This window comes from Camellia sinensis, chromosome 11, assembly GCF_055761805.1.
Source record: "Camellia sinensis isolate YWXY chromosome 11, ASM5576180v1, whole genome shotgun sequence".
In the NCBI taxonomy this organism is placed as follows: Eukaryota; Viridiplantae; Streptophyta; class Magnoliopsida; order Ericales; family Theaceae; genus Camellia; species Camellia sinensis.
Window position 1 is genome coordinate 146,613,891 of NC_138971.1, and position 72,089 is coordinate 146,685,979.

The 72,089-nt window shown below is 38.9% G+C and overlaps 3 protein-coding genes and 1 long non-coding RNA gene across 4 annotated transcripts; 2 read left to right on the forward strand and 2 right to left on the reverse strand.

The window, feature by feature from the left end:
• Window positions 1-11,128: 11,128 nt before the first annotated feature.
• On the reverse strand, window positions 11,129-12,749 carry LOC145802742 (uncharacterized). Its single transcript, XM_082895510.1, has 3 exons — window positions 12,439-12,749; window positions 11,936-12,258; window positions 11,129-11,601 (listed from the first exon to the last, which is right to left on the reverse strand). The coding sequence occupies exons 1-3, from the start codon at window positions 12,747-12,749 to the stop codon at window positions 11,129-11,131; spliced, it is 1,107 nt and encodes a 368-aa protein (XP_082751636.1).
• A 2,507-nt stretch (window positions 12,750-15,256) lies between these two features.
• LOC114306462 (uncharacterized) lies at window positions 15,257-15,775 on the reverse strand. Its single transcript, XM_028251698.2, has one exon. The coding sequence runs from the start codon at window positions 15,773-15,775 to the stop codon at window positions 15,257-15,259; it is 519 nt and encodes a 172-aa protein (XP_028107499.2).
• Window positions 15,776-25,902: 10,127 nt separating this feature from the next.
• On the forward strand, window positions 25,903-27,718 carry LOC145802743 (uncharacterized). Its single transcript, XM_082895511.1, has 3 exons — window positions 25,903-26,607; window positions 26,695-27,567; window positions 27,683-27,718. Exons 1-3 carry the CDS (start codon window positions 25,903-25,905, stop codon window positions 27,716-27,718), a joined length of 1,614 nt encoding a protein of 537 aa, XP_082751637.1.
• A 21,771-nt stretch (window positions 27,719-49,489) lies between these two features.
• LOC145803285 (uncharacterized) lies at window positions 49,490-50,175 on the forward strand. The gene is made up of 3 exons (XR_014345398.1): window positions 49,490-49,646; window positions 49,848-49,951; window positions 50,022-50,175. It is a non-coding gene; the product is annotated as an uncharacterized LOC145803285 (long non-coding RNA).
• Window positions 50,176-72,089: the final 21,914 nt, after the last annotated feature.

Here is a 72,089-nt window from a genome sequence, read left to right on the forward strand (position 1 = left end):
TATCTGTTTAGTTTGTTTTTAGGACTGTTTTTCCTAGATCTTATTCAAGAGTCCTAGGGTTTTGTTGGTAGTTTTGTTCTGAAGTTTTTATGAGTTTTCCTTGATGTTTTGATAAGAGTTCTTCAATCATGGTCTAAGATACATACATCAAGGAGTTGGTTACTTTAAATTCAAGAGAGAGATCTCTTCGGTGGATTCTGAAGATTCAAGTGTAGAGTATCAAAAGGAGTTTGGTTCTGTACGTAGTCGTTCATTCGACAAGTGAAGTTGTGGATTCAACTTCAGGATTGATCAGTTCCGAGACGAAGGCGTGGTGAAAGAGTTACAGAAAATTCGAAGACAAATTGACTGAGTGGGGTAATTTGTGTGTTATCTTTGTAATCTTTCTTACTTCAGTAGTGGATTGATTAGTGGCGTTTCGCCCGTGGTTTTTTATTACAATTGAAGGTTCTTCAATTGTGGTTTTTTCCACGTAAAAATCGTTTGTGTCGATTTATTGTTTATTCCGAAAAACAAACAATCTAAATCACTTTCGTAAGTGCTTGTTGGTTTAGATTGTGTGTTTTGGATACTTGGGATTTGGAATATTTTAATCTTGATCTAATCACGAATCACTTAGGATTTTCATTTTTATTTTTTCAACACTTTCAACTAGTAAATTTTTGATTTCCTCATGATAAAGATTATTCACATTTCCCGTTAGCTATATACATTGATTAAGCTTTAGTTTTGCCTCTAACTGATACGTCACTAATACCATTACACCATCAGATTAAGTTTTAGGTTAATATATGATAAGAGTGAAATCAACATGAATGAAACATTTTTCCCATTCCTCAATAATTTATATAAGTGATATTGGTTAGCATTTGATGTATGATAACTTTATATATAATCCATCATATTATGAGCTAAATCTTTTTTCGTTTTTGATTTTCTCTTTTAGCTTCTATGGCATCGGGTTTTTTTTTTTTTTTTTTTTTGAGCCAAGCTCTCTTATGTATAATAGAACTACTTGAGAGCATAAACCAAAAAGGAAACTATGACAAAACTAGATAGAGAAGGCATACATATAAACATATAGAAACCTTAACTAATTATAAATATTTGATGACAATGCCATGAGTACAACCACTTTCATGCCTTTTTCTAGCTCAACAATTACAGATTCAGAAAAGAAAAGAGGGAGAAGAAGAAAAGTGAGGGAAAGAAAATTCTAGAAAATCAAAATAACTGATACATGTGGCTTTAGTTAAGAATCATTTCTTCTTCTATCCAAATGCCCTTGTCCCCTAACCCCAAGAAATTCATTTCTAATCTTGTGTAGTTATTTGAGAACGTCGTTTACAATCGTTCTTTCACATTTCACACTCATTCTTTCACTCAGTCGTGTGAAAGAACGAGTGTAAATTGATTTTTTTTCCCCCTAAACAATCCTTTGTCAAATGTAATTAACAGTATGTATATTTTTCCTACACATATTAGTAAACAAAAACAACATCAATTGTTTCAAGAGATTGAAATAGTGTACGCAAGTGCAGAAACTAGGGTTAAAAAATGTAAATCTTAATCATGGTTAAGATATGTCAATTTTGGGGTATTTTAAAACATTTATTATTAGAGTAACGAAATTATATTACCTAGACACCCCTACCTGAATGTACGGGGAGGAAATATTCGTCACTCTCCGTACTCCTTGAATCCAAGCCTCGCGTAACGTCGCTTAACCTGAGAACAGAAAGACGGTGAGCTGCCCGGCAGTGTGCTGCTGGATAAACCCTCCGACGATCAAGTTAGCACATTAGAGAAGAAGAGAGAAGGCAGAGCACTTTCTAGAGAGAGAGAATATATCAAAAGTAGCTTACCTCTAATGGTTGCATGCTCATCCTTTTCAAGGCTGGCCATGCAGCCTTAGAGATTGTGAGTGCACTACCTCTGTTGTCCTTCTCTGAACAGGCAGGTGTGTTTCCCTCTACATTTCTTACACGTATAGAGACCAAAACCCCCAAACAATGTTTGTCGCACCCTCAAACAGTATTGACGCATACCAGGAGTGGATTCTCCTCTTCTTATCATCAGCCCACGTGGAATATCAAACCGAGCTATTACTTGGTGAACCATAAACAATATGATGGATAGCTATTGCCGAGCAAAACCAAACCAATCCATCAGAACTGACCAGATGCAGGGCATGTCGTTCGGCATCTCGGCCTCACACAGTGATCTCATGGGTTATCTCAATTCCCATATCAGTCCAAACCGTCTATAGCTCGGCCCAATACATCTGTGCTGACCTAACTAAGTATCCAGTTCCGCGTGATCATAACTCGGCTAAACACCTGCATGCCTCCATAATCCGGGTGACCTTCAGCCCGACCCAACGTAATGGACCGAAGTGCTATGTTGGTGCAGTTCGGCTAGGTGTAGCGTCTTCAGCCCTCACATGGCCCAACACTATATTCCGTGCTGTTGTATCTCGGCCCACTTGTTCGGCACAATTCTCCCTCTCAATTGCCCCTTAATCTCATCCGAACTAAATGCGGGTGGCATTACTCTATTGATCGAGCTATCCATTTAGGCCGGTCGTTGAAACTTGTGCTGGTTATCTTGTCACCCATCAGTCAGCCATACTGACAACCTATCACATCAATGCCATGTGGCTGTTCCCCATTGGTTCCATGCAATTCCACAACTGTCCCCACTATCTCTAAAATTTAAAAAGTTGGTGACTCTTCATTATCTCCTATATTCATGAAAGCTTAGTCTTTCAGCCCCATCACTGTTCACCTCCTCTACGCAAAACCCTAAACCCTTGAACTTCTACCTCTACTGTCGTTGTCACTCCCGTTTGCTCTGTTTCTAGAGGTTTCCTCCCTCAAGTTCATCGCAACAGAGATTGAGGTCGACTGGATCTTGATTTGATGCCTAAATCCATGAGTTTCTCTTTACTCTTCTCTCTTCTCCATTTTTGTTCTTCGTGTTCTTCAAGCTTTCTTCGCGTGGGTCTATTACGACCCTGCCCATGCCCCTTCTTTGGGGTAAAACTGGTGGATATTCATAGAAATTAGGCAAACTGGAACCAAAAACATAAATGGGGCCCCCGTGCCCTTTGTTTCCTTTGATTTCAGTATATAGTCTTGAGTTTAGGATGAACTGATTGATTTTTGGGCAAAACCGAGCTAAATCCCAATTTTAGATCCACAAATAGGATAGAGCCGAGCCAAAACTGGTTCGTGCTCTTCCCAAGTGACTGTGACCGCACTATAAGCACATAGGAACATCTAGCCGAGATGAGCGCTGAGCGGTTTGGATGAAGGCCCAAAACTGGCCTATTGATTTAGGTTCACTACCGAACTGAAAATACCAAGTTAAGACTAGAAGGTACCAGAACTTTTTATGGCTAAGCCAGGAGTATTTGAGGGCCGCGCACTTGTTGTTGTGCTAACACTTGCACTTATTTTTAACAATGCAAAACTAGGACTGACCAGGTACACATCAACATCACCATAAATGAGGCTCAAAGACCAAGCAAATAATCACTTGAGCCTCTTAATTTTGACCAAGCTACTATCAAATTTGCTACATAGAGTAAAACCAAGATAAATGGGGAAATACCGCTTTATGGTCAGCTCGCCTGGGGCAATAGCCGAGTTCCATAGAGAATACAACATCCCAGATGACGTCCACCTAGACCTAGCCAAGAGAGGAGACACTCCCTGGGACAAATTGGACAAATGCCCCTTTACAGTTGTGTTTATTGTGGAAGGCGGCTTACTCATCCCGGTCCAACCCCTGGTCTGCGAATTTTTGAGGCAGACTAGGCTATGCCCCCACCCAAGTCTCCAACAACACGTACAAACTAATAAATGACGTGGCCACACTGAATCGGATACTCGGTTTGAACCTTAGCCTTGCCGAGATATTCCACTAATACACACTTAGTAAGAATAAAGGTGGCTTCTGCTAGTACCTGAAGGTTAGAAAGCGCTGAGCAAAGCTTGTGGAGGGTAACCCAAATAAAGAGATGAATGATGATGACTTTTTGTGGGTGTCTAGAAATTAAGAAGACACCAAAGAGCCCATACCAGGCTAGTACATACGAAAAAATTTCAGGAGCGCTGATAAGCATCATAGCACGGTTTGATTGTTTAGATTTGATTTGTCTTTGTAGATCCAACCCTTGCTTCATTTTTGCAGATTACAAACTCTTGGCAGACGATTACTCCAATGCTAACCGAAAGGCTATAAGGGTTTCTCTTCGGGATCCAGTCGAAGAAAGAGAGGCCCAAAAACTGCGCGAATATGAACCGAGCTATAGGCACACGGCATCGCGCAAAAGTAGGGTCATCGATTTTCTTCATGCCCCCTCTCTAGAACCAGATCCAACTCTTCCGCCAATCAAACTTGTCCCCCTGAATACTGAACAAAAGATGGCAAAAATCCATGCCATTAAATTGATGATCATGGGTGAGCCGAGCGACTCGCAGCCAGCAGAGACGGCAAGGGGCCAATCCTCTCGGCTAGCCATGCAACAGGAGGGGCCATGGCCGACCAAGAAGACACGGTGAACATAGATTAAGACTTTTCTTTCTTTTTTTTTTGGTAACCGGGCTATGAAGAACCCCACCTTTTGTAACTGAACTTCATCATGAATGAAAAGCACAACTTTTTCCTCACCATACGCATTCGTTGTTTCATTCTCTTTAATTCTTTGTTTGAATGATTGTGATTATTGCTTTCAATGTTGCTGAGATAAAAACTGCTTGGTTTAATTGTGTCAAGCTAAACTTGCACATAGCTGAGATGAAAATTTGCTTGCAGTGCTCCATAGTGTAATGATATTTGTTACACCGAGCTAATTTCTGCTCGGATAACCTTTCAAATGTGCATAAACGTAAAATTCCTTTACAAAATTGGGGAAGCACGTATCCTTTGAGAAAAAATTCAGCTCGGTGTGAGGAAAGAATAATCCATGAGTTGGGCAAAGCACAAACTATTTTGTAGGCGAGCAAAACCAGCTCGGAGTAACGAGCGAACTCAGCTCGGTATCATAACGAAAGTCGTTTATAACACCAACTTTCTCCACGGTGAGAAAAATCTGCTTGGATTAGCGAGCGAAGTATACTTGGTTTCCAATCTCAAGTTGGACAAAATACTAACTGTTTAAGCGGGTGAGCAAAGTCAGCTCGGTTCTAACACAAGTCGGGCAAAATATCAACTTTTTCCTTGGGTGAGCAAAATTAGCTCGGTTGAGGGATCCTTGATTTTGGACAAAGCACATACACATTTTTGGCGAGCAAAGTTAGCTCAGGTTAACAAGCAAAGTCGGCTCGATTTTATAACGGAAGTTGGGCGGAACACTAACTTTATCCCGGAGAGAAAAATCAGCTCGAAAGTTGGGCATATCACCAACTTGCTTCATATGTGAGCAAACTCAGCTCAACAATGGCGAGCAAAAATCAGCTCTGGCAAATATGAGCAAAATCAGCTCAAAACCAGTGAACTGTTTGCACGACAAACAAAGTTAGCCAAGTTTGAGCGAATTTAGCCCAGTTTTGTGCCCTAATTTTCTACACGGTGGACCATCGCAGCTAAGGCCGAATTGCCCCTAGCACTCATAGCAGCTTAATACTTTAGTACAAAAATGCATAATACAAGAGAAATAAGTGGCTATTTTCTATTACACATCATACATTACATCCACTGACAAAAGGCCAAGTTTTAAAAAATAAAAAAGGAGAAAAGATTACATTTCAAAAGTAAAATAGCTTGAGGTTGGCCGCATTCCATGGCCTTGGTATGGCTTTGCCGTCCAAGTCCTCCAGATGGTATGCCCCTTTGTCAGCAAGGCTGGTTATCTTGTATGGTCCTTTCCAATTTGCTCCTAACTTGCCCTTTCCAAGGACCACTGTGTTACCCATCACATTCCTCAAGACCCAGTCTCAACCTTGAATAGCCCTAGATGCACGGTCTTGTTGTATTTCTTGGAAAGCTCTTGTTGGTAGGCTGCAATGTGAATTAGTGCTTGTTCTCTTCTTTCTTCAACTAGGTCCAATTTCAGGGCTATAGCTTCGCTGCTTAACTCTAGCTCAAAACTTTTAGATTAGATGATTGGTGTAGACACCCCATTTTTTACCGTCCTTAAGACTTGGACGCCGCTGATGGTTTACTCGGTGAAAGATGTGCAGGGCAAAAGTTCGATTTCTTTGGTAAGAGGAGAGTCAAATCCTAACCTCACACCCCATTTTGGACCAAATCTATTTTGGATGGTTTTTAGACCTTAAAACCCTCTCTTTCAAAATATTTTTGAAATAAAGTTCCTACGATGTTTCGTGGCTCACATTTCGTTAAATGTTGCGCTTTTCGGTAAATCGAGCGAGGACAAAGTGGAAATGAATGAAAGAGAGATGAAATCTTTGAAAAATCTTTCAAAACACCTTGTTCGGGAGTTTGGAGTTGAAGAAAAGAGGAGTGGAGAGAAGAAACCTAGTTAAGGAAGAAGTTGGGCATGAATCGTTAAGAGAGAGACGAGCAGTCCTCGCCAAATCGGGCCTATCCTTTTGTATACTTGGATTTAAGCAATTAGGCTACCACTGTTGGAAAGAAGACTTCCTGGGCTTCATTTTCACTCAAGAATCTCCTAAAGTCGAGTCCGGATGGGGGAGATATGGTTGGTTGAAGTAGGGCATCAATCCGGTTGGACTGAAACTGAGCAGCGTCACAAAAACAAAAATAACTTTTTTCAAAGTTGGAATTTTGATGCAAAGCTTCCACCATTGGAAAGCTTACTTCTGGGGCTTAAATTTGGACACAAGAATGACCTGAAAAGGAGTTTATATGAAGGCGTTATGCCCATTTGAAGTTAGACCTGCAGTGCAGAATTTGAAGTCGGCCACAAATGTGCACAGTCGGCCATGGAAGTGGCCGATCGGCCATCACAAGTAGCAGGTCGGCAGCAAAGATGGCCAGTCGGCCAAGAGTGACCCAAATTCATTTTTTTTGAAGATATTTCTCCTCCAGCTGTTTCCAGCTTCTGCCAGCTATCCTAACTCATATATTTTTGACAAAATGCTCTCTTTTTGCTATATATGAAGTTATATCTCATATATTTCCTAACTTAGAACATTTTGGCAAGTTTGAGCACTTCTCACACTAAAACCTCTCTCTCTCTACAATTTTCAGAGCTAAATCTCTGCCTCTCTCTCAAGTTTGCTCTCTCTCTCTTAACCTTGTGTGCATACAAGAGGTATACGTGGAGATACATCTCTCCTTGGCCTAGGCATCCTTGATCAAACTTGATCATTATTGGGCTGAGATCCCTTGGAGCCTATTTTGAGCTCTCAAAGCTGGTTTAAACTCAGAAAAGAGGCTGATTTGCTGCTGTGCTTCAAAGGTAACCTTTTATCCCTTTTAAGCTCTTTGTGCACTATTGTTTTGCCATAGTTTTCAACTACTTTGGGGCTGTTTTGGGGTGGTGTTGAACTAAAAAAACCTCTATTTTTTCTCTGATTTTCAGTCCTAAAAATGTTGGTTTAAGCCTTGTTTGGCTAGGGGATGTTTCCTCCCTTTTACTCCTTAGCTTGTAAGGCCTTTTGAGCCATCTCTCAAAGCTTTTCAAATAACCACTTTTTGGCCTTTTAATCACTGAAATCCAAGGGATTTTCAATAACAAAAAGCTTGTTTTGAGGTCCCAAATGGGAGGGGATAGCCTCCCCTCCTTGTCTCTCCATGCCATGCCTTGTTAGCACTATAAAGTAGCATCTTTTTGTGGCTTATGTTAGCTCTTTTCAAGCATGTTTTTGTGACTTTTAGGACCTGATATAACTCTATTTTGGGCTGTCTTGGTCACCTCTTGCATGCTTCTTGTACTTGTAGTGTATACCTACTTGTAGCCTTGCAAAGTAGCATGTCTTTCTAACATTTATTGGCTCCATTTCAGCATGTTTTTGGCCATTATTTGACATGTCATAACTCTGATTTGGGTTGGTTTGGTTGCCTCTTGCATGCTCTTTGCACTTGTAGTGCAATTTTGGTTCACTAGCCTAGCATATTTGTTGTTTTAGCCTATTGATCTAGCATGTGTATGCTCTACTCCAGCACATTTTTGGCTTTGATTTAACATGTTTGAGGTCTGATTTAAGTGGTTTTGGTCATGCATGTTTGGTTTTGCATAGCTATAGTGTATTTGGCTTTGGTAGCCTTGCATTTTGGGACCCCAAGCATGCCATATTTGAGCCTTTTGCATGGCATGAAATCATTTGGTAGGTAATTTCAGACCATAAATGTCTGCCATGCTCTCATGTTTATCACTCTTTTATTGTGTTTAAGAGTTGCGCCCTTATGCTTTGTTTATGAGCTAATTCGGGAGCCTATCTTTCTTGCCATCTTTGTTGTGAGTCTAGCATGTTTTTGCTACCATTTTGACCTGCCTTAGGTCTGTTTTGAGTGCTTTATGTCATTTGAGCATTGCTTGGTATGGTTGTAGTGTAAAGCCCTTGACTACCTTTGTATTTCAAGTCTCTTGGCATGCCTTATTTGAGCTATGTGCATGATTTGGCATCATTTTTTACATGATTTCAGAGCATATTTCATTGCCACACTCTCACATTTTCCACTCCTTCAATGTGTTCGAGAGTTGTGTCTTCATGCCTTGTTTGTGAGCCAATGTGTATGCATGCTTGTATGAGCTTTTGGACTCCCTTTTCAGCATGTTTAGGCCACTGTTTTGGCATGGTTTAGGTTTATCCATGGTTGGTTTAGCCATTTGAACTTGGTATTGCATGCCTCTTGTGAGATGCTCTTCACTAGCTTTGGTGTTCTTGGCCTCCAAACATGCTATCCACGTTGGTCATATGTTAGAATCATATGCATGCCATTCTAGCATTGGTAGAAGCGCATGTTGTATGCATGTTGTTGCATTGCATTGTGTTTGCATGTTGTTGCATTGCATTGTGTTAGCATGTGGTTTGCATGTGTGTTGCATTGCATTGTGTTTGGATCGGATGTTGATCCAAACACGAGAAACGAGGGACGTTTCATACTCAGAGTGATGAAACGCGCCTCATTCCTTAGGTCACCGACACCTTTGATCATGTATGATAAGGTGGAGGTTCATCGAGTCCTATGTGTTATTTGTGCATTCATCAACATTGTGCAAGCTTGACTCTTTGGCCATTATGCATCGAGATGCGTGATTGGTGGCTTGAGAGCCGAGCACTACACTCCTTTGATCTTGAAACATGATAAGGAGTGTGGTTGCACACACATTCCCTTGCAAATACACTGCCATGCCTCTGTTTGTGCTCTGCTACAGCAAAAGGAGAAATTGCAGGAAGCAGTGGTCAACCAGCCATCCGAACTGCCGACCGACCACCAAGTCTGCCGATCGGCTATCAGCAGTGGCTGATGGCCACCATTTTTGGTCGATCATCCCTCAACATGTTCCTAAGGTGGGTCAAAAGTATTATGGGAGTTGGCATAATTTTTAGAGGTCCAAAAGTGTGCAAATAGAAGCATCATGAGGCACGGTAGTGGATTTCCAAGCGAAGCCGACCGAGCATGCATATCCCCCTCGCTTCCTGAGGCCATTTGTTTAAATTGCTTAGCTAACTAGTTTATTAGCTTAGTTATTTTGTAATTAATTAGTTAAGTGTTTAATTAATTAATTTGGTTTGTACTTAATTAACTTAGAATAGTTAGTTGATTCAATTCAGTTTGTAATAATTAGTTTAATTAGCGTAGCTAGTTAGCTTATTATTCGGACCCTCCGTCGAGAGGGCAAATGTTGTAATAAGTGTGCGTGTGTGATGCATGTCTTCCAACCCCACATCTTTCTCCCTTTTACTTATCATCTTTTGATGGTTAGTTTTAGGGCATGTTTCAATTAGCATACTTATGCTTTGCATGCGTGCATCATTAATTTGTATTGCATGCACCGGGCTCGGCGCATCATTCAAACTGCATTGAATTTCAATATTTACTTGAATACGTGTTCCAAAGCATGTTATCGAGTGTTGTATTCATATGCCATTCTAGATAGCCGAGCTTATTTTAGTTGCATTTTTGCATGTGTTGCATTAGGCATCGTTGACATAGCTAGGATCATGCATTGATTACTAACTAGCTTCTTTTTTGGCTCGGAGTACACTGTGGGTATTTACGCTTTAGCATATTGCATGAGATGTGTATGTTGCCATGTTAGCATGCTTGTCATGAAGCTATTTGCTTAATTGCTATAACTGCATGAATGTCTATGGATGAAGGCTTAATTGCTTGAATTGGGACAATTCGACAAATGTGAGTTTTAAGCCCACTTGAGGTGGCAAAATCATGTTGCTTTCTAAGCCCACTTGAGGGTGGCAAATCCGCGTCTTAGCGTACTTGTGAGTAGCACTTTTAAACCATTTTCGAAAAACAAACATGAGATGTTTTGTTCCAATTCTTGCGATTGAGTCTATACTTGTATGTTGTGTGCATCATATAGTAAGCTAGCTAATAATCAAACAAGAACACATGTGTTTATAAAAACAACATATCATGTTAGTAGAGGCCAATCCTTTGATCGGGCGAGCGGGGGTGCTCATTTCAGGACCTTCCCCTCTCGTACCCAAGTTCCCGAGCCGAGGCAACTTTGGTGATGACGGACATGTGGCCTTAAGCACGAGTCAGGGTTTCCTAAATTTCTCAAAACAAAATATTTAGGTGGCAACTCCAAAATCTGGCAAAGCAGTCCATGTTTGGCACTTCTTGATTAAAATTGATTTTCCAAAACGATTTGCCGGATTTGGACTCTTTGGTGATTTATCAGTCTTACATTGCACTTTGTGAGATTAGATTCAGAACCGTGACAGGAGTCTGAACTGTAGTAGCTAGAACTACAATTCGCGCCCTTGCGCGGGGAGCGGAGTTTCGGGCGGTCTACAGTTGGCATGCCGATTTCTAATGGTATGACTGCATCCATGCCATAAGCCAAGGCAAATGGAGTTTCCCCGGTCGAGCGTCTTGGTGTAGTGCGGTATGCCCAGAGCACATTGGGGAGTTCCTCAGCCCACCTCTCTTCGGCCTTCTCCAGTTGCTTCTTTAGCCTGTCCAAGATAGTCTTGTTCGAGGTTTCAGCTTGACCATTTGATTAAGGGTAGGCCGGTGTTGAGTTGTAAAACGCAATCTTTAACTCTTCGTAAAATTTGCAGAAGAGTTTCCCATCGAACTGTGTGCCATTATCTGAAATGAGGGCCTTTGGGATGCTGAAGCGAGTGATGACATTCTGCCAGACAAACTTCTTTACATCTTTTTCCTTGATGGTAGCCAATGGCTCGGCCTCAACCCACATGGTGAAGTAGTCAGTAGCAGGGATGAAAAATTTGCGGTTGCCCGGAGCGGTTGGAAATGGTCCTATAATGTCCAGCCCCAAAGCGCAAATGGCCAAGGACTTGTCAGGGGGAGCAACTCTGGCCAGCTGGTGGACTTGGTGAGCAAATTTTTGATATTTTTTGTATTTGCGAACATATTTCTGTGCATCGGCCTGCATGCATGACCACCAATAGCCTTGAGAGATGGCTCGGTACGCCAGCGATCTGTCCCCAATATGGCTGCCATACATGCCTTCATGAATTTTAAAGAGGAAAGCATCAACCTTGCTGGGGTGGACACATTTAAGGTACGGCCTGGTAAAGGACTTTTTGTACAAGGCCCTAGACGGAGAGAGTCAAAATCGCTCTGACTTGGCCGTTATCTTGTTGGCTTCCTTCTTTTAGTAGGCAGGACTCAGTTTCTTATGAAGGTGATGAGGAGATCTATCCAGGATGGTCCCAAATCGGTGCAAAGCACTTCGGATGCCTCTGGTTCCTCGATGCTAGGTCTGGGCAAGAACTCAATTATCAACAGATTGGGAAAGGAGTATGTATGAACGCCAAGCCGGCCAGCTCGTCTGTCTTACTATTTTCTTCAAGACCTATCTGTTCCATCTTTATTGCAGCGAATTTCTTAATTTCAACGTGCACCAATGCTTGATACTTAGCCATCCTTTCATCCTTGGCCTCATACTCCCCCAAGAGTTGGTTGACCACCAATTTAGAGTCGCTGAATACCATAAGCTCTGATGCTTTCATCCGTAGATTGCTCTTCAGACCGACGAGGAGGGCTTCATACTCCACCTCATTGTTCGGTGTTGGGAATCCGAACGTGATGGCATGTTCGATGATTAGTCCGTCCGGTGAGGTTAATGCCACCCCCAGCCCGACTCCATGTCTATTGAAGGCTCTGTCAACAAAAAGCTTCTACATCTCTCTAATGAACAACTTCCAGCAGTCGGAGGGGTTTTGAGAGTTTCTCAAATCCAAGGCACTGGTCGGTTCTGTGCACAGCTTATCCGCATGCGCACTAGTTTGGTCGGTCGGTAAGTCGGCCCGTTCTTGCTCTGCTAGCCCGATGCTGTCTTGCCGTTCTATTGCTTGTTCCTCACCCTTTTTTTGTGTAGGCGAAACCGTGGGCTGTGCCAAATCCACACTAGCCAAATCAATAGGGCAAATGGGGTGAGTGCCAGAGGCAAATTCCGCCATAAAGTCGGCAAGGGCTTGAGCTTTGATAGCTATGCATGGCTGGAACTTGATGTCGTATTGCCCTAACTCTACAGCCCACTTCAAAATTTTTCTTGTAAAATCTGCCTTCTCAAAGAGCACCTTAAGCGGGAATTCAGTTATCACTACTATCATGTGGGCGTGGAAATATTGCGCCAATTTTCTGGAGGCCATTATGAGGACTAGGGCCAATTTTTCAAGCGGCAGATATCTTGATTCGGCTGAGAGCAGTGTCTTGCTGACGTAAAGGATAGGGAGGTGCTGAATCCGCTCAGCTCGGATGAGGAACGTACTTACCGCATGCTGAAAAACTACCAAGTATGGATAGAGCTCTTCGCCTAGTCGTGGTGTGACCAAGATTGCGGTGGAAGAGAGATATGTCTTCAAGTCTACCAAAGCGCGGTCGTATTCTGTATCCCAGAAAAACTTGGCTTTCAAAGTCTTAAAAAAGGGCCTGCAATGATCTAATGACCAACTAATAAATCTGTTCAGCGTGGCTACCATTTCGACAAGATGTTGCACGTCCTTTGTGGAATTTGGTCATTCCAGCTCTTGGATTGCCCTGATCTGTGGCCTCAATTCCTCGGTTGGTAACTAAAAAGCCCAAAAATTTTCTAGTTCCCACTCCAAAACACACTTGGATGCATTCAATCACAATTTGTGGTGTTTGAGGATGGCGAACATTTCAGCTAGGTCGGTGAGGTGCTAAGACTTGTCTTTGCTCTTCACCACCATGTCCTCAATGTAAGCCTCCATAGTGCGGCCTAACAGAGGGGCAAGCATTTTGGTCACCATTCTTTGAAAGGTCGCCCCCCTCAGGGCGTGGTGAAGGATGTGACCTCTCTGTCTGGGTCATACATGGCTATTTAGTGGCAGCCGTGGTATGCGTCTAGGAAGCTAAACCTTTGGTGACTAGTGGTAAGGTCTACCAGCTAGTCAATCATTGGGAGTGAAAAGCTATCCTTTGGGCAAGCACGGTTAATCGTTTTGTAATCGACGCACACCCACCATTTTCCGTTCTTCTTCGGTACCACCACCGTGTTGGAGATCAATTTGGGGTATTGCACCTCTTCTATCGCCTTAGCTTCCAGCATGTTTTTGACCTCCTCCGCCACCACCTCGGCATGGTGTAAGGCTGAGTGCCGAGTTCTCTGAATAACCGGCCGTGCATTGGAAAAGACATTCAACTGGTGGCAAATGAAGCTAGGGTTGATGCCAAGCATGTCGTAAGGCGTCCACGCAAAGACTTCAATGTTGGAAACCAAGAAGTTGACATAGTCCATCCGCTCGGTACTGGACAATGATGAGCCCAAGAGAAAGAATTTGCTCGGATCGTTCTCATCAATCTTGAACTCCACCAAGTCTTCAACTGATTTCTCTTCTACTTTTCTTCCCACATCTTCCAAGACTTTCTTTCCTTCTGGCCCTTTTATTATTTGGACAAAGCCTTTGGCGGCCCGACTGCCATTTACTGCGATGAAGCATTGTTTTGCCATCATTTGGTCCCCCTAAACCTCTTTGATTTGCCCGGCTAGAGCGGGGAAGGACATGACTTGATGATAAGTCGACGCTATTGCTTGCATGGCGTGCAACCAACCCCTCTCCAAGATCAGGTTGTAGGTCGATGGGACCTTCAGCATGCAAAACTCCACTTGCTTCGTGACTGATCCAGCCTTGACCGGCAATATGATCTTCCCGATCAGCCATTTTGGTTGAGAGTTGAAGCCGACCAAATGAGACGTTGTGGAGGCCAAGTCTTTGTCCTCCAATTTCATTTGCTTGAATGCGTCGTAGTACATGATCTAGACCGAACTGCCCTAGTCGATCAAAATTTGCTTGATGTCCAAATCCTTAACATGAAGCGTTACTACCAAGGCATCGTTGTGTGGGGTTTGAATTCTCTCCCAGTCCTTGCTTGAAAAGGTCAAGATATCTTTTATCTCGGTCTTTCCTTTCTTTATGGCAGGCTGAACAGAGAGCACTTTCCTCATGTGCTCGGCCCTCTTGATCATCCCCCTGAGCTCGCAAACTCACGTTAGCTCAATGATACCATGAATAATGTTGATGACTCCTTGGGGTGCCGCATCCAAGATGGCAAGGCCATTTGGTTCGGCATATCCTTGCGGAGCGGCCCTCATGCCTCTATCTATGTATTGATCCAAATGCGCAGCTGCAACCAGCTTTTCCAAGTGTTGTCACAGTGGCATACAGTCCTCTATTTGGTGCCCCCTTTCTTCATTGAAGGTGCAGTGGTACCTTGAGTTGAAGCCCCTCTGTGTATCTCCCAATTTTGCTGGCCAACAGACGTATGGCTCACCTCGGATTTTACTGAGGATGCGATAAATTGGGATCTTAAAGATTGTGCTGATGCCGGTTCGTGCCTTCAACTTTCTCTTGGCATCTTCCTCTTCCTTGCGAGGAGCGTTATCTCGGTCATTCCCACGGCCTTTGTTTCTATCGTTGTGGTTTGAACCATGATGTTGTTCTCTAGCTCAGTTATTAGGGCAGTTATCCTCCTGCCCCACCAAGTGAACCTTTCCAGCCACATGTCTGTCCACCGCAACTGAATTTGCCTTTTCGGTTGTGGTGGCAGTGGCGGCATCATCCTTAACTCGGATGTGTTCGTTGATCTGTTGCATTAATGATTCCATGGTTGTGGGTTGGTGCATCGTGAGCGAGTCTCACAGTCTATGTCCGACTGGCAAGCCTCGCTTGTATTGGGCGATCGCCAGATTAGTGGGGCAATCTAGAATCTCGTTGTCAGTCTCCCAATACTTGGCGTTGTACGCCTTTAAAGAACTACCCGATTCAATCTTGATACCCAAGAAGTGATCGACCTTTTTAGGTGTTCTAGTGTTAGTTTTGAACCTAGTGACAAAGGCCTCCACTAGCTGTTGCCACCCCTCGATACTCCCCTCCGAGAGCCTTTCGAACCATTTCAAGCCTAGTTCTCCCAAACTTGCTGGGAATATAAGACACATCAAGGTGTCGTTGCGCCAGTGGCCAGCCATTACTTGTTGGTAATGACTAACGTACATGTACGGATCCGTCTTGCCGTCGTATAGCGTGAACTTAGGTTGGTGGAATTCGGTAGGGAGTGGTGTGCTCTCAATCTCTAGAGACAGTGGGATCGCGGTAAGTCTTGCCAACTCTTTGTTCATCGGTGCTGGAGTCACCACTCTAGGCGGCCACATGGCCATTTCCTCACTGCGACGGATTCTGGGACTCGCTTTTGCAATGTCGGCACACTTTGGGCCTCTCTACATCATGCTCATTCCTTCAAGACGTCCCTTAGGTCCCTTAAACGGACAAAGTGAGAGTATCTCGACATTGTCGATGGACGTGAGGGGCGATAGTTGTTGTCTCGCATGGAGGATCTTTCTACCGGTGGGTTGGAATCACCAACGCTGTAACTCCTGGTGATGGAGAGTGATTGAGTGCCTCATTGGTGCCGGTTGCCTGAGCAACAGGGTTAGGTACGCTCACTGTGGTTTCCCACTACATCCACACCCTTACCTTTGATCTGCCGTTTCAACGCCTCCATCTCAGCTGCCATCTTTCGTATAAGGGCGTCCTGGTCTCTAAGTTTTTGCTCCAGGTGTTGAGAGTGCAACTCTCCTCGTCGGCGACGTCCATCAGGACTTTATGAGAGGTCAGTGCTTCTCGCATGTTTGTCTCGCACATCTCTAGGTAGCCCTCTAGAGGAGGTCTCCAGGCCTGTCATAGATAGAATGGTGGAAGGGCCATCTCTCCTTCGGACCGACTCCGGTGTGATGCCATCGACGACGGATAGCGGTGTTTCGTTGATGTTTGCCATGGAAAACAGTTGAAAAAGGTTGGAGAACAAGGTTTGTCGGTCAATGACTTCCCACAGATGGCGCTAATTGTATGTGGAGGAAATATTTGTTGCTCTCTGTACTCCTTGAATCCAAGCCTCACGTAACATCGCTTAACTTGAGAACAGAAAAACGGTGAGCTGCCTGGCATTATGATGTCGGATAAACCCTCTGACGATCAAGTTAGCACACTTAGAGAAGAAAAGAGAAGGCAGAGCACTTTCTAGAGAGAAAGACTATTTCAAAAGTAGCTTACCTCTAACGGTTACATGTTCCTCCTTTTCATGGCTGGCCATGCAGCCTCAGAGATTGTGGACGCACTACCTCTATTGTCCTTCTTTGGACAGGCGACTATGCTCCCCTCTACATTTTTTACACATGTAGAGACCAAAACCCCCAAACCGTGTTTGTCGCACCCCCAAACAGTATTGACGGATACCAGGAATGGATTCCCCTTTTCTTATCATTGGCCCACGTGGAATATCAAACTGAGCTATTACTTGGTGAACCATAAACATTATGATGGATAGCTATTACTGAGCAAAACCAAACCAGTCCATCAGAACCGACCAAATGCGGGGCATGTCGTTCGGCATCTCGGCCTCACACAGCAATCTCATGGGTCATCTCAGTTCCCACATCAGTCCGAATCGTCCATATCTCGGCCCAACGCATCTGTGCAGACCTAACCAAGTATCCAGTTTTGTGTGATCCTAACTCGGCTAAACACCTGCATGCCTCCATAATCCGGGCAACCCTTAGCCTGGCCCAACGTAATGGGCTAAAGCACTATGTTGGTGCGGTTCGGCTAGGCGCAGCGTCTTCGGCCCTCACATGGCCTAACACCATATTTTGTGCTCCCATATCTCGGCCCACTTGTTCGGCACAAATCTCCCTCTCACTGAACATAACAGAATAAATTAAAAACTAAAACAGTCCCCAAATCAAAGAACATGCCTTCAAATCATGAAATATAGGGTCTCACATACATGCATACACACATATATAACTTACAAATCTACAAGAAAGCACACACATGCATGTATACATATAAATGTGTGCTTGTTTACATATTGGATTGTCGAATGATAATGATTACCTCTAAGTTTCTGGGAACTTATATAGCTTTTTACATGAAAATTAACATATGAAAGTTCACTTTTAGAGCTCAGATATAAATTACAAGTACATATATATATATAGGTAAAGATTTATACCTTTTTGATGTGAGAGAATAGAGCACCGTAGAAAGAAAGAGAGAGAGAGAACCACCTAATTAAGGAAGAAACAAAGGATAGAGAGAAAAAAAGAAGAAAAGAAGAAGAAGGTATGTTTATGAAACATAACCCCCAAAATTACTACGTATTTATAAAAAATAGACCCCCAAAAAGATATTATCATATTTACCTCGTTGTCCATGAAATTTGGCATCGGTATTAGTTAGCATTAGAGCACATGATCTTGCTTTTTTAATATCATATTTTTATCAAAATTTTACTTCAGTCCGTTTACTTTAATCCTTTTGTTAGTTTTTGAAACACAATTATATGATTGGATCCAATTATAATTTAACTTGAAATCTAATGAGTTGATTGGAACTACTGAAATATTAAAAAATTTAGTGAGAATAAATATGAAGTATAAAGGGAATTTTATCAGAAAGTCCTATATGGATGAATTGTGTTCTGTTTGGTCCCGCTGATTCTTTGATTGACTGGAAAGTCCTATTTAGGGGGGGATTGCCTACTGGTAAATCCTTTTTTAAATGTTGATGAGTGCTTAAGGGACGAATATACCCTCACGTATTTGGTGGGTTGTTCTATTTATATTGGGTATGTGTAATCCCAAGTTTTGTGGGGTGGGATTGTTGAAGATTCGTGTATGAAGTTTTCCAAGTGGGGTTTACCTTTTTGAGTTCATTTTGTTCTGTGTGGCAACCAAAAACTACTGCAATTAACATCACCACCAGCGACTTCACACAAGTATGTACCGAATCTTGTATTATACGATTTTCCCCCATCATTCCCACAAATCACACACCAGTTCGGAAATCGTTTTCAATGCCGCTTGTGGGACGAGATGGGGAAACCCCATTCATTGCCCAATGGGATGATAGCAAAAACACACCAGTTCACAAATCGTTTTTCAATTGTATTCATATTGTACAAATTTCGTTTTGTACTGATGGATCATTTTCTTTTGTTTAACTCTGCGTGCTTGTTTAATTGTGCAGATGGACGCCTTCGTGATGCTGCTATGTTGTTACCAGTCTACAAATGTTGCATACAGTTTGAAACCATCACACACCTTTGCCGAATTTGTGGATTATGTTTGTTCGAAGTTCGACGGGCTCATACCAAGATCAATTCTGTTGTTCTACAAGATCTCGGGCTATAATAACTTCTCATTGCAGAACGATGTTGACATGCAGAATATGATTTGCCTTGCCCGTTCGTTCGGCTTGCAGTTAGTTAACGTGCTCATCGAAAAATAACACGTGGAAGGGAACAGTAATCTTGACAGTGATTCGGTGTAGACTCACACCATCACCAAACCTGTGGGAAGACTACTAAATGAGGTTGAAAAGGAAGACGAAATCAACCTACTACAATCATTTTGTCCACACAAAGAGAAAATCTTCCTTTCCGCTCTATCGGCTAATGGATTTACCCATATTGGATAGCACTTCGAAGGCAGTGCTTTAGAATTTCGCAATATCTTACGAAAATATGACATCAAATATGGGTTCCATATCAAGTTTGTTAAAAATGACTCTATCCGGGTAACGGCTGTTTGTGCTATGAACGAATCAAAGGGATGCACGTGGGCTGTACACGCAAGGAAATTGGAAGCCAACGGATTCTTCTACCTTCGCAAATGGAATAGTGAACAAAATTGCGGCGTCCCTATCCGTACATCCACACACCCACTTGTCGGTTCTGATCTTGTCGTAGACATTATAGCCGAATGTGTGCGGGGTAGGCCACTTAATCGTCCAACCAAAGTTATATTAGACTTGAAACAAGACTATGGCCTGGACATCACTTATTATGTGGCGTGGCTAGGGGTCGAAAAAGCAAGAGAAGAACTGTTTGGTGCTCACTCTATTTCGTTTGACCAGTTGCGTTGGTACAATAACGCAGCAACGGAACACAACCCCAGTACCTATATCAATATTGAATACGATGACCACACCCACCAATTCACACGCTACTTTATATCATTCAAAGCATGCATCAACGGGTTCACCCATTGACATCCACTGCTATTCCTTGACGCCACGTTCCTTTAAGGTTGCTACAAAGGGTTCTTACTTGCTGCGACTGTGAAAGACGGTAACCAAGGTCAGTTCATTCAACTTCTACAACGTCAAAGCAATATTCACACCCAACCAAATTTATCAAATGCATACTATCCATTATTGTCATTCACCCACACTGCCCATATTTGCACACCCTAACATGTTCACATACCACTAACAACCCCAAACTCTGTTCGGCTTTGCAGGTTTATTCCCCTTAGCTTATGCGATCGTGGACTCCGAGAACACCTCCAACTGGACTTGGTTTCTTCACCATCTCGCCTAGGTGGTGCATGGTGACAGACCCCCACATTCATATCTGACCAAAATCTCGAATTGCTTGAAGCAATGCCCACCGTATTCCCGAATGCACAACATGCTTTCTATCACCAACATTTGCAACGGAATCTAAGGGACATGCTGCGTTACACGAACAGTATGCATCGGGCTAGTTTAGTAAGCAAATTACGACATTGTGCGTATGCGCCAACTGTTACTACATTCAATCATAAAGTTGAACAATTCCATAAATCAGGCCGAACAGTAGCATCGGAATTCCTAGCAAATGCACATCCTCATCATTGGACAAATGTATTTTTCCAGTACGTTCCACATGTGCTTATAGAAATTCACATGTACACCACATATTGACGTAATGGTCAATTTTTTTTCCTAACATGTGCAACCCATTTTCAGGGGGAGGCGTTACGGTGAGATGTGTTCAAATGTTGTGGAATCATTCAACTCATGGGTTCGTGAAGCGCGGAACTTCCCAATCACTAAAATGGTTAACAGCATCAGAGCCAAATTAATGCGATAAATGGCAAAACGTAGAGTTGCATCCCAAACATGAACTGGCATAATATGTCCCAAAATGGAGTCCTGTCTTGAAAAAGCATTCAACGAGGGGAGGTCATGGAAAGTGAGCCAATCAAATGCTGACGTTTACAAGGTGCACTTTTTCCCGTCAGTCATGGTTGATATCGAACACCACACGTGTTCATTTTTCAAATGGCAGCTCAATGGGTTTCCATGCGCGCATGCAACAGTCGCCGTTAGGAAAAGTGGTCGGGATTTGAACACATTGGTCGAACCATACTTCCACGTGTCTGCATACCGTTCAACTTACACCGCTAGTATTTATCCAATTCTAACTGTCGAGCAACTGCCATTCAACCCACATGACTTCACCATCAACCCTCCCTTTGTGAAACGTCCACCCGGTAAGCCAAAGAAAAAACGATTCCTATTAAGGGGAGAGCTTGTACAGCAAATCAGATGCGGCAGATGTGGACGCATGGGGAATCACAACAGGAAAACATGCAAAGAACCCATTTAGCCACGCCACCATAATCAGACACATCTTCACGAATCCCGTAGCTAGTAAAATGTGTTATAAAAGTGCTAAATAAATTTCTTATTATGCCCGTTTGTCGCTTGGAAGAAATACATTTATATGTTTCCTTTCTAATAATCATGTGCGCAGACACACGTCCTTGTTTTTCAACAATTTCTATCAATGTTACACTTAGTTATTAATATCGGGTTTCCTTCAAATAATACAGCAAACTCAGTTATAAATACCTGCATTCCATCAACTAATACAATAAGTTTATTCACCACAAAGTACTTGGTAGCACCGTTATACACTTACCATACATGCTTGGCATTAATGCGGCAATGTTAATCGATCCCTACCATGCACATGACAATGCGTTAACATAATATAACAGCACCCCATCGTCACACACTAAGATGCACAAATAATGCGTCCCCCTATATGTTTTCCATTCACATTTCATCCCACCATTAATGACGGAATCCCTTCACCACACGGATTCAGATACACGTAAACAAACCAAAAAATAACAAACACCCAACCGTAACCCACAACGTGGCATAGTTGTCATGCTCGGTGATATAAACAATTATTCTTCCACACCCTAACCACGAGGGACAACAATGACAACACAAGCTTATCACTATTTGTTGGTCCATTTTACCGTTGTAGGCCCCTACTACTACACAATATGTTAACATCAACACACATACAATCCCCATGCAACAACCATTTGCACACTAACATCAATACTGAACAAACTACATTGGTGGTCCACCAAAGTACAAAACGACCTATCACTGAAACATCAATCTCATTGTCCCATATCATTACTTCCAACAACGCATTCACATCATTATCGGCATATGCAAAACAAAGACAACTTAACCTTCAACAATACATGGACGTCACAAAAAACAAATGAGCAAAACATTACGTTCACTACACATACACACTTCAACATAAACAACACCTTTTCATTATGTATGAAAAAAACCATCCATACCATTATCTAACACCAAACATCAACTGCAACTGACAAAACATATAAACACTTCAAAAATAAGAAATTATAGTACTTAATTGACTAAACAATGTGACTTCTTTCAAACCTACTAACCTAAATTTACCATTTAAACTTTTCATTGTCCATAGAAACTGAATACAAATTAAACTACCATCACCCCACCAGTCTCCCCACGTTGCTCGCTACCCCATGCACAGGATCATTTACAAACATCTTCACCATGTTCGCTCATAACACACTGCAGTTCCTACCTTCCAATGAGCATCCCACCTCCACATGGTTGACATATTGTCTCATTACTGCACACACGATTATCACACAGTCCATGCTACAACAACAAATACAAAGCAACTTTGTTACCAACACAGATCTGACATACCCCACACCTTTATAAGTTTTCAAAAACAATTATATTCCACTTACATTTTCGACCGTTGCTGGGGACTGATTCCATCGCCATGTCAAAATCTTGTGTACCAACCAACTATTCTAATCCATGCGCCGCCATCGATTGCCGCTGCACGTCCGTCACAACATTTTTCTACAAAACAATAACGAATCCAGATGGAATACATCACATGCAAGTCAATTTACACGACAATCTGTACAAATTTGAAACAACTCAAATCATCTTACCAGTTTGACCGCCTCAACATAATGTGAACCCCCGGCATCGGACCTATTATGCATCGAATTATAGTGCTTCCAACTTCTGTCCTCAGTGTCGTAAACCACTAACGTCTAATGACCAACGTGACATTGTGGGAAATGCATGTAACGTGCACCCTTACCAGCATTCAGATTTGCCATCAAATAATTGAACCTCGCTTCCACGTTGTCCCCTTTCAGCACGTCCTGCGAACATTGACCACCAACAAACAAAAAACAAATTACATTACCTACAAGCCATGCGGAAAACAGTCGAACACGTTCCACTAAAAAAATAACATACCCAGCATATGCGGCGGAAAAAACAAGAGTTCTTCGGGAAATCTTTTCCCACATTCAACCTATCCTGCTCATCCGACAGCACCTCTGTAAAAGCGTCAATAACCTGCCAACAAACATGGACACAAACCAAACAAGACAAACACTTACACCTTCCCATAAGTACAACACGTAAACTGTAATAACCCGACCATCGTATGTGATTCTGCTATACTTTAGTCTTTATTCTGTACTTTCAAATGTTTAATGTGAAACCGTATGAGAAATTAAGTTTAAGTATATATATGTCTTATGAATCGAACCTGTATCTGTTTAATAAGGAAAAGCATCTGTTGCAATTATAATGTTAAATTAGAAATTGGAAGCCCTGGAGGCTTAATTATCGGCAATTGATTTTATAATGACGATTAGCGTAATTTTTAGGTAATATTAAGCATGTTTACGAAATTTCAATTTCGGAATGATTAAACGAATGATTTTTGTCCTATTATGTCTATCAATGCATTCTTGCCTATAACCACTTGATTTGGGAAAAACCCATTTCGTAAATATCTCCTGGAGAGGCTAGGAGATTAAGGAAAGAAGGAGAAAAGGGGAAAGCTCAACAAGGAAGTGATTTGGGTTAAAATTAGAGGTTAGAGAAATTGAAGCTTAAGGTAAGTGTAATTCCCTTAACTCAACCCTCTTCCTCTGTTTGGAGTAGGAATTCCTTGATGTTGTGTGTCTTTGAGTTGTAAGGGTTGTAAGGGAAATTTTGTGTGTTTGTGATGAAAAATTGATATGATCAATCTATCATTTGATTATTTTGTTCCTTGATTTATCATGTTTGAATCCAAGTATAGAAATATATGGCTATATGGATATATATCTACATATGTGAGTTTAAAGTTTAAAGTAGTTATGAGTTTAAAGTTTTGATGAATCAAATTGAGTTGTGAAGTTAAGATCTAGATTGTTGTGTATTTATGCCTTCTAAATACATGAATTTGAACCATAGTTTAGTAATCAAAGGACCTACTTTGAACCTTGTTGTTGTTCACCAAAACTTGGCTTTTTGTACAAATTTTGGACTGCCAAATAGGGGCTTGGCCGCACATGCGGAGGCCATGGCCGCACGTGCAGAGAAGAGGGAAAAATCTGGGTTTACATACTGTCTACGGCCGCTTGTGCAGAGGAGGGGGACCGCACATACGGTCCATGTCCGCTCGTGCGGAGGGGGCTGCCGCACGTGCGGCCCAGGTCGGAAAGAATACCTACTCTGTTTTGTGTGCTCGACCCTCTATTATTTTTACAATATTTTTGATGATCTTTCGATGGTTGTAAACTCATTTGAAGCGTAATGACTCAAGAATTATTTTAACAAGGAAGAAGAAAGCTAATTTGTGAACTTTAAATGTGTACAGAACATACTCCGGGAGGGACTAGCACGTCATCACAATGCTGTGAGTAATAGTACTTCGATGCACCTTTAACCGTTCATAATTATCATTATTGACGTTATGATTTTCGTCGTAAGAATTATGTTGACATGTATGCTATGTATGCTATGTGAGAAACATTGTGAAATTATGGAAACATCAAAAGAGGTTGTGAAGTTATGTATGCCATGTGAGAAACATTGTGAAATTATGGAAACATCAAAAGAGTTTTCAAAGTTATAAACCTATGTGGCCAAGGGCCAATTGTGAAATATGAAATGATGAGACCGAGGGCCAACTTGTGAAGTAAGAATCTGTAACTTGGGAAACTATGAATCTCAGAGGCCGGGGGCCAATTTGTGAAGTTGTGCATATAAGTTGTGAAACTAAAAAGCCAAGGGCTAATTTGTGAATGTGTGAACTCTTCAGGCCAAGTGCCAAACTGTGAAGTTGTGAACCGACAACATTGTTCTGTTTGCCCGAACGGAATCAGACTACTACATGATTTCTGTATTGCTACACTTTTATGTGTGTTACATTTTTAATTAAGTAACTGATGCATTTAAGTACTATTGTTCACTGAGCCTGGCTCACTCTATGTTATGTCTATTTCTGTAGGTAACCAACCAGGAGGTCGGTCCTAAGCCCGGCGATGTCAGCCTAAGCGTAGACAGGCACTGGGTCAAAGCCTTACATTTTTTGTGGTATTTTGTTAAGTTATGACTTGCATCTTAGTTATTGGCTTAGATTGAGATGTACATAATGTTTTGTTATACGCCCAACCATGGGGCAGGTTCTGTATATGTATATGTTTATAACTAACTCTCACATATGTAGCTCTTTATGTCTATTCGTTTTATACTACATCTGTGATCCTGGCATGGTAATAGTAGCTCAATGGAAGTCATACTTTCTCATAAATTGTCCTATGATATCAATGCTTCCATACAGGCCCCTAAATTATGTATATATATATATATATATATTAGGTTAAGTGACTAGTACTACGTAGGTCATGCCCAAACTTTTAGGGGCGAGTTAGGGGCGTGACAAGTGTCAGAGCACGAGTTGCTATCTCACACACGGATCCATTGAACTTAGGGTGTCTAGAAAATCTTTAGGCATCTTGCATGACATCTTGAAAGTATATGAAAGAGCGATGGCAACGTTAAGTGTACTCTGATAATGCTAACAACTTTGAATTATGTTTCTTGTATATAATTGATTGTTGTGTAGGAAATGGTGAGAACAAGGACAGAAGATGCGGAAGATGCTACTTCTGCATGGTTGGATAGGATGGAGAGAATGATTATGGAAATGACGGAGACCCAACGACAACAACCACAACAGCAGCAACAGCCACTAGAATAACCGCCACCACCACCGGTACCTCCACCGGCAGTACCAGATTTTCATGCTGAAGACCAAACCATCACCCTTACTAAGGAGTTTAAAAAGATGAAACCGCCAGTCTTCAAAGGAGGCATAGAACCAATGAAAGCTGAAGCATGGGTGTTGGGAATCGAGAAACTATTCGAAGTTTTCCCTTGTACAGAAGCTCAAAAAGTGCAATTGGCTGCTTTCACTCTGGAGGATGAGGCGCGGAGCTGGTGGATGCTCACAAGGACCATACACCCAGGATTAACATGGGATAGATTTCTAGAATTGTTCTACGACAAGTATTTTCCCCAAAGCATGCGAGATAAGAAGGTGACTGAATTTGAAACTCTCAAACAAGGGAACAAGACTGTTGCTGAATATGAAGCCCAATTTGCAGAACTAGCTTGGTTTGCGCCTCAGATGGTGGATACGGATTATAAGAAGGCACGAAAATTTGAAGGGGGCTTACGGGGTGCTATCCTAGACCGGGTCAATATGTTAAAGCTACCTACTTATGTCGATGTGCTAGAAAGGGCCGTTATAGTAGAAAGGAATCTTGATGCTCAGAATCGAATTTCTGAGTGGAAAGGGAAGAGGCAGAATAATCAATGGTCAAAAGGATCAGTTACCCCACCAAACAAGAAGCAGAATTCAGGGAACTTCAGCATCACCACCCCTACCCACAACTCCACTCCAGTGTGTCCAGATTGTGGGAGGCAACATCGAGGGACTTGCCACTGGAAGACTGGAGCTTGCTTTAAATGTGGCAAAACGGGTCATCTGGTAAGGGCTTGCCCGCAATGGACTCAATAAAAGGGTAATAGGACTGCTACAAGTTCCGTGGGGTCTACACCAACCCCCAACACGAAGGCAACTGCTAAACCTACTAATAATAAGGATACTGCAAGGCAAGGTAGGGTGTTCGCATTGGTTCCAGATGATGTACAAAATGCGACGACGGTGGTGTCAGGTACATTTATTGTTTATGGTCATTCCGCGCATGTATTGTTTGATTCTGGCTCCACCCACTCTTTTGTGTCGAAACTATTCGCTCCTAAGTTAGATAAAACTGAAGAAAACTTGTCTTATATGTTGTGTGTGTCTTCCCCTTTAGGAGACTCTATGATCTGTGCTTCGGTATATGTAGCTTATGAACTTCAACTTGGGGATATTCGTGTGTATGCTAACCTGTTACCTCTTGACATGACCTCTTTTGATGTTATTCTGGGAAGGGATTGGCTGAGTGATTATGGTGCGACTATAAACTTCTTGACTAAGCAAATCAATTTCCATCCTCCGGGGCAACCAAAGTCTATTATTCATGGGCGGGAAGTGACTTCGCCACCTTATCTGATTTCTGCCGTGAAGGCTTGTAAGTTAATGCAGAAAGGATGTCAGGGGTATTTATGTAGTGTTTTGGAGGAACAAGTGTTGAATGGGGGTATTGATGTGATTCCAGTGGTCCATGAATTTCAGGATGTTTTTCCCAAAGAATTGCCAGGGCAGTTGATAGACCGCGAAATTGAGTTTATAATTGAAGTAGCACCAGGAACCCAACCCATCTCTAAGACGCCGTATAGGATGTCCCCAGCTGAAATGAAAGAGTTAAAGATTCAATTACAAGATTTGCTTGATAAGGGATTCATCCGACCGAGTATATCTCCTTGGGGTGCGCCAGTTTTATTTGTGAAAAAGAAGGACGGAACACTTCGGCTACGTATTGACTATAGGGAAGTTAGTAAGGTAACAATAAAAAACAAGTACCCCTTACCACGGATTGACGATTTATTTGACCAACTACAAGGGGCACAAGTTTTCTCAAAAAATTGATCTACGATCTGGATACCATCAATTGAAGGTCAAAGCTGATAATGTGGAGAAGACAGCTTTTTGAACCCGGTACTGCCATTATGAGTTTCTAGTCATGCCTTTTGGAGTTACTAATGCACCGGCAGCATTTATGGATCTAATGAATCGCGTCTTTAAACCTTACCTGGATGAGTTTGTGGTGGTCTTTATTGATGATATTCTTATATATTCAAAGAGTGCAGAGGCTCACGAGGATCATCTTCGCCTAATCCTTCAAACACTCCGGGAGAAGAAATTATATGCAAAGTTAAAGAAATGTGAATTCTGGCTACAAGAGGTGGCATTTCTGGGGCATGTAGTAACAAAGGAAGGAGTCTTTGTTGATCCGCATAAAATTGAGGCGATTGTGAATTGGCCAACTCCTACCAATGTCACTGAGGTGCGTAGTTTCATGGGATTAGCTGGCTATTACAGGAGGTTTGTTCAGAATTTCTCCAAAATCGCTGTGCCGTTTACACAATTGACTCGAAAGGGAGTTGCATTTGAGTGGTCAGAAGAGCGGGAGTCTGCTTTCCAAGGTCTGAAAACAAAGTTGACTACAACACCAGTTCTGGCCTTACCATCTGGTACCGAAGGATTTGTAATTTACAGTGATGCATCGCATAAAGGGCTTGGTTGTGTACTTATGCAAAATGGAAGGGTTATCGCTTATGCCTCTCGACAATTGAAACCCCACGAGAAAAATTATCCCACACACGACCTTGAGCTAGCAGTAGTAGTTTTTGCTTTGAAGATATGACGACACTATCTCTATGTCACAACTTGTGAAGTCTATACCGACCACAAAAGTCTCAAATATCTTTTTACCCAGAAGGAGTTGAATTTGCGACAGCGGCGATGGTTGGAGTTGCTTAAGGATTATGATTTGCAGATCCATTACCATCCTGGTAAAGCCAACACGGTCGCGGATGCACTTAGTCAGAAAAATAGGGGTGATTTGGCAAATTTATTTACGGAACAAAAGGAGTTGGTGATTGAGTTAGATAAACTGAATGTGGAGTATGTGATACGTGGACATGAGGTCATAATGGCAGCAGTAATGGCTCAACCGACCTTACTTGAAGAGATCAAGTTGCATCAAATGGAGGATGATACTTTAAGGAAGATATGTGATGAGTTAGAGACAAAACCAAAACTGGGATTCAGTTTAATGGATTCGGTGCTCAAGTTTCAAAACAGAATATGTGTCTCTAATGTGTTGGAACTTAAGCGGGAATTGATGGAAGAAGCACATGCCTCAAAATTTTCAATACATCCGGGAAGTACTAAAATGTACCGGGATTTGAGACAAAATTTTTGGTGGCCAAGTATGAAAAAGGAGATCGCGGAATTCGTTTCTAAGTGTTTACAATGTCAGCAAGTAAAAACGGAACATCAAAGACCAGCAGGATTATTACAACCCCTTCCAATCCCGGAATGGAAGTGGGAACATTTAACCATGGATTTTGTTGTGGGGTTACCACGGACTCCTTAAGGCATGAATTCGATATGGGTCATTGTAGACCGGTTAACTAAGTCTGCTCACTTCTTACCAGTGAAGACTCAGTATAATGCGAATAAGCTTGCAGTACTTTATGTGAATGAAATTGTAAGGCTTCACGGCGTTCCGGTTTCAATTGTGTCGGATAGGGATCCCAAATTTGTTTCAAGATTTTGGCAAAGTCTGCAGGAAGCTATGGGTACAGAACTTAAATTCAGCACAGCTTTTCACCCTCAGACTGACGGTCAATCCGAGAGAACGATACAAACTTTAGAAGATATGCTTCGAATGTGTGTGCTAGATTTTCAAGACAGTTGGGAAACCCATCTACCGTTGGTAGAGTTTGCATACAACAATAGTTACCATTCGAGTATTGAGATGGCACCTTATGAAGCTTTATATGGGAGACCGTGTCGTTCCCCTGTATGTTGGACTGAAGTTGGGGATAGCTCTTTGCTAGGGCCTGAAATTGTGCAATTAACAGCGGAAAAGGTGAAAATTATTCGGGAAAGATTAAAAACGGCTCAAAGCAGACAGAAGAGTTATGCAGATAACCGTTGAAGAGATTTGGAATTTGAAGTGGGTAGTCATGTGTTCGTGAAAGTCACACCGCTGAAAGGCCATCCGAGATTTGAAAAAAGGGGTAAGTTAACACCCCGGTATGTTGGTCCCTTCCAAATTCTGGAAAAAGTGGGCCCAGTAGCTTACCGAGTAGCCCTCCCACCGAGCATGAGCCAAGTACATAATGTGTTCTATGTCTCTATGCTTCGAAGATACCTGTCAGATCCATCTCATGTCATAGACTACCACCAAATTGTGTTGGATGATAAGCTAAGCTATGAAGAAAAACCACTTCGAATTTTGGATCGGCAAGTGAAACAGTTACGCAATCGAGAAATTCCAATGGTAAAGGTAGAGTGGCAAGAACATTATGGAACCGAGACTACTTGGCAAGAACACCAGTATCCGCATCTGTTTTTGTTTTGAGGTACAAACAAGTTTGAGGGACCAAACTTATTTAAGGGGGGGGGGGGGGGAGAGTGTAATAACCCAACCCTCGTATGTGATTCTGCTATATTTTAGTCTTTATTTTGTACTTTCGAATGTTTAATGTGAAACCGCATGAGAAATCAAGTTTAAGTATATATATGTCTTATGAATCGAACCTGTATCTGTTTAATAAAGAAAAGCATCTGTTACAATTATAATGTTAAATCAGAAATTGGAAGCCCTAGAGGCTTAATTATCTGAAATTGATTTTATAATGACGATCAGCGTAATTTTTAAGTAATATTAAGCACGTTTACGAAATTTCAATTTCGGAATGATTAAACGAATGATTTTTGTCCTATTATGTCTATCAATGCATTCTTGCCTATAACCATTTGATTTAGGAAAAACCCATTTCGTAAATATCTCCTGGAGAGGCTAGGAGATTAAGGAAAGAAGGAGAAAAGGGGAAAACTCAACAAGGAAGTGATTTGGGTTAAAATTAGAGGGTTAGAGAAATTGAAGCTTAAGGTAAGTGTAATTCCCTTAACTCAACCCTCTTCCTCTATTTGGAATAGGAATTCCTTGATGTTGTGTGTCTTTGAGTTGTAAGGGTTGTAAGGGAAATTTTGTGTGTTTATGATGAAAAATTGATATGATCAATCTATCATTTGATTATTTTGTTCCTTGATTTATCATGTTTGAATCCAAGTATAGAAATATATGGCTATATAGATATATATCTACATATGTGAGTTTAAAGTTTAAAGTTTAAAGTAGTTATGAGTTTAAAGTTTTGATGAATCAAATTGAGTTGTGAAGTTAAGATCTAGATTGTTGTGTATTTATGCTTTCTAAATACATGAATTTGAACCATAGTTTAGTAATCAAGGGACCTACTTTGAACCTTGTTGTTGCTCACCAAAACTTGGCTTTTTGTATAAATTTCGGACTGCCAAACAGGGGCTTGGCCGCACGTGCGGATGCCATGGCCGCACGTGCGGAGAAGAGGGAAAAATCTGGGTTTACATACTGTCTACGGCCACTCGTGCGGAGGAGGGGGACTGCACGTACGGTCCATGTCCGCTCGTGCGGAGGGGGCTGTCGCACGTGCGGCCCAGGTCGGAAAGAATACCTGCTCTGTTTTGTGTGCTCGACCCTCTGTTATTTTTACAATATTTTTGATGATCTTTCGATGGTTGTAAACTCATTTGAAGCGTAATGACTCAAGAATTATTTTAACAAGGAAGAAGAAAGCTAATTTGTGAACTTTAAATGTGTACAGGACATACTCCGGGAGGGACTAGCACGTCATCACAACGCTGTGAGTAATAGTACTTCGATGCACCTTTAACCGTTCATAATTATCGTTATTGACGTTATGATTTTCGTCGTAAGAATTATGTTGACATGTATGCTATGTATGCTATGTGAGAAACATTGTGAAATTATGGAAACATCAAAAGAGGTTGTGAAGTTATGTATGCCATGTGAGAAACATTGTGAAATTATGGAAACATCAAAAGAGTTTGTAAAGTTATGAACCTACGTGGCCAAGGGCCAATTGTGAAATATGAAATGATGAGGCCGAGGGCCAACTTGTGAAGTAAGAATCTATAACTTGGGAAACTATGAATCTCAGAGGCCGGGGGCCAATTTGTGAAGTTGTGCATCTAAGTTGTGAAACTAAAAAGCCAAGGGCTAATTTGTGAATGTGTGAACTCTTCAGGCCAAGTGCCAAACTGGGAAGTTGTGAACCGACAGCATTGTTCTGTTTGCCCGAACGGAATCAGACTACTACATGATTTCTGTATTGCTACACTTTTATGTGTGTTACATTTTTAATTAAGTAACTGATGCATTTAAGTACTATTGTTCACTGAGCCTGGCTCACTCTATGTTATGTTTATTTCTGTAGGTAACCAACCAGGAGGTCGGTCCTAAGCCCGGCATCATCACCTTTTTGTCAGCCTAAGCGTAGCCAGGCACTGGGTCAAAGCCTTACATTTTTTGTGGTATTTTGTTAAGTTATGACTTGCACCTTAGTTATTGGCTTAGATTGAGATGTACATAATGTTTTGTTATACGCCCAACCATGGGGCAGGTTCTGTATATGTATATGTTTATAACTAACTCTCACATATGTTGCTCTTTATGTCTATTCGTTTTATACTACGTCTGTGATCCTGGCATGCCAATAGTAGCTCAATGGAAGTTATACTTTCTCATAAATTGTCCTATGATATCAGTGCTTCCATACAGGCCCCTAAATTATGTATATATATATATCAGGTTAAGTGACTAGTTCTACGTAGGTCATGCCCAAACTTTTTGGGGCGAGTTAGGGGCGTGACATAAACTTTGTACAATAATGGTAATCTGAAAACCATACGCATCACTTACATTACCCCTCACACCTGATTGCCTCACTAGTGCTCTAACATCCGAAAAATAAACATCATTCCCATCAATCCGTCCAACCCATATAACAACCCTACATACAAGTTTATGACTTTAATATTACAATCAACATCTACTACCAATGCAATGCGTATGTAAGAACTTGTAAGGGAAAAAAAAAAAAAAAAAAACTCACCTATCAACGTATCGATCATAGGCAGTGCTTATTACATCTTTCCTTTGCTCGGTCATCATCTTCCACATCGTGTTACGATTCGTTATTCCAAACCCTGTGAATACTTTTTTCCCATCCATAACTGTTTCGAAATCAATCACGTCATCTCGTTCCATACCTTCCACACTACACCCAACCCCACCGGACACAACATTTCTAGTTTTGTTGTCCACTGCATGCGCCCTACTCCTTAATTCTTGTTACTCGAACTCAGGCAACTTCAGGTTTTTCCTCACTTTACCTTTAATCTTACAAACGAACGAGTTCATACCATCCCCATGACTGTCACCTTCACTCAACAAAGGACTAACAACAATAACATCATTCTCACTTGCTACCCTTGCATCATTAGCTACGTGGTTGTCTATCCTGTCTAGGTAAGCAACGGGAGAGGCATCCATCACAATTCTTCCATGAACTGTTGGGCTCATATCACGTCCAATCTCTCTGCAAACCAAACTTCCACCTACATAGCATCTACACTCTTTTTGGTGACTTCAATGCCATTAAAACGCTGTGTAACACTGTGCACTGCTTGCTCAGCAATTTGCTCCTCAAGGGCTGCAACAGTGCGTCGTAACTTTACATTCTTAGCTTCTAGTTTTTTGCATTCATCGTCCTTCACCCTAAATGTGTTCTCAAAACCTTCCACCAAATTAACTGCTTGCATTTCATTTTTCTTTTTCAATTGTTCAACTTCTTTCTTCAACTCCATTATAATTTTCTTTTCCCCTTCGCCCCCCGTCCTAAACACAGCAGCAGAGGGACCAACGTCCTCGCACCCTTCAAACTGACCACCTGGTCCATAAAACTTGTCACTAGATCGGTCTTCATGTTGGCGGATTTGGATATTTGATCTTGATGCCCTTGGTTTGGTTTTTACGCTTCCACCAATGTCAAAATCATAATTATTTTCGACTACATCAACATCCCCAATCACAGATACACCTCCACTAGTAACATGGTCACCATCGTCGACAACCAACACCACGTCTCCATCCCCTCCCACACCATTCCCTTCCAAACGTAAAACCTCGTGCTCTTTCACAACCAACCTTTCTATAGAAATCTACAAAAAATAATAGCACTGTGAACACAGACACAACATCATCACACTTAACGAAAACAATTCCAACTAACCCCCATAATGAATTCAAAATCTACACAACAACCTACACAACACATACCCCAAACTTGTTTGGACCATTTAGTTTCAGACCACGCGAACTTGATATCACCTCACCAACATCCCATTTCAAGAATCTCCGAAACCTATGCCCATGTTTGGCTCTCACAATGCTTATGTGTTCACACAACCAAAACTACAGTACAGTTATCATTGTAAACACCAAGCAATTTATATCACATAACATAACAAATATTTAAACAGAAAAAACCACCAAAACAACATGTTAACATTACACTTATCGTTAACGCAACTACACATCCAGTCACTTTCTCTGATGCCCGATGGAAGTCCCTAACTGAACGCATCAGCATGCTACGTACAGTGCCACTCCAATCATACAATTTCATTGCATCTATGTTATCCACGTACCGAATGAACGTCTAATTAATTGTCTCGCCTGACGTTGCAAAAAATAATTTTTCACACACGTACAAACAGAGAAATTTGGCAGTGTCCTCGTGGTCACATGGCGAATCACCCGTCGCTGCCTCTGCCAGTAAATCCTTTACCAGTTTCACAGTGATGCGGCTAGTCCCAAGACACCAACGTTGGACAAAATCAGACGCTGGTCTTAGACGTGGTGTCAAATTAAGAAATGCATCCCTACTTTGCAAACCAAAAAGTAACTTCACATCTTGATCCGTGAAATCCACACCACGTCCTTCGATAACAAACTTATCATCCCTAACGTTGTACGACCTAATGATGCGAACAATCAAATCGTCCCCCTTTTTGAACTCAGTGTGGTCAAGTTGATTAATTAATATAGATTCAAACAACATCCAGAATGATGTCTTCCTCAGATATGCAAGCTGCACTTCCCTCAAATTTGTAGCATAAACCATTTTAATGATCCCAGCAATGTTAGACCGGAAATTCAAGCATGGTTTTAGACGCTTGCTAGGACCACCCGTACGTGCTTCAATTTTCGGCTGCTTGAATAGAACTCGCCTTGCCATTTTCACCCCAAGTTTACTGGTTGACGACAACCCCAAGGCTTCTTGCTGCTTATGTTCACATGAACGCGTCCACCGACTAGCCTCAACGTTAACCCCTGCACTTGCAAACATAACATCAGTACAACAAACAACATGAGCAACGTGTCAGCATTTAGTCTTGCTAAAATCACCACTATGCAACCCAATAACAGTTTCAACGATAGTAACTGTAGTACAATAATAACCATTTGTTCGACAACAACTCGCTGACACCACGATAACAATCATTACCACGTTTACCATGAACAAAAATTAGCAACGTGAACGTGCAATTTCAGTGACAACATATAACACGCCCCCGTACCCCAATTACGGAGAACACCCAATCACCATCACTATTGGTCATAAACCCCCAAACCACAAACAAAAAAATATCCGGGTATAAATATTCCTTTCAGACAATGAACCATTACATAAACATTGTTCACGTGCGCACCCAAATTACCACATAAACACACCCCCCCAAACAGTAAATTTTTATAATGACACATTTGCACACATTACACTCCCCCAACCATTACATGTTTATAATGTTCATGCCATACATCCTTAAAACAAATAACAAACTAACAACACAAACACCCCACCCTTGTAGTTACACACATCACCCTTGTAACATGGTCCTACATGATAATTGCCCAGGCCCACGTTAAAATAACCAAGTACATAAAAAAAAAAAAACAACCAAATGACAACACAAACACTCCACCCCACCACATACAAACGTCAACCCAATTACATGGTCCTATATGACTGTTGCTGACCCACGTTACCAAAACCATGGACATTAAAAAAGCAACAACAGTAATGCATAACACGACAACACACTACACATATATTGAGAAATACGACGTAAGGTAGCAAACTATTATTAGGAACATACATCCAACTTCAGGTGCATATATATACACATACCACAAAAACAACTAACTAAACCCTGACCACATCATAGAGCTCGAATCAATACATACTAACAACCAAATAAATTAACAACTTACGTTTGTCAGACATTGACTACAAATTTTCCAGCAACCGACACTACAACTCAACTATGATCGGAAGATTGTCACCCTGCAACACCCTCTGTTCACGTAATGTGTTAAGGTTTCCCACGAAGAGCAAATCGACAAAATAAAACACGAATGCAAATCGGATGAACACAACCAATGCGTACAATGTCACCTTAAACTGTAGCGTGCGTTTCGAATCACGAAATTTGAATTTCAAATCAACCAAGTGGATAGTCATCCCAAATGTACGGGTTCGCGTCACCACTCAACATCGATTCGACTTTTCAAAATGACACTGATTACCATTTTTTAGGGGAAACTTCTACGGGTTGGGTTAAACTCAACCGGGTTGGATTCAACGGGTGGGTGGGTACACCCATGTCTGACCACATCCCCCCACGTGACATTCAACCCCCTCACATCATCTACTACACGTTCACGTCCACCAGCCTATATTTCACACCAACAAAAAAACACTACTAATACCTTCTTTAATGTGACGTGAAACTCAAACACACTCCCTCCGAGAGGCACCCGCGCGCTGGCCAAACAGAAATAAATACCTTCGTGGCAAAGTAGTAAACAAACAATTATGAGTACTAACCGGTTTACAAGAATACAATTAGGACCGCGTGATCTATAAGATGAAAAAATGTGATTTACTGGTCAATGCCCCAAGTATAAAAGTAAAAAATGAAATTTGCTCAAAAAGTGATATTCAAAGTAACAGCTGGCAACAAAAATTTCGGTGAAAAATATCCATATGGCCCCAACAAAAATATTTAGTAAAGTGGAAATATATTTCATATGGCCTTGATTCAAAGGACAACTTTTCATTAAGGTACTATGAAAGTTTAAGGTTGAGCTTGAATTTTTTTTAAAAAAAAAATTCCTAATTTATTATGCACATTAAAAAGAAAAAGATAAGATTATGAACAAATTTTAAAAAATAAATAAATAAATAATCATATTATTGATAAATTCTTATCAATCAAATATGTAATTTTGCATAATAGTTTTGTTATTGCTACAAATTAATCTACTAATTTTTTTACTCGTAGATTCTATAGACATGTAAGCAATTGGTTAAAAAAATTTGATGAATTTGTACCTCCATTTTTTTGTTGGGAAAATTACCGCACGGTGGTGGTTTGACAAAATTATTACAAATTCATGAATTTTTTTATAATTTTAATTATTAATATTTATATACATTATTGCTAATTTGCAATTAATTTTTAAAATACCCACTTAATTGCTATTTGCTCTTTTTGTTTGCACAAACACCAAACACAAATACAGAAATAAAATAAATTAATGAAACTATGTTTAATATGTCATTAGAAATAAAGAGTTAATTACTTAAAAATCATATTTAAAAATGTTGGTAACTCAGGTCTTATCTAAAAATTTTTGAATCAATAAGTTCTATTTAGTAAAATTGAAAATATTATCAGTTTTTTCAATTTTTTAAAACTACGAACATTATCAATTTTGCATAGTAATGTTCAAGATAATTGTTTCATTAACTGATAAAAAAAAACAGAGTATGAGATTAAACGTTTTTCAACATTTACTTATCGGTTTGATTCAACTATCTAATAAAACCAAGAAAATTATAAGTTTTTTCCAGTTTTAAAATTGAGAACATTATTAGTTTTTTATTTTTTAATTTTTTTTGTTTTTGTTTTTTGCACATCAATATTCCATCATTATACTCCTTTACAGACACAAAATTTTCAGTTGTGCACAAAAAATAATTCAATTTTTTTTTAAAAAAAAATTCAATTTGAAAGTTAATGTTTTAAAGTTTTGAAAATTAAAATAAATGTCAAATCATCATACTCTTTTATAGATAATCACAAATGATGAACAATCATTGTTTGAAGGGTAATTCCAACTATTAAAAATTTAAAGGGACTTGAAAGTCAAAAAAAAATTACTTTGGATTTAATGGGAGTATAAGTTTATGAATTAAGACTTATGTGTAAATGCCCAAGAATAAATATATCATTATGTTCACATTGAGCTAGGACTTCAAATAAATCCTAATCCCGTGTGACGGATACTATGTCTGAGTGGTCTATTAGTTTAGTTCCAATTTTTATGAGTTATGTTAAAGAATAGATTGATCTCAGATATTGTTGTCGGGATGAATTAAGCCAAATTGGCATGCCATGAGTGATCTTGGTCTTTGTATTTGTAAATTTTTGCTTTCCTCATTATAGGACCATACAATGGACTTAATAAGGTTGTGTTACTATTACTAGGCCAGAACTGGGTGGAAATAATTTCAGACGAGAGTGAAATAAACTTTTCTTCTTCTTCTTCTTCTTCTTCTCTCTCTCTCTCTCTCTCTCTCTCTCTCTCTCACTCTTCTTCTTCTTCTTCTTCTTCTTCTTCTTCTTCTTCTTCTTCTTCTTCCTTTTTTTTTTTTTTGTGTGTGTGTGTGTGTGTATGCCCTTTTATCTCTAACAATACCCATTTTTCTTTTGAGTTAGTAATAGAACTATGTGAGGGTAGAAAACAAAAATATAGAAACGAAAAAATGAGATGGAGAAGGCATATATAACATAGAGCAATCAGAAATAGCTATTAATGTTGGTGACAATACCACACTAAACAAAGGGGGGAGGGATATTTCTACAACACCAAATTAATTAAGCTACACACGTGGGGCTTTATAGTTAGGCATCATTCCTTGTTCCATTACGATGCCCTTGTCCCCCTAACCCCGCAAAAATACATTTCTAATCTTGCGTAGTTCCATAAGAACATCTTTAGCATTCATTCTCTCACTTGGTAGTTCAACAAAACATGCAACTCCAATTTGAAGGACTTGTACAAGGCAAGTTTCCAGCTTAGAAATGTTGGTCGTACTACTTTGCCTGCTCCTACTTGGCTCCTCTTCCATTTCCAATGTGATATGGGGATCAATAATTTGCATTACTTGCTCGGGATGACACATTTTATGTAGCTATGGAGATTTACATTGCCCATAAAAATGTTATTATTTGGTCTTTCTCCTATGAACATTTCCAGTAGTGACACTTCATAGCTATACATATCACCTTGTGTGGATACCTCTCCACCCATACCATACTGTAATGACCCAAATTTTTTTTTTTTTAAAATAGCCAGCGCATAATTTAATTTAGCAAATTTTTGAATTTGATTGCTGTGTAAATTCTGTGTGAAAACAGTTCGATTTTTTTTAAAAAAAAAAATAGTTCCCGATCTCAGAAAATTATGAAATTTATGTATGTTGTTCCCATATGAGTCTATCATGTTGGATAAAAATTTCAGAATTTAATGATGAGTATTTATTTTATAAAAATTCACGGACTGATTGGTGTTCAGTTCAATTTATAGCAGAATTTAAAATTGAGTTTTGGGTGTTCGGACCATGATTTGAGATAAATTTGTTAGGGTCTATTTTGGTATATAATTGGACCATATTTGACTTATGGGTGAGACCCATGATTTAAATTTAATTTAAATTGAGTTTGTTTAATGACTCACGTTTAACTGTTTAATCCTTTTAAATTGTGATTGGTAATAACCACCTTGGGAGTTGTTTTTATTTATTATATAGGATTATAATAAATATTTAATAGTTGATTTTATGGTGTGTATTATATGGTGAAAAATTATATATTTTTGTAGTAAATAAAATAGGCGTATATTTCGTGGTAAGCAAAATATTATATTTTGTGATGTTTACAAGAAAACAAGATATATTTTGTGGTGAGAAAATATTATATCTTTTTATCATTAATAATGTTGAATTATACTTTTAATTGATATATATATAGATATATATGTATAGATAGATAATTGTATTAATTTGAAAAGAAAAAAAAAACATTATTTAATTGAAACAAGGAGGCAGACCTACGTGGATGCTGCTCCCCCATTTCTTCTTCTTCTTTTTTTTTTTTTTTTTCTTTTCCTTCTTTCTTCTTCTTTACTTCTTTCATTCTTCTTTTCAATTGCACAGCTCATTCCCTCTCTCTTTCGGCTCTCGGCTCTCTCTCTGAATTTTTTTTTTTGTTACTTCTATCATATAAAATCTTTGATCTACCAAAATCTGTTAGGTTTTAGACCATAGTTCTTAAGATTAAAGTGAAGAGCTTGGTGAGAGCAATGTTTTGACCGATGTAGATCGAAATTCGACAAAATCGAAAATTTGAATTTTTGCTTGTTTCTCCTTCTAGCCTGAGGTAGGGATTTTTTCTACACTTCTTTATGCACTTTTACTTTATTATAGGGAGTTTAGAGCTGTATATAATTTAATTAGAATTTTTGAAAAAAAAATTGTGATTTATTTGCTTAAAAGAGAAATTTTGAGAAAAATAAAACGTTGATGCCCAAATTGCGAAAGTGTAAACTTGGAATATGTTTGTAAGGTTATGAAAGAGTCATGTTTTAAATTTGAACAAAAACAGACTTCGATTCGATTGGTTTTGAAATTTTTACCAGTTTGTGACCAAAAGAGCATTTTTAAAGAAAACAAAGGAATTACATTTAATTTTTGGGGCTTTCGATCAAAATAGGATGTCATGACTGAATAATGCTTGGAGAATGAGTTTGGAAAGAAAATGATGTTTTCTTGGGCATTAACGGTATTATTTTGTTTAATGTATCTGTTGGAATAAAACCGACACGGTTAGAAATGGACCTTGAGAGGTTACCGGACGTGATTGTGATATGAAAACTAGTGTAGTTGTTGATATTTGATAAGATGAGGAATAGATTGTATTTATCAAAAATTTCTTTGGAATTTAATTGTTTAAATATTTATTTAGAAATATTTGTTTTGGGCTATTGGTAGAGGATAGCCATGATTGTTATAGAAATGCATGAGACTTAGGTAAATTGAACCACATTTCTCATTTGTTGCATTGGACATTGCATTACATTCATTTCATTGGAAATGTATCTGTTATTTGAGAAATGTTTGGAAATGTATCTATTTGCGGAAAGATGAATACTTGGTGATCTGGGTAGGGGGTGTAGAACCGCGCGATTAGGTGTCGAGCCTTCCAGTTTACTGGTAAAAATAACAGTGGTAGTGCATTAGGGCCTACTTGCAGACACTCACCTAGAGATTCACAGAGCCTGTATTCATGTAACAGATATGGTTTAAAATGGAAATGGTTTTATATCTGTTGTTGCATCTCAGCACTGCATGCTTTATAAAAAAAGAGAGATAAATTGTTTTATCATGAGATGGCATGAGCATATTCCTCTTTAGTCTTGTCATGGTTCATATGTTGTGTAGTATATCTCTACTGGGTTGTGGCTCACTCTATAAGGGAAACCATTTCAGATACAGATACTATGCCTCCGTCAAGGCACTGACTTGGAAGGGATCGGGGCTAAGGCTTCATTTTTGTTTTTATTGTTATTTATTGAATGTAAGCCCAGAGATGTATTTGTATTGAGTTGAAACTTCAATTTGTGTAACCAAGAATGTTCTTGGATAAATTTGCAAGCCTATAGGGCACTTATTATCTATTTGACTTCCATTTCATACTTGTTGTAAAATGCATGCTTGGGATTGGAACTGGAGCATTGAGATGTGAACAGCATGTATTTGGCATTTGGGATTAAATAGAAATGGATGTATGGAATAGTTAACTATATATATGTGTTTGTCTATCAGGTGGGTTTGTTGTATAAAGAGATATACGCTACCCAATTTTCGGGGCGTTACACATACTTTGCAATATGAAACAATGAAAGAAGTGCCCAATTTTTATAATTTTGGTTTGATATTTGAACTAGTCAATTGTATATGTTGGGATGGCACAAGTATATGACAAGTGTTGATTTAGTTTGTCGAGGTAGCAAAACACACAACATGGTAAAGCAAAGGGGAATCATCTATATCATCACTGATATGTGACTAGATTTCTGTGTAAACTCGTACTTGGTTTCTAGTTTGCCACAAAAGAACACCAATAAATAAACTAAATAACATTTGTTGACCAATTTCAATGCAAAGAACAATAAATATAAACAATTACCTGGGGCAACATAGCCAATTGTTCCTCTGATCCCAATTGAACTTGATTGTTAATGATTAGATATTCTAGTGGTTGCTGAAAAAATCTTGGCCAAGTCAAATCACTAACATGGGCCCACAAATAACCATCAAGAAGAATATTACTTGACTTCGAATCATAATGAATGACAGTCATTTCACAATGGTTGTAAATATAATCCATAAGCAGAGGCCACATCAATGGCAATGTTTAGCCTTTGAACAAAGTTCAATTTCTTAGGTTCCTGCTATTCTAAAAGACTTGAGTGTAACCAGCTCTCTAAACTCCAATTTTCCATGAACTCGAAGACCAATGCCTTGAAATCATTGCCTCTAAAATCAATGGTTGAGCAAGATGTGATTATGTAATAACCCACATTCATGTCTTAGTCATGTTCATGTACATTTGCATGATTTTGTCTTGTTAAGCTTGCATTTGCAGACTTTGACTTGTTTTGCCTAAGTAAAGGTCCCTATCTTGTTTTGTGATTATGTGATTTGCCTAAGTGTTGTATGCATGTTTTGTTCCTTCCTTGCTGTCTCAAGCCTAGGTCATGCCAAGCCTAGGTCATGTTAAGCCTAGGTCATGTCAAGCCTAGGTCACACCTTTGAACCTCTTACCCATAGGACCATCTTGGAACCACTTTGGTTGACCGCCACCATCACCTAGGCATATTGGCCGAGATGTCATCATCTAGGCTGCACACCTAGGCCAAGATGTGCATCATCTAGGCCGAGATGTTATCATCTAGGCGTCCTAGATCCTTGATTCTTGCACCTAGTGATCTTGTTCCGGGACTGGAATGACCTAGACCGAGGTGTGGCACATCTAGGCCGAGGTGTGGCACAGCTAGGTCAAGTGTTATCCTTCCTAGCCGAGGTCATTGGAACCTTACTTGCCGAAACCTATGTCCTAAGCCAAGATCATTACCTGCCGGAGTGCCCATGCCACCTTGCTTGTCATACACACTTTGTCATACACTTGTCTTCTCTTTCAATCACCTTTTTGAGGAGAACCAATCTGGTAGTGCCACGTGTCCCTGCAGAGGGTTAAATCAGCCGACAGAGAGAGAAAAACATATCATTTGCTCTCCTTGTCTTAGAAGAGAGAGAAACTCTAGGAAGAGGAAGAGGAATTCTACAGAGAGGTAGATTTCCAAGCTTGATCTTCACACCTTGAACCGTTAGATTCGTGTTTTGAGGTTAGATTCTTGGTCTACTCTTGTTGTTCTTATTGTTCATCTAGCTGCATTGCATGATCTAGCATGTTTCATGAGCCATGCATTGCTTTGAAGTTCAGTTTTAGAAAGAGAAAGCAATATTGATGTGTTCTTGAGGAAAAGCCATGTTTTGATCTGAAAGTTTGTATCAAGATCCATGTTTTCGTGTTTGTTTTCATATGATCTTCAAGTATGGGTACCAAGGTCCATGTTTTCGAACTCATAGCATGAAATCCCAGATCTTGTAATAACAAGTTATGATTTTAGCATTCATGTTCTTCATGTTCTTCATGCTCTTCAAGGAGGAAACCCAGATTTCCAGGCTTCATTTCCCTAGGTGTGATCACCGAGACCACTCTTGCCTAGATCACACACCTAGGTCAAGCATCGTATCTCACCTTGGCCTACCTTTCATGATCACTTGCACGTTAGTTTATCTTGCATGCACACCTAGGCCAACCTCTGCACACCTAGGCTAACCACTGCACACCTAGGCCGACCATGGTACACCCTTGCCGGCACCTTGTAACACCTCAGCAGGCAGCTGCACACTGAAGCCTAGGTAACCACACCTCGGCCAAGAGGTGTGGGACCTCGGCCAAGACCTCCCGGGTTCACCCAGCTAAGTCATTTTAGCCTAGATCATCTCTGTGCATCCATTCCAAGACCTGGTTGGTACCCAGCATGTTTTCCCTAGATAAAAAATAGTGTTTTAACTTCCAGGATGTTTTCCCTAGATGAAAAACAGTGTTTTAACTTCCATCATGTTTTCCCTAGATCATTTGCATTCATGTAAAGCTTGTTTTTAAGAGTGCATTCAATAGGCTTTGCCATGTATTTGTAGGTCTTGGATCCTTGCTTTAACCCTGACGTCCGAAGAGCTATATGAGTGGTACTTTTAATAAAGCTATGTTATAAAGCTTTGATAAAGCTTTGCTTTGTTTTGAAAAGTATTTGATCAAGCATGAATGATTATCCCTAGTTTTTGTATCAAGTATTATCTTGTTTTGATGACATTCTTGAAAAGTCCTCCCATGCTAGGGGACTCTAAGCCCATGTAGCACCATGTTTGAGAGATCTCTGCCATCGACGGTTTGTGAACGGATGGCCCCACCGACGGTTTGGTGTACAGGTGGATTTGTCTAATCGATTCCAGGTCGATTATTCCCTTGTTTTGTCTGGAATGTCATCCCCCATGTTGTATGTAGATGTTATTAAACATCCCAAGAAGATTTGAAAGACCATGATTAATGTACTTGATTCATCCCACGTTTTGTTACAAGCTATGATATGTATTGTTTTGATAAATATCTCGAATATCATTCATTTAAACCTTTATTACTAATATCATTCACTGAGTATCCAAGCTCACCATCTCCTTATATATATATATGTAGGTGGCAAGCAAGAAGGCGGTGACGCCTAGATGTGTTGTTTTGCAAGATGTTTTTGGATTCATATTATCTCAGCATCTTGAAGATTATGCTTCTTGACTTTATATTTCATGTATTTTGTATATGTCGGCTTGAGAAGCCTTTTGATCAAGATGTAACATGTACTTTATTTTATTTGTATTCAAGTTGTAAAACCATGCTAAGATGTATGTCATTTCATTTGATCTATGCACAGCTCTTATGGACTACTTAGATTTAAATATATTGCTTCCGCACATGTAAGCCCCATATGTCTACTCTGATTGTGTGTGAATCTTTGTAAGTTGGCCTTTGGTAATGTCAGGTTATTGGCCGTCACGGCACCATTCTACTAGGGGCGGAATGGGGTCGTGATAGATTATCTTGACAAGATTTCAGTGGCAAATGTTCTTCAGTGCTTCACATTCAACTACAAAACTCTTGGTTGCTCCATGCTCATGAAGGTTGAGTACCTTCACAGCGAAAATTTGTTCACCAGAGTTGAGAAATCCTTTATAAACAGAACCATATCCTCCCTTACCTATTAAGTTGGCTGCGGAGAACCCATTGGTTGCTTGAAAAAGTTCTCTATAAAAGAGTTGTAAAAATTGATTTTGGAAGGCCAAAGTTGAAGAGGCTTGTTGTCTAGATCTTCTTGTTCGATAAAGAATGGCTAAAAAGCAAACTAATAATAAAACAACACTGAGAGTGGCTACTAGAGCTATTACTCTGGGGGTGAATGTTCGTTTCCTTTCCTTCAAGACTTTTGTTGGACATGCTGGCAATTACAATGCTTTAATTCCTCTACAAAGTTTGTTATTTCCAGCAATTGAGAAGGCACTAATATTTTTGAAAACTCCTCCATTTGGAACTTCACTATCAAACATATTGAAAGAAAGATTGAGATTTTGAAGGAAAAGAAATTCAGCTAGAAACCTTGGAATTTGTCCAGACAAGTTACTGTGAGAAACATCTAGGATTTGAAGACCTTTTAGTTATTTGAAGGATGTCGGAATCGTACCTTCGAAATGGTTACCCTTCATGTAGAGGAATTCTAAAACTTGACAACTACCAAGAGTAGCAAGGATTTCTTCAGATAGTTTGTTTTCTGATACATTTAGTTTTCCTAGATTTCTCAAGTTACCCACTTCTAGTGGTAGCAGACCTGTTAAGTAATTTGATTTAAGAAGATAATAATGAGGGAAGAAATACCAAAAATTTGTTGAGGTATAGTTCCAGTGAGGTGATTGTATCCAAGGTTAATTCCAAGTAGATTGGAACAATTGCCCAAAGAAATAGGTATGCTTTCCCCTATCATATTATCTTGTGAGGAAAGAATGGAAAGCTGAGTAAGGTTTCCAATAGAGGAAAGAATCTCTCCAGAGATGTTATTCATATCAAGCAATAATTTTCCTAAATTGGAGAGTTTTCCAATGGAATCGGGAATACTACCTATGAGTATGTTGTTTTGAAGCACGAACATAAGCAAATTTACAAGGTTTCCAATCCCAAGAGGTATGCTTCCAGTTAAATAGTTGCCATCTATAGTGAACCTTGTGATGTTGGCTGAGAGATCTGAAATGGAATGGGGCAAGAAACCTTTGAAACTATTTGAAGCCAAATCCAACACTTCTAGATTGGAGCAATTGGATAAAGAAGTGATAAAAGTCGTCAATTCATCGCCCTTGCTGTCTCCTTCTCCTAGGTCATTGCTGAAACAAATTAACCTTTGCAGCTCATGAAGGTTTCCCAAATTCATTGGTAGGGGCCAGGTAAAAGAATTTGTGCTAGTATCAATTTGAAAGAGTCCCGAAGCATTAGTTAGCGAGGAGGGAATAGGCCCATAGAATTGGCTGCTAGCAACATAAAACCCATGCAGTTTTGGAAGGGTCAAACCTAAATATGGAGGAAGGCTTCCTTGCAATAGGTTGCGAGATACAGTAATGAAAGTGATGGATGATATGTTATAAAGAAAAGTAGGAACCATACTAGGCAAATTGTTAAAAGACAACGAAAGATGCTCCAAATTTGAAAGCTGAGCAAGTTGGGAGGGAATGTTTCCCAGTAGATTATTGTGCAATAGAGAAGGTTTATGAAGAGTTGAAAGGTTTCCAAGTGAAAGTGGGATAGTTCCGGTGAGATAATTTTTAGCAAGATTCAATTTCAAGAGATTAGGCAAAGAACCCAACTCCATAGGAATTTTACCTTTAAGATTGTTATTAATGATATTGATGACTCTCATGTTTGAGCAATGAGTCAGATTTGTAGGAAATTCACCTTGGAAAGAGTTATTAAAAAGCCAAAGATATTGCAAACAAAACGAAACAACTTGCCAATTTCTGGGGGGACATTGCCATGAAAATTGTTATGGAGATCAATACTCCAAAGGAAGGTGAGGTTCCCAATGTGAGATGATACAGAACCCGCCAATCCTAGAGATGACAGGTTTAGGACAGTGACACGCTGATGTTGACGACTACATGTGACCCCTTGCCAATTGCAGAAGTTGACAGAGTGGTTCCATGAGCTTAAGGCACCAAGAGGATCTAGAGGTATAAGATCCTTGATTGCAAGCAGGGCCTGATGGTCTATCTCATTTGTGGGGATGAAACTAGGGGTGCCCAAGGGAGTGGCAATCAATCCAAGAGAGTTCATGAAAAAGAAAATGAAACAAAGTATACATGTATTTAGTAGCCAACTGGGAAAAGTGTTTGTTTGCTCCATTTGTTGTCAAAATAAAATATGATTGGGGATGGAGCTGACGAGCTAGGTAGGTATGTATGTATATATACACACACATATATATATGTAGTGAGTTTTTGGACTACAAACGGAATATAATGAAATACGATTAATCAGTAATTATAAAATAAATTATAATTTTAGATAAATGGATACTATAATAAATTTAGATTTCAAGGATAAAAATTTATGATTAAAATCACTTTTTAAGGACCAAATATTTTAGTAGCGAAAAATTTCCATTTTTATTTCATACAGTTTATTTTATTTTATTTTAATTATATGAGTAGAAATTCCCATCTACTCTAAATTTTTGTGTGACGGAAATTTAACTCTAGCAAGGTTTTTTTTTTTTTTGGAACAGAGAAATTACAAGAACAAAACAGAACAAAACTAACAATTCCCAAACAAAATTGCTAGAGATGGAGCTGGTCATGGAGGGAAGCATGGGCACCAGTGAGCAACTGTGTTTGCTGACCTTGGGTTCCATGAGAAGACAAAATTCCCTTGAGCAGCAGTGCTCTTGAAGTCACAAAACATTCCCAAGGAGGAACTGTCTCAGCCATATTCTAGTGCTAGCACTACAGGAAAAAAGGGATATGGTGGCGTTTTTTTAACGACGTTTTTTTAAACGTTACTGTTATTAGTATTTAACGGCGTTTTATAAATGCCACATATTCTATTAGACAAGACGGCACCGTTTTATAATGGGAAAACGCCTCCAAATGCGGTGCCACACGCGCCTCCTTTTGTGAAACCTTATTTTGAATCAGAACCCTCTCTAAGCATTTCGATCGAAGATTCAGAACTCTCTCTCTCTCAACTCTTATACGCACACATCTCTCTCTCGCTCTCAACCCTCTCTAAACTCCATCGAAGATTCAGATCGAAGCTCCATCGAAGCGATTTCGAAGCTCCATCGAAGCGATTTTGAAGCTCCATCAAAGATTCATACCTAAGCTCCATCGAAGATTCAGATCGAAGCCCTATGGAAGCGATTTCGAAGCTGCACTGGCGAGGTAGCGAGCTCCACCGGCTCATTTGCAAAGATTCAGTGATTTCCAGAAGCTCAGATCTGAACTCTGACCCCTCGATTACTCGCATTTCAAGCTCCGATCTGGAAAAAATCTCAGTTCGATTCTTGAGGTATGTTCGGATTGACTCAATTTGTATGATTATTTGTTGTTCCCTTCATCTCTCTCTCTCTCTCTCTCTCTCTCTCTTATGGTTCTGCGATGGTAGAGGGGCTGGGAAGGGGTAGGTAGATCGTCGGATTTTGGAGGATAGGCAAGAGGATTACTAAGTTTGGTCCTGGAGGAAGGAATTTCTGTATCAATGTGCAGATACATAAATGATATATACTGATATATATATATATATTTTTTAATAATGTCTATTGGAAATGTTTCTATTTTTAAATCAAGATGCAAATGATGGGAACTTGAATGGACAGGATTTTTGCACAGAGTCTTGTCTGGCCTCTGAGACCGACCATTTACTTGTAGATACTATTGAAAGCAGGGTGTTGAGTAACAAGGAGGGAGAGTCTTCTCTTTCAGAATCCAAGTGGTTAGAACATGATGAATCTTTGGCTGTTTGGGTCAAGGTATATATTAATGTTGTTGCTTTGACTTCTACCTTGTTCTCTTTTATTATATCATTAGTATAGTGCACATATACAAGTTTGATAGTTCTGGGGCGCTGTTTCTCAATGTGGTTGCCTTGTTGATTGAGGTTTGATTGTACAAATTAGTATGATGGCTGGTGAAGTAGAAATTAAAACTTCACCTGGCTCACCTTTGTAATTTAGGCCCTTCTGTTTTCATTTTATAGAGTTGACTGAAAAATTTTCGGAGCTCTTTTCTTCACTCTCATGAATGTATTGGTCCAGACACCAGCAGGTAGTAGTGGTCTACGTGTTCTTGGTTTCTTGTGATAGTTTTTCATGTTTATACTTTTGCTTACCAACTTAAATTCTTCATTAGAAATTTATTCTTCCTACTCTGCATTTAGTGGTCACTTGAACTTGATAATTTATTCACTGACAAATACCCACCATCTGATTCAGGTTTTTCCAGCAGTTATTGGCATTGTTCAGTATAAATCAAATGTCTCTCTCTCTCTCTTTCGCTTTGTTGCTATGGGAAAAAAGCTGGTTGTTGTATGCACTTTAGGAACTTGCACATTGATAATGAATATTCTGCTTGGAGGATTTATAGTTGCCCAAAGTAAGCTGCCTGATTTCTATTTTCACTTTTGAGCCTATCTTGAATTAGAATAAGCTTTTAATTTACCAATCTTTATACCACATTGTTGAATATTTCTTGACATTTAGCCAAGTAAGTTGTGGATTCTTTCATGTGATTGTTTATATATTCGATGATCAAAGCACTACATCTACAACCATTCATTTCCTTTTGTGCCCGCAGATGACATTGAGCCATTTATGATATGGGGCTATTATATTTCTCTAGTGATGTATGGACAAAATGCTTTAGTCATTAATGAATTTCTTGACAAAAGATGAAGCGCCGTAAGTTCTCTTTTACTGTTTGCGTAGTATCTTTGCATTCTCAAAGTTCTGAACATTTTTCTTATTGCAGCCCAATCCAGACCCTCGAATTCATGCACCTACAGTTGGGAAAGTCCTTCTCAAGTCTAGAGGCTTCTTCACGGATGACTACATGTTTTGGGTTTGTGTTGGAGCACTCTTGGGGTTTTCTCTTCTCTTCAACATTTTATTTATTGCAACATTGACTTTTTATCTCATCTAGTCATTTGGTTCAGATATTTTTATTTGAAAATGGATTTCCTTCATTGGAAGTAGATTTCAGGCTTAACAACCCTATTTCTGGATGTTCTACATTAGCTCTTAGTGATTCAAAATCTATAGTCTTGGATGAAGATGTTGGAAAGAAGAATAAGAAATCATCTGGACGAATGACCTTTGAAGGTTTGAGCCTTTACCTTTGTCTCTTTTGATCTTTACTTAATGATCTCGTCTTATATTTCTCTTGCTGCCAATTAAGTTAAAACACGTAGGTCACTAGTTACTCCTTTATCACATTTCTTTTCCATTTTAAAGTTCATGGCAAGTTGAATTGCATTGTGTGTGTAATGATGTCAATGAAGTGGGGAAACCAGATATCCTAAGAGGAATTAAGAAAACAGCAATAGGAATAGGTTTTTCAAAAGGATATCTTGTTTTAAATCAGATCTATGTAGCGCAAAAATAAAGCCAGTTTTTGAACACAGAAGTAAAGACAAATTTTTGTGTGACTTTTGAGGATAAAAAAAAGCTAGCTTTCTCTTTTAGTTCTTTTTCTTGGGTTGTAACTAGCACATGACGTGACATTAATCGATCCCTGTTGTGTAAAAAATGATCTACTGATCTTAATTTTGAAATCTTCTGATTGATTTTATAGTTTTTGATATGACGGTAAGAAATGCTTCACGGGGTACTGACTCAAGTGTTGGTGTCACTGATCATGCACCTAGAAAAGGAATGCTTTTTCCCTTCCAACCCCTTTCACTTGCATTCAATCATATCAACTACTATGTGGATATGCCCACTGTGAGTCATTCTTAGTAGTTTGTTGTCTAGTGCTTATGTTGATTAGGAGTGCTAGAATTATCTTCTGTTTCTTTTTTCTCTTATTCAGAGCCAGCATTGCTTGTCACCACTACACATTCATAGCACTGTCATCCCCACTAATTCTTTTTCCTTTTCCTTTCTAAATCATTTTCCAATTCTTCAACCAAACACAACGTTAATTTTTTCACCTCTCTCAATATTTCCTAATTACTAAACTATTCATAAATTTTTTTTTCGTCCAATGCCACTTCTATTGTGAGTTCAGAGCTATGTATCCACAGTTATGGCTGGCAAAGATGGACTAATCAATCACCTTATGCACATTTTTCTTTTGTTTTTTTGTTCTATTAACATCAATCCAAGAAGATTTTTTTTTTTTTTTGATTTATTTCATTTTTAATTTGTAGTACTTATGTTTCAATTATAGAGGTTTAACAATTTTTATGTATGGACAGAAGAAGGGATTGCAGTCCCTGGAATAAAGATTTTATTGATAAATCATGTAGGCTTCATATTTATTTTCCCTATCTTTTTTGTGGGAAAAAAATAAATGATCTGTATTGTATCCAATTTGGACTATGATTAAGTTGATTATTTTTTTGGATGTGAAATTGATTGATGTTTTGGTATGGTATTTATTGATGATCACATGGCCCAGATGCTTGTAGCTATGATATCAATGAGTTGGATGTTGGAATTAGTTAATCAACTCTTCTTTTTCTTTAAAAAAATTTACAATCAATTCATTTTAATAAACTCTATTTGGAAAATTTTTTATTAGTTTAGTTTCAATTAGTTTAGTACTTATGTTTAATAAATTTTAATAAATTTTTTATTAGTTTAGTTTTAATTTGTAGTACTTATGTTTCAATTAGTTTAGTTTTTTTTTTCTTCTGTTTCTTAACAGCAAACGAAGATCGAAGACACATCATTTTTCATTTTTTTTTTCCAGATTTCTGTTTTGTCCAGATTTTTTTCTGTTCTGTCCATTCTGTTTCCTCCTTTTTCATTTTTTTCTAAAAAATTGGTCTCAGTAATTTCATCTCTGTTTCAGTAATTGTTTTTCACTGATGTTTTGCTCTGCACTATGAGATCTAGATTGTGCTTTCAGTAATTGGTCTCAGTGATTTCATCTATGTTTATATTGTGTTCGATCTGTCATCGATGTGGTTATGGATTTTGATTTTTGTGAATTCGTGTGTGATTGGTTGATTCTGTTTGGAATTGTGGAATTTGCTTATCTGAGTCGAGGTGGTCTAATCATAGGGTTCTTCTCAATGTCTATTTTTGCATTACAATTTAATTTATATTATTATTTATTGGGGATTGTTTGACTTTGCTCCCTAAAATTAGGTTGTGTTTGGTTGAATACAAATTAGGGAGTTGGGAGAGACCACCAGTCTTAAGCACCATCAGCAAAAGCAGTCACAGATTTCTGCCTAGCATACAGCCCAAGGTAAATAAGGTCCTCCATTTTGATCTTGAGGTGAGGAAAAAAGAAGAAGAAATGATTGTGGTCTCTCATTAGGTGAGAAAAGACTTTGATAAAAAAAGTAAAATTCATGAATTACATTGACATTATCTAGTATCTTGATTGGTCTATTGGGTTATCGACCATAGATAATTTAGTTTTGGACTGTTTGCTAAATTAACTAATGGATTTAACTTCAATACCCTTAGACATGGTTTTATATACCTATGTGTCAGTTGAAATGAACTATGCAAACATTGTATTGCCCTGTTCGAATGTGGCTTCCTTAATTGTTTAAACGTTGGGCCAGTTTGTTCAAATGCACATTGTTCTACCCTGAACAATGCTCTGTCCTAGTTTGTATGTTCAAACACAGACATTGTGATCGTGTGCTGGGCAGAGCTTGTGGAGAATGAAGTCAAAGTGAGAGACTGGACAGAAGTGGATAGCGAATTGCTCAGTGTTAGAGCAAGTACCATCTGTGCATCTGAATCTACTTAATCTTGGAGCACAAGTGGTTTGTTTGTCCCATGGTTTTTTACCCTTTTGGGTTTTTCATGTTGAATAGTATCTCTCCGTGTGATTGCTTATTTCTATTTATTAATTGGCTCTTAACTCAGTAATATCTAGTAAATCTGCTAATTTTAAAAACTCCTGTTTAGTTTTTTAGAATTTGTTGATAGATAGTAAATTTTGATCATAGTGAATGCTTTTAACTATTTGTCTTGTGAGTATTAATCTTTCTCCTGACCATATTCCTCTCGCAGAGAAGTAAAGAGGTTATATTTTTGATCAAATTTTTGGATTCTTGGTTATACCGTAAAAAACCAAGTGTTGACTCCTAATTTTTTTCAAAATACAAATTGAAATATTTTTCAAGCCATTTTGCTTACAATTGTATCATTAATCATGTTAACAAACTATCTTCTTATATAGTTTGCTTTTGCTTCAGAGGCCTTGACCAAGGAAAACATTGTGGAACCTATGCGAGACATTAGGCGAGCTCTTTTAGAAGCAGATGTAAGATTTTTCAGATTTAGTAAGTTTGTATTTTATTTACGGGAGATTGTTCCTCAAAAATAACAATTGCGAAATTATTTTTTGCAGGTAAGCCTTCCAGTTGTGAGAAGGTTTGTCCAAACTGTAAGTGAACAGGCTGTTGGTGTTGGCTTGATTCGTGGAGTGAGACCGGATTAGCAATTGGTCAAGGTATGCATATCCATTATGTGGACACATTTTACAAATGTAGATAGTACGATAGAGATTTGATAGATAGGTGACAATTCATGTCAGATGCACTTACTGAACACTAATAGGGTTGAAATATGAGAGGTAAAACAGACCAGTCAGATAGAAAGAGGTAGTGGGGAGAAACCAAGTGTTCACTTTTGGTACTTTAGTCCATGAGAATTTGGTGATAAGACTATAGGATTACATTTCATCAACATAGTAACTAAACAAGGTATAAAGCATGTCTCGTTATTCTCATGGGTAGCACTTGTACCCGAAAGAAAGCATGCTAAGCAATTATTGTATTCTATATTTATTATGTTTTTCTGCTTTGTTACCGTTCATGTTTGATTCAAATTCATGATCACGTAATTCATTCTCATATTCAATGATAAGCTTGGGATAGGTGGATGTGCCTGTTTATGCAGCAGGAACTGGTGTTAAACCTAAAGAAATAGCTAGGCAAGGTCTAGAAGAGGCCAAAAGGAAGAATATGGATGTGGTCATAGTGAACACAGCTGGAAGACTTTAGGTTATATCAGCTATCTATTTGGGGCTACTTTTAATAAGATCTGTTTTTTTAATAAAATAATAATAATTATTATATATGTACTTTTCAACCTTATTTTAACTGATCTATCTTCTTTTATTTTTTTTACTTACTGTCAGATTGACAAGACAATGATGGATGAATTGAAAGAAGTTAAACAGGCACTAAATCCCACAGAAGTTTTGCTTGTTGTGGATGCAATGACTGGCCAAGAAGCTGTAGGTCTTTAGCCTTATTTTACTCCTTTGTCTCTGTTGAAGTTCTTTTATAATGGCAAAATTACTTATAAAAATAAAAAAAGGCAAAAAAATTTCAATTATTTGCTTGCATCATAACCTTTTTATTGGCCATTTTTCATAATTTTGTTGATGCGTTGGCTAAGGTTTGTGACTATTCATTTTGTTTGATATGGTGGCTAAATCAGATTGTGCCTGGTTCTGATTGAGATCAAATTTCACTTAATGATATATATAGGTAACAATCACACCTGAGGTTATTTCCAAAAAACTCCATCGGGAAATCATTAACAAGCTTGTTGAATTGTACCGTGAGTCACACTTGGGCAAGCGATAGCTAGCTTATGATGGAAGGAAGAGTGTCTACACTGCTGGGCCTTTGCCTTTTTCTTCCAAGGACTTTCTCATCAAGCTCGTCGACCAAGATAGAGGAGCAAGGTTATCTCTGTTTTGTGGTTTCATTGCAATTTGTTATAGTTGAGTTGTATATATATGTCTTTATTGAAGTGTGATTGGTGAAGAGCATTGAAAATAGTAACCTTATTATCAATTGCTTTTCAACTCAAATGGAAAACTAGCTTTAATCTTTTTCTTATTGATTTTGAGTAAGATGGTGGCTCTTATGTCATTATCTAGATGCAAATTTGTGCCAACAAGAAAATATGGTATGCTTTAGTTGAAGTTAATGCTATGCTTGCTTTAATTGCAGGAAGGATCGTGAATTTAAGGTCTCAATCAAATTTGCTGCTAAACCTGACATACATCATCTTCAAGAATTCATGCATCGTAGACAACTTGATACCCCACAAGAAACTATACAAGTTCTTGATGTGGTTTTAAGGGCAACACTATCGATGAAGTGATTTCTCTCACTGACCAATAACTATTATTAAGTTTTTTTTTTTTTTGGCTTGAACTCTTGTTTTTCAATTCTCCACTCCCTCTTCCCATATTTTATGAAATATATAGCACTGGCTGAGGTTATTATGGGCCTCCAAAAATTATGATGTTGTTGATCATTCTTAATCAGACATTTGAATGTTGTTTTGCAGATATGTCAGCCAGAGCATTCTACGAACCCATTCTTGTTACTGACTTTGTTGCAAAGTATTTCAATGTTAAGGATCTAATAAGGCCTCTATCCGATCAAGAATGTCTTAAGGTATTTTTTGGTAGCTATACCTCACGACATACAGTAGGATTTTATATTAATTTGTTGAAAAGTGAATACTAAATATTTTAGGCTGAGATGGAACAAAACTGAGGGTTACGATATAGACTGAAGGTGAAGAAATAGGATTTCCATGACTAGATGCTATTCTTATAAGCATTTTACTATTTTTTCTTTTGGGTGGTAGTGGTTGTATTTCTGGTCAATATTAATATTTCAGGTTTAATGTTTTCTCTTTCCAAATTACTGGAACTGATTTTGTTTGTTATTATCAGGTCAAGAGAGCTCTCAGAGGCATTAAGGTTGAGCTTGCTCACAGGAAGCATGTTTAGTGCCATAGAATTTCAGGCTTGTCAGTTCAACCAACCAATCAGTTAACATAAGTTAATAATCAGTATTATTTCTGTATGTGTTACACTGACATGTTTACTACATGATGAAGTGCTCTTTGTTTCCTCTAGTACATTTATTTAACACAATTGTGTCTGTCATGTGAGGATATAACAAAAACAAAGAAGCACACAACTTGTTCTGCTGATGTTCTGTATCAAATTTAATAAAAACAAAGAAGCACACAATGAGTGGGAGTTAGATCAAATGGCCTCTAAATTTGTTTATGCTATGAGAGCATTATTTATTTAATTTTACATGATTCTCATGATACTCTGTTTGGTTGCGTAGAAAAATGGAGGAAAAAGAAAAAGAAATTCTGGGTTATTTATGATATTGTTTGCAGACTCAGATTGTTTTGCGTCAAGTAGAATTACCCTATGTTCGGTAGCGTATAAAATGGAGCAAAAAGAAAAGAAAAAGTAAAGAAATTTTTTGCAGACTCAGATTGTTTTTTTTCCAGTAGAATTATCCTTTGTTCGGTTGCTTAGAAAATGGAGGAAAAAGAAAAGAAAATGTAAAGTAAGTTCTGGGTCTTCTGCGGCTGCCACAGGCAATGGTCTTTTTATTATTTTTTTAATTTCCTCTGCTTTTCGTGATTTCCATTATGGAATGGTTGTTTAGTTTCTTTCTGATTCATAATGTTTGTTTTTATTTTTGAAAAATTTCAGATTCTTAGCTTTCTGACCATTGTCACATGTTTTACTCATCTGTTTGTTTCTCTCTACTTCTATTTGGGTATTACTTGTAGACTTAGATTTACCCTCTGTTCGGTTGCTTAGAAAATGGAGACAAAAAATTAAAGAAAATTTTGGATCCTCTGTTATCTGAATGGTCATATATATATGGGAAGTTTAAGATTCGGATTATTGAATTTTTTTTTTCTTCATTTCTGTCTGTTCATTTTCTGAGCTACCAAACAAGTGTTACTTACAGGCATGTATACCAAGAAGACATGATGTTTTGTGGGATTTTCGATGGGCATGGTCAATGGGGACATTATCTGTTGCAGGCATGTAGACCAGTGAAGACTGCAAGTTTAATGCTAAGACATGATTTTTTGATATATGTTAGTTTGTGGTTAATGTTAAAATATGATTTTTAAATTTTGGATATGTTAATTTTGTGGATAATGGTGATTGGATATTAATTGAATGAGAAAGTGAATTAATGCTTCATTACAGCTATTTGAATGGGAGTTATTATTTTATGTTAGTGCTATTACAGGTATTTTTTTAATTCAATCAAATAAAATTAGCACAATTTCAAAAAAAAAAAAAAGAGGGATATGACGGCGTTTTTACAAACGCCTCTTAAACCCTGCTTACTAGCGGTCATATTTTAAAAAAGATATGGCGGCGTTTTTCCGAAACGTCGTTAAATATCGTCAGTGACGTCAGCATGTGCTTAGGAGGACATTTGATGGCGTTTTTAAAAACGCCGCCTATACTAATATGACGACGTTTTCAAAATGCCACAAAGTTATAGCGACGGCCGCGTCCTCGGCATTTGATTCTAAGCCTCGCAAAAGGAATTGGCGGCGTTTTTGACACTTATAGCGGCGTTTTTTAAACGCCATTAAAAGTCTGTTTTTCAGCAGTGTAGAGTGCCGAACTCTAGCAAGTTGAGCACTAGAATCTGAATCACAATTAAGTATTGAAAAATGCTATGAATCTCATCTAAGTATTTTGGATATATCTCGAATGAGAGTTACGTGGGTGAAATTAAATTTGTGTAGTGTGTCGTCCATGTGTAAAGAATAAATCTAAATCACAAAATAATAATTCTAAATAATTTCGGGATTATTAAGTTTAATTTGTAGTATTACCGTTAAGAATTTAATTGTATAATGAGAAAATAACATTTCAGTAGAAATTTTATAAAATAATCTCAATTTGATGGAAAAGTTTACAGATTTATTTATTAATGTAACAAAGTTTTTCACTGAGGTTCCGTTTATGTTGATGTAATATTTTACAAAAAAAATATTTTTATTTTTGTTTTTCTGCTTAGAGAATTTTAATTTAATAAAGTGTAATTTACGACTTTTTAGTGAGCTAGTATATTTATTTGAAAAGGTTAAATGTGTTGAAATGGTAATGAGTGAGAGTTAACTTTGCAAAAATTAACTTATGAATTTTTTAAAGATAAGTCATTTTAAAAAAAATTAAACAAAAAAATTTTTCTTCAAAATTATTTAACTTACTTTTTGTTCAACTAAATAACAGAAAATAAATAAAATATTTTGAAAAAATTACTCATAAATCCTATTTTAGTGAATGTTACACTAATTAATCCTGAATGTTTTTTATTAAACCATTTAGTCCTGATTATTTTTGGTATATCGTAAACAAACATCAGCAACATGTTTGTGAACATTCAAGCACATCATCAACATCGAATATTTAGAAACATGAAGACCATGTTCAAACATTCAGAACATTCAAGAACATTGAACATCATCGAATCTGGTGTTTATGAAAACATTCAGAACATTGAACATTGAGATGTTGCTGATGTTTATGAAAACATTGAACATTGAGATGTTGCTGATGTTTATGAAAACATTGAACATTCAGAACATTGAACATTCAGAACATTGAACATTTATGAAAACATTCAGAACATTGAAAACATCATCAACAAGAACATTCAGAACATTCAGAAGATTCAGAACATCAAGAACATTCAGAACATCAACAAACATCGAACATCAAACAACATCGACCATGTTCAAACATCATCGAACAAGAACAGAACACCTTTGTCGTGGCCTAATCGTCAGGAATTACTGCCACGATGTCGTAATCGCCGATAGCCTCGGCGGCGCCGCGGCCTTCATCTCCACCGTCCTCGACGGCCTCTCTATTCCCTCCACCTACGTCTCCTAGGTCGGTCCCAACTTCGCCTACGATGTCAATCACCACCCCATCGTCTCCTCCTCCTCGCTCACCACTCTTTTCCACGCCCATTTCTCTTCCGAACCCACAGAATCGAGACGCCAAGATCGGGTCCTCAGGCGGGTCCGATCCTGCGATCCGATTCTTCCATCGGAGGCGGCGGGTTCCGTAGTGGTGGTGGTCGTCGTGAGGGTTGATACTGAAGATTGATGAGAATTGAATCTCTCTCTTTATATATATATATATATATATATCCATCTTCATTTTTTCAGATCTGGGTTTGTGTAGGGCTAATAAATTATGATGATGTTTGATCAAACAAATTGTTATGATGATTGTTTAATCGTTATTTTGATGTTTGATGTTATTTTAATCGTTATTTTGATGTTTAATCATTATTTAAAAAATTGTTTAATCGTTATTTTGATATTGTTTTGATAATGATGTTGTGATGTTTGATGTTGTTTGGATGATGATGATGTTTGATGTTGTTTCGATGATGTTACTCATAAATCTAATGCTTGATGGTTGATGGATAATGTTTGATGTTTGATGAATAATCCTAATGTTTAATAGTTCAAAATCTGTGTTTGATGTTTGATGAATAATCTTAATGTTTAGTGGTTGATGTTTGATGAATAATCCTGACGTTGCTAATGTTTGATGTTGGATGAATAATGTTTGATGTTTGAAAAGAAGGGAAATTATAAAAAGGTCTATAGTAAGCTTCTTGGGAAATAGGACCTATTAGTCCAACAAAAAACATTCGGGACTAAATGGGTTAACATTCCCAAATTTGGGATTTATTGGTGCTTTCCCCAAATATTTTTGACAAATGTTGATAGCACACGGATTCTGTGTTCTGGCTTTGTGAAGTTTGTTAAATGAGAGAGAGAGAGAGAGAGAGAGAGAGAGAAAGTGCGTGGAAGAAATCATATCATGATTCATATCAATATCAATATCAATATCTATATATTATATCAAAAGAAAAATGTTTTAGAGCTCTAAAAGAAGAGCTTTAAAACAACATTAATTTGTCTTTTTCCTTCTTGTGTTTTGTCTTTTTCCTTCATTTTTTTTGGGGGTGCATTGACAGCTCAGTAGAGCTGCTTTTAGAGCATCTCTATTAGAGCTATTTATCAACTCTGATATCAAAAATGATTTGGAACTCTAAAAAGAGAGCTTTAGGAAAGCTTTAATAAGTGGGCCCCACTTATAATGTGATGTGTATGCCTCTGTTTGTGTTTTTGTATTTCAATCATGACACATCCTCTAAAAAGGGAGCACTAAACCAACTCTAATGAACTGAAAATTCAAAAAAAGAAAAAGAAAAAGAAAAATAAAAGGAATAAAGAAAATGCAGGCACAACCATCACATCATGGGGGAGTCAGCTCATTAGAGCTCCCCCTAGAGCTCCATATTTAAAGCTCCAAAGCATTTTTGTTTGTATTTTTTTTTTCCTTGCCACCTCAGCAAAGCTTAATTTAAAGCTCTACTTTTAACAAAAATGATTTGGAGCTCTAAAAAGAGAGCTGCAATAAATGAGCCCCACTTATGATTTGATGTGTGTGTCTGTGTTTTTATTTATTTTTCCTTGCCATCTCAGTAGAGCTCAATTTAGAGCTCTGTTTCATTGCCCATATAATAAATATAAGAATAGTATTTGAGAGCTCTAATGTAGCTATAATGATGTGGAGAGTATGTAAAGGTGGGACCTACACTTCTCTCTCTATCTCTCTCTCTTTCACCTCACTAGAGTTTCATTTAGAGCTCTTATATTAGAATTATGTATCATTATTACAAATATAAATATAGTAGAAGGGAAACACTTATCTTGAGTAGGGGTGTAAATTTGGTCGGGCCTGACCCATGGGCCCGGTCTGATTTCAAAATAAGGGCATAGGCCTAGGTCCAGGGTCTCAGGTTGGGTTTGGGCCCGAGCCTAAACGAGTTGGGCCCACCTTGAGCCATGGGCGGGCATTGAGTTGTCCACGGGTCGCGGGCCAATTTTACACTCCTAATCTTGAGTTAGATTTTCTAAATAGAGCGTGTTGGTGGCTTCTATTTGTTCAGCATAGATATAATTAAAATTTTAAAGTTTGAATTCAATGTTGGTGAAGTTGATAAAAAAAATATTTTAACTATTAAATTTAATGTATAATAAAATAAATTAAAAGTTTAAAATTTAAATTAATAAAATTAAAAATTTAGAATTTATTTTGTTATAATAATCAAACTTTAAGATTTTTTGTTGTTGTAATTTTTTTTTTTTATAATATGATTGAGAAATAAAGTGAGAATAATGATGAAGATTTTAAATTTTTAAAAAGTTTTTTTTTTTTTTTTTGGTTGGGAAATTTTAAAAATTGTTTAAGACTAAAAAAAACACATTCATATTTATTATTAATTAGAAAATTCTATGGTATACGTCCTTTTAGTTATGACCCTTGAGGTTTTGGTTTTGACACAAAATCCTTGATTGTGACATATTGGGGTGTTAATTACAACTTGGTCGTATACATTATGATGTTAGTTTATGACTTATTTTTATTTTTTATGACTCTCATAGAGTTAGGACAATTGTGGTGATGAAACTCATAAATGTTATAATTTGCATATGGTTTTAGAGTCTTTCACTAACATTTAGCTTTCAAGTTTTATCAAACATCACCTAAAATATGAGATGAAAAAAATTAAAATATTTAAAAATAACTTTATAACTTTTTGCGAAAAAAAGTATACAAAAAATAAAGAGAATAAGAAAGAATTTTTTGATTTTTTGATTATTTTTTTTTTGTGTCTTTTTGACTAAAATCTTCTCATCTTTAATAGATCCTAGCACACCATTTGAGAAAAAACACTTCAAATTAATATGTTAGAATAAACACTTTTAAATTAATAATATTTTTAGTTAAAATCATTTCAACCTTTCAAACATTATCTAATATTTTTTAATAAACACCCACAATATCTTGAGCATGTTAAGAAAGCCGATCATTGACAAAGAAATTGGTCTCCACAATTGTTTTTAGTTCATAAATTTAGATAAAAATAAAAAAAATAAAAAAAATAAAAAATAAAATATGAATAAAATATAATTATAATTATAATTTATGAAGCAAATATAACGTAAATCTCTTTCTCTATTATTTTTTTAATAGCACCAAATGAGTTAGTCTCCTCATTATTTAAAATTGCACTTGACAAATTAATAAAATCAACAAATTCTGCCACTACTACGAAACCCCACTATCTAAATCCACATAAATTTAGTGCCATTGTCATATTGTGGTATGGTGTAATTGGTGGAAACTAAGTGGAATTCATGGAAAATTATTAATCACTTTTAAAGTAGGATAAATTATAAATATATTTTTTAAGATTTGCTTAAAATAAAAAATTAATTTTAAGAATTGTATCTTGACCTTTCAAATTTTTAATCGCATTAGAAATATATTTTAATTAATACTTTGATAATTTTACTGTTGTATATAGGATAGTTGTTAAGAATTATTTTATTTTATTTTATTTTATTTTTATTTTTTTGGGTTGGGGGGGGGGGGGTGTTAATTTTGTTATGATAGAAGGAAATCCGTCCGGCTAAAACAAGTATAACCACAAAGCCAGATATGGCCCAATTTAGAAAAGAGGGCTGACTAGGTGAAGACGTATTTAGGAAAAGCAGGATTTGGTCCGAACTGATGTAATAGCATTCAATCGATCCACGAAGATCTAATAGTTGAGGGTTAGGACAAATTGGCTACAGTCGACAGAATCACTAACAAAGAACAAGACCGTCCGATCAACTTAAATCCAATAATCACCCTAAGTATTTGATAATTACTATTTGGTTTACACAATTTTTTTGCAAAATTAATTTTTTTATTTTTTGTATTTTTATTTTGTTTTTAGTGAATTTTTTTTAATATTTTACTTATTTTTTTTAATATATTTTTTTAGATATATCAAATCTGAATACACTTAAAAAGTATAAAATTTATGAAAAAAACTTCAAAAGATTCACCAAATACAAAAACTATATATAAAAAATAAAAAATTTCAGATGTTCATATTTTGTTGTATTCAATGATTTTTTTAAAGATTTTTGTACGAATTATATATTTTTTAAGTATATCAAGATTAAGTGGATCTAAAAAGTTAAAAAAAAAATTATTTAATGTTTTTTAAAAAATCACTATAAAATACAAAAATACAAATTAAAAAAGTTCGAAAACTATATTTGAAAACTCCAAACCAAACAGAGTTCTTCTAACTTTGGATATTCATTTCAATCAATGATCTGTTGAGTTTTTATTCTCAATATTTTTTTTATTAATCAACGAGTTTAGAGAATGATGTTACTTTCGGTATTCATCTTCGAATCAATGGTCCCTAAGATCAGTAGCTTACTTCTCTTATTATGCATTTCCCGCAGCATCATCTATGTCATATTTTTTCTACTCTTTCTACTAGTAAATCTTGTGTTCCTTTCATAATAAGATTATTCATTTTTTCCATTAGCTATGTAAATTAGTTTTAGATTTGCTTCTAACTAATACTGTGTGTTACTATTACCATGACACCACAAACTCAACAATTGTAAAAAATCTAGAAATCTCCTAAATGTTGATTTGTGATTATGTATAGCGATCCCGGTTTCCCTTTCTTTATTTGTTGTATCCGAACTTAGGCTCCGTGAAGTTGGTTGTTGTATGTGTCTCGTTTACATCCTTTACTCTTTATATTTGAGTCTTGGGTTGTGTTGGGTAGGTTTGAAATAGGTTGGTTGAGCTTAGAAACCAAAAGTAGTTGCCCAGAATTTAGCCTTCACGCTCGAGTGGAGATTTTGACGCTCGAGCGAGGCCTTCTTTGTTTCTTCTACGCTGGAGCGAGAGTTTTGGCGCTCGAGCGGAAATATCCATCTCCCAGTATTTTCCTTTGCAATGTTGACGCTCGAGCGGGCGTTTTGACGCTTGAGCGTGAGTTTGTGTGTGACGCTCGAGCGGGGAGTTTTACACTTGAGTGGGTACCTGGTTCTGCAAAAGTTCTGGAAGCATGTATACGGCGCTCGAGCGGGTATTTGGACGCTCGAGCGTGAGTCTGTGTCTGACGCTCGAGCGGGGAGTTCCACGCTCGAGCGGGAAGACGTGTATATCACTCTGAGATTTAGCTTTTCGGATCACTTTTTCAATTCCATTTCTCTCTCTTAATTTTCAAAACAGCCATTGGAGAGCTTTTCTCACTAAAACCTCCACTTCTCTCTAGGGTTTGATCTAGTTAGAGTAATCTCTCAACCTTTGGCCTTTGTAAAAAGTGTGTTGATCGTCGAGGGCTACAATTTGATTCGAGAATTTTGGGATTTGGAGCATCTTCGTTTTCTTCATCTCCTTCGTTGGGTTTCATCTTTTGAGGTAGGGATTCCTACTCACTTTTATGGGCTTTGACCTAGATTTTGAGCATGTTGTTTAAATGGTTTGATTTTGGGACTTAGGGTTTTAAAAGATATAAAAGGGGGTTTTGTTATTTTGATTCTTAAAGATGCATTTTGGGTCTCAAAATGATGTTATTGTTGTTGGTTGTTGATATTTGAACCATTGGGTTAATATTGAGAGATGGGGTAGAAAGCCCTAATTTGTGTATAAATTAATTAGTATAATTAATTTGAGAAAGTTATGTGTTTATGAAATTGAGTTGAATATAATGAAATTTGCTCATTATGAGATAGAATGGTGGAGTTGGATTTATAAATCGCTCACTTTTGAAAATGTCAATTATATATCTGTTGAGGCATTTATTATCTGTTTAGAAATAACTGCTTTGGGCTATCGGTGGATGATAGTTTTGATTATTGTAGACACTGCATGATTATTAGGTGAATTAAAACTAATCAATTGATGTATTGGTTGTCATTGTATATGATGAGTATTTGAATACATGGGTGCCAAATCCTGTGGACGAAATTTCCGTAAAATGGCAATTCAAACTAAATTATACATGGGTGCCGAGTCCTGCTGACGAAATTTCTGTAAAATGGCAATCCGAAAACATATCTATACATGGGTGCCGAATCCTGCGGATGAAATTTCCGTAAAATGGCAATTCAAACATAATTATACATGGGTGCCGATCCCGCGGATGAAATTTCCGTAAAATGGCAGTTTGTAGTATTATTGGCATGAGATGTAGTCTCCTTTTAGTTATTTCGCCAGGTTCTGAGCCATGCTTTTTAAGTTGAGTTTTGTTGAGTTAGACATTTATCAAGTGCTAATGTTTTAGTTATTGCTCACATTATGCTTAGCATATCTCTACTGGGCGTTGGCTCACCCTATATGGGACATCATTTTCAGGTACAGGTAGCATGCCAGCTCCAAGGACGTAGCTTTGGAGGCTTGAGACTGTTGGGTTGTTTTGTGTTTTTTTTTTTTTTGTTGTATTACATGTATAGCAAGCCGAGGGCTTATTTTTGTGTAGAGTTAGTACTCTCTTGTCCTAACCAAGTGTTGGCTTGGAAAGTTGTAAACCCATAGGGTATTTACTTTTGATGTCAACATGTAATACTTTTTGTAAGAATACTCTGATTTTGTAATATAATATCTCCTTTCAGTATCTTGAATGTATGAAATTATGGGTTTATTTTGAGGGCGTTACAACTTGGTATCAGAGCGTACCGGGTTCGAATACTTTGGGTACACGGGAAGTGGTTAGTACCACAATGGGTTTGTCTCGCTTGATAGAGACTTAGATGTAGTGTTATATGCTTATGTGATAACATGTTTATGTGACTATTTGGGTATGGGATTTAGTTTCTAAGATGATTAATTGGATCCTTGGGTTTCTATGAGTCTTGTTGGAAAAGCACTTGATCAATGTTGTTTTTAACCGGAACTCTAGTAACGCCTCGGGACTATCATTATCCGGAAACGAAATTCATAAGTGCTTATGTGTTTATGTGCTTACATGGAGTGAATTACAATTGTCCATGTATTAGGACGCGAGTGTTATAGCTTCGGAAAATTGTGAATGTGCTAATGTCTTCGTTACCTTTATTAGGATGTCAGGACGAGGACGAGGTGGTAGGTGTGGTAGGCCTAGGAGGCAGGAAGTGCCTACACCGGATGAGATTCCGGCGATGCAGGAGGGGGTTGGCCAGGCCAATGTAGCCGAGCCAGCTGGTCAGCAGGCTATGGGCGCCTTAGCCTGTGGGATAGCCGATGCTTTGAGAGAATCTATGGGCATTCTCAGAGCTGAGGTTCTAGTCCAGGCCCAGGTTCAGGCCCCAGTTGTTGATGCAGGGCCTTTCTTTCAAAAGAGGGAGTTCTTCCAGTCTAATCCGGATGAGTTTGTTGGGGATCCAAAGGAGCCGCTCAAGGCTAATGAGTGGTTAGAACAGATGACCAAGACATTTGAGATGGTTGGCATCGAGGACGGGTTATTAAAGGTGACCTTGGCATCTTTCCAGCTGAAGCGGGATGCGGGTCAATGGTGGAAGTTTATGAGGGGCCGTATTGTTGGCACTTGGGAGGCTTTTGTAGATGCTTTTCAGGAGAAGTATTTAGCCCCAGCTATCAGGGAAAAGTTGAGGGACCATTTTTTCCAGCTCAAGCAGCTAGTTTTGTCTGTGGCCGAGTTTGAGGCCACCTTTACTAGTTTGTCTAGGTTCGCACCTGAACTCGTGGCGTCGGAGAAACGCCGTTGTATTGAGTTCGAAAGGAAGTTGAGGCATGGCCTCAAGATGAGGGTTGGGGGATCCATGATCCGGGAGTATGGGCGTCTTGTGGATGCCGCGACCCATATGAAGTCTATGATGGAGGAGGAGGAGAGGATGAGGGGCTCCAAGAGGAGTCAGGATGGCCAGAGGGATGGCAGGAGACAGAGGGGTTCTAACCCTCAGCAGTCCCAGAGTGCTCTAGCGAGATCTACCTTTTCAGTACCGGGTTCGGGTTCTGTGAGAGGCAACCAGGGAGACTTTACCTGCTTCAAGTGTGGTCAGTTGGGCCACAAGTCTCCAGCTTGCCCACAGAGGGGAGGAGGTCAGGGAGCAGCTTCATCTTCAGCTCGACCTCAGAGCCAGAGTCAGGGCAGAGGCCGATCGTCCTCTTGTTATCAATGTGGTCAGGTAGGACACCTGAAGAGGTTCTGCCCACAGTTGGGTGGTACACCCGGTGCGTCTGGTTTGAGACAGACGCAGAGTTCGCAGCCAGCACAGTCTGTTCAGGCCTCAAGGGGCAATCAGGGGGCTTCATCGTCTCAGTCTGTGCATCAGTCCTTTGCTCCGAGAGGTGAGCAGGTAGATCAGGGGCCTACAGGGCGCGTGTATGCTGTTATCGTGCAGGATCTTGTACCGGCTCCATCTGTTGTGAGAGGTACCTTTTTGTTTTGCAACTCGGTTACCAATGTGTTGATTGATACAGGTGCATCTCATTCCTTTATATCTGCTACATTCACATCTGTTTTGGGATTGGAGTTAGCACAGTTAGCATTTTCTATTTGTGTTATATCGCCTGTTGGGGGCGAATTGATTTTGAAACACGGATGTAGAGGTTGTGACATAGAGGTCGCCGATCGCCGACTTCCATTTCCTTTTGTAGTTATGCCCATGTTGGGTTTTGATGTTATTTTGGGTATGGATTGGTTATCGTCATACCGGGCAGTTATCTATTGCTACCGCTAGAGGGTCACAGTATGTACCTTGAGCGGGGAGTGTTTCCATTTCTTGGGGGATCGGGTTGGTAGTGTGTTGCCACCGGTGTATGATCCGCGAGGGTAGAGTGAGCTTAGTGGTCTACTTGTTAGCTTTATGAGTAGTGAGTGTGATGAGACCCAGGTTGTATTGTCGAGGGTGGTTTGTGAGTATTCGGATGTTTTTCCCGAGGATCTCGTTAGTCTGCCACCTCACCGAGAGATAGAGTTCTCTATTGATTTAGTGCCCGGCATGGCACCGATTTCTATGGCACCTTACCATTTTGCTCCAGTCGAGTTGAGCGAGTTGAAGATTCAGCTCCAGGAGTTGTTAGATAAGGGTTTTGTTCGCCCTTGTGTTTCGCTGTGGGAAGCACCGACCCTCTTTGCTAAAAAGAAAGATGGTGCCTTGAGACTTTGTATCGATTACTGGAAGTTGAATCGGGCTGCGGTTAAGAATAAGTACCCTATGCCCCGTATAGATGACCTGTTTGACCAGTTAAAAGGGTCCCGTTGCTTCTCCAAGATAGACTTGAGATCGGGTTACCATCAGTTGAGAGTCAGGGAGGAGGATATTCCTAAAGACGACATTCTGTACGCGGTATGGCCACTATGAGTTTCTGGTGATGCCATTTGGGCTTACCAATGCACCGGCAGTCTTTATGGACTTGATGAACAGGATATTTCGAGAATTCTTAGATCGCTTTGTGGTCGTTTTTGTGGATGACATTCTCATCTATTCACCTTCAGAGGAGGAGCACGAGGAATACTTGAGAGTGGTGCTTGAATTGCTTAGAGCCCATAGGCTGTATGCCAAGTTTGGGAAGTGTGAGTTCTGGCTAGGGGAAGTCAAATTCTTAGGCCATGTGGTTTCCAGGGAAGGGGTGTCTGTTGATATATCCAAGATTGAGGCAGTGCAAGATTGGGCACAACCTAAGAGTGTTTTTGAGATCCGTAGTTTTCTGGGATTAGTTGGGTATTACTGCCGGTTTGTGAAAGATTTCTCCAGGCTAGCTTTTCCGTTGACTAGATTGACGCGGAAAGGGGTCAAATTTGTATGGAGTGAGACTTGTGAAAAGTCGTTCCAAGAGTTGAAGGTTAGATTGACCACCGCTCCGGTTTTGGTTATTTCGGAGAGAGGTTTGGGTTATGCGGTTTATTGTGATGCCTCACGAGAGGGTTTGGGTTGTGTGTTGATGCAAGAAGGGAAAGTGGTTGCCTATGGTTCACGTCAGTTGAAAATACACGAGAGAAATTACCCTACACATGACTTAGAGTTAGCTGCAGTAATCTTCGCCTTGAAGATTAGGAGGCACTACCTGTATGGTGAGAAATTCGAGGTATTCTCGGATTATAAGAGTTTGAAGTACCTGTTTACACAGAGGGACTTAAATTTGAGGCAGAGGAGGTGGATGGAGTTCATTGAGGATTATGACTTTGAGTTGCACTATCACCCGGGAAAGGCCAATGTTGTAGCCGATGCCCTTAATAGGAAATCCATTAGTGATGTTGCTTGTATAGCCATTCGGGAGTGGGAGATGTTAGGTGCATTGGGCGAGTTCGATTTGCTACTGGGCGAATCCATTGAGGCTGCGGCCTTATTTTCTGTTGTTGCACAGCCTACACTTGTGACTCAAGTGTTAGAGGCACAGAGAGGTGACCTTGAGGTAGAATCCCTCCGAGAGAAGATCTCTAGTGGGAAGGCTGAGAAGGGTTTGATTGTGTATCCCGACTTGAGTGTGAGATACCGAGACCGTCTGTTTGTGCCGGAGTCTTGCCGAGAGGACGTACTCCAAGAGTTTCATCATTCACGCCTTGCGGTACATCCGGGAGGTACCATGTTGTATCGTGATTTGGGTCATCAGTTTTGGTGGCGGGGTATGAAGAAGGATGTGGCAGTTTTCGTGTCTAAGCGCCTTACTTGTCAGCAAGTGAAGGCCGAGCATTAGAGGCCAGCGGGTTTGTTGCAACCCTTGCTTATTGCCGAGTGGAAGTGGGAGCATGCCACTATGAACTTCGTTGTAGGTCTTCTGAGGACTCAGCGGGGTAGTGATGCTATTTGGGTGGTTGTAGACCGGTTGACTAAGTCAGGGCACTTTATTCCTATGCGTGTGAGAGATTCGGTAGATCATTTTGCCGACTTGTATATTCGGGACATAGTGAGGTTGCACGGAGTCCCAGTGTCGATCGTTTCTAATAGAGATCCTCGTTTCACTGCTAGGTTGTGGCAGAGTTTGCAGAGTGCCTTGGGCACTAAACTGACCTTTAGTACAGCTTACCATCCTCAAACTGACGGACAGTCCGAGCGTACTAATTAGATCCTTCAGGACATGCTTCTGGGTTGTGTCCTTGACTTTAGTGGGACGTGGGAGAGGCACTTGCCCTTGGTGGAATTTGCCTACAACAACAGCTTTCAGTCTAGTATCGGTATGGCGCCGTTTGAGGCCTTGTATGGCCGACCGTGTAGGTCTCCGGTTTGTTGGGCCGATGTGGGTGATGCACCTTTGTTGGGCCCGGAGTTGGTGAGGGAAATGATGGAGAAAGTTGAGCTTATCCGTAAGAGGCTTGTTACAGCCCAGAGTCGCCAAAAGAGTTATACCGACCGTAGGAGGAGGCCTTTGGCATTTTAGATGGGTGATCACGTTTTTTTAAAAATATCACCTAGGCGGGGTTTAATAAGGTTTGGGAAGAGTGGGAAGTTATCCCCTCGGTTTATCGGTCCCTTTGAGATCCTTGAGAGGATTGGGGAGGTTGCTTATCGTTTGGCCTTGCCGCCGCAGTTATCCGGAGCACATGATGTGTTTCATGTTAGTATGCTTTGGAAGTACGAGCCAGACCCATCGCACGTGTTGGATTGGACCGAATTAGAGGTAGATGAGGATGCCTCTTATGAGGAGAGACCGGTTCGGGTCTTGGATAGGCGGGAGCAAGTCTTGCGAGGCAAGACCATTCCCTTGGTAAAGGCTTTGTGGAATCATCACGGAGTGGAAGAAGCCACTTGGGAACGTGAGTTGGAGAAAAGTGAGAAATATCCGGACTTATTTGTTCATGTGTAATCATGTTTTGAAAATTTTGTAATATTGATAAACTTTAAGAGCATTGATTGTGTCTTAAGTTGTAAAACATAGTGTATGTTTTGGGTTTATGGAAGTTTAATGTAACATTGCATATGTTGGATGCATTGTAGAAATGGAAATATATCATGAGCATTGAATATGATATAGAGTTGTTGAATATGGTATTGGAATTTGTGAAATTTCAGGGAATGCATATTTATAATGCATGTTGTGGAAAATGTTGTAAAATGCCTCTTGAAAAGAGATGAGAAGACCTAAATTTTGCATTGTAAAAATGTGGTAATTGAGAAAACTTGTTTTTGAAAAATTTGTATTTAATTTTGGGGATGAAATTCTTTAAGGGGGGAAGGTTATAGCGATCCCAGTTTCCCTTTCTTTATTTGTTGTATCCGGACTTAGGCTCCGTGAAGTTGGTTGTTGTATGTGTCTCGTTTACATCCTTTACTCTTTATATTTGAGTCTTGGGTTGTGTTGGGCAGGTTTGAAACAAGTTGGTTGAGCTTAGAAACCAAAAGTAGTTGCCCAGAATTTAGCCTTCACGCTCGAGCGGAGATTTTGACGCTCGAGCGAGGTCTTCTTTGTTTCTTCTACGCTGGAGCGAGAGTTTTGGCGCTCGAGCGGAAATATCCATCTCCCAAAATTTTCCTTTGCAGTGTTGACATTCGAGCGGGCGTTTTGACGCTTGAGCGTGAGTTTGTGTTTGACGCTCGAGCGGGGAGTTTTACGCTCGAGCAGGTACCTGGTTCTGCAAAAGTTCTAGAAGCGTGTATCCGGCGTTCGAGCGGGTATTTGGACGCTTGAGCGTGAGTCTGTGTCGGACGCTCGAGCGGGGAGTTCCACGCTCGAGCGGGAAGACGTGTATATCACTCTGTGATTTAGCTTTTTGGATCACTTTTTCAATTCCATTTCTCTCTCTTAATTTTCAAAACAGCCATTGGAGAGCTTCTCTCACTAAAACCTCCACTTCTCTCTAGGGTTTGATCTAGTTAGAGTAATCTCTCAACCTTTGGCCTTTGTAAAAAGTGTGTTGATCGTCGAGGGCTACAATTTGATCCGAGAATTTTGGGATTTGGAGCATCTTCGTTTTCTTCATTTCCTTCGTTGGGTTTCATCTTTTGAGGTAGGGATTCCTACTCGCTTTTATAGGCTTTGACCTAGATTTTGAGCATGTTGTTTAAATGGTTTGACTTTGGGACTTAGGGTTTCAAAAGATATAAAAGGGGGTTTTGTTATTTTGATTATTAAAGATGCATTTTGGGTCTCAAAATGATGTTATTGTTGTTGGTTGTAGATATTTGAACCATTGGGTTAATATTGAGAGATGGGGTAGAAAGCCCTAATTTGTGTATAAATTAATTAGTATAATTAATT

Coding starts and splice junctions, on each gene's coding strand:
- LOC145802743 (XM_082895511.1), top strand. CDS start 25,903: ATGAAACCGCCAGTCTTCAAAGGAGGCATAGAACCAATGAAAGCTGAA. Junction 26,608..26,694: donor GTGGCAAAACGGGTCATCTG/GTAAGGGCTTGC, acceptor CCCAACACGAAG/GCAACTGCTAAACCTACTAA. Junction 27,568..27,682: donor ACTATAGGGAAGTTAGTAAG/GTAACAATAAAA, acceptor CATCAATTGAAG/GTCAAAGCTGATAATGTGGA.
- LOC114306462 (XM_028251698.2), bottom strand. CDS start 15,775: ATGGCCATGTGGCCGCCTAGAGTGGTGACTCCAGCACCGATGAACAAA.
- LOC145802742 (XM_082895510.1), bottom strand. CDS start 12,749: ATGGCCTCCAGAAAATTGGCGCAATATTTCCACGCCCACATGATAGTA. Junction 12,259..12,438: donor GAGGAACAAGCAATAGAACG/GCAAGACAGCAT, acceptor TTTTGTTGACAG/AGCCTTCAATAGACATGGAG. Junction 11,602..11,935: donor GATAGGTCTTGAAGAAAATA/GTAAGACAGACG, acceptor AAATTCATGAAG/GCATGTATGGCAGCCATATT.